This window comes from Eulemur rufifrons, chromosome 10 (assembly GCF_041146395.1).
Source record: "Eulemur rufifrons isolate Redbay chromosome 10, OSU_ERuf_1, whole genome shotgun sequence".
Lineage (NCBI taxonomy): Eukaryota > Metazoa > Chordata > Mammalia > Primates > Lemuridae > Eulemur > Eulemur rufifrons.
Window position 1 is genome coordinate 21569697 of NC_090992.1, and position 72089 is coordinate 21641785.

Consider the following 72089-nt stretch of genomic DNA (forward strand, 5'->3'; position numbering starts at 1 on the left):
ATATGGTATATGCTATACTCCAAAAGAATTACTTAAATTTTCTAATTTATACATACGGAAATCTGGGAACATGTGTGGGGATGTACACTAAAGGTGTGGGATAATGGTGGAAGAAACAAAGTTGGATCAGGCCGAATTTATTGATATGGGCTCACTAAGCAGAGATTCTTTATATAATGTTGCAGTTTGGAGAGTTAGAAAGGGCACTCAGTTTCGTTGGTTGACTGACACATGGAAAAGATGGCCTCCATTGAGGGAACTGGAAACGTTGGACTTACCTTGCTTTAATGGAGAGCATGGGATTAAAATATTAGAATGGGAGAGTGGATTTGTCACTTAAGAATTACCCACACTGGGAAGGTGGAGAACACATACCTTCTGAGAAAAAATTTGTGAGGAGAGCCCCAGAAAGTATCCTTTTCCAAACTTTGTGATTGTTCTTTGAAGGCCAGAACTTACAGTCGGAATTGCAGTCCCTGAAGTAGGAAACCTAAATGCAGTGGAGGCAATGAATCCCAGAGTAGCAGGGGCCATGGATGGGACTCAACTGCCAAAGGCAAGGTGGCATGGTTATCATAATGAATGGCAGTGCCAAAAGAACCATCAGAATAATCTGCCTTGCACAGACCTCTTGCTTTGGCTAGTTCATGGTTTTCCTAAAAGTGGAAGAGATATGAAGCCTACTGAATTCTTACTTGATCTGTATGAGCAGAAAAGTTCTAGGTCAAGTGAACAAAAGTCTAACTTGAATCATGAAAACAGAGAACTATGGTCCCTCAATTCCCAGACTTGAGCCACTTTACAGACCCCCGACCCTCTAAATGAAGGGGAGGCTGGGTTTCCTTGAGGAAGGACCCTGGTACACTACTGAAAATTTGTGCTGGTACCCTTTCCTCCAGCCTTTCTCAAAGGGAGATACAGCCTTTTACCAGGGTAACTGTACATGGGGAAAAGGGAATAATCAGACCTTTTGTGGACCAGTGGAACTAGCTCTGAACTGACATTAGTTCCAGGAGACCCAAAATGTCACTGTGGCCTACCAGTCAGAGTAGAGGCTTATGTAGGTCAGGTGATCAAGAATTTCAGCTAAAGTCCATCTCCCAGTGGGCCCAATGGATTCGTGAACCCATTCTGTGGCTATTCCCCAATTCTGAGAATGCATAATTGAAATAGATATACTCAGCAGGTGGGAGAATCCCCACACTGGTTCCCTCACCTGTGGAGTGAGGGCTATTATGGTGGGAATGGCCAGGTGGAAGCCACTAGAACTGCCTGTACCTACGAAAATTGTAAACCAGAAGTAATACTCAATTCCTAAAGGAACTGAAGATGAGTGCCACAATGGATCTTGGAGAATGATGGTGAATTATCATAAGTTTAACCAGATGGTGACTCCAGTTGCAAATGCTGTACCAGATTGTGGTTTCATTGCTTGAGCAAATTAACACAGCCCTGGTACCTGGTATGCAGCTATTGATCTATCAAATGCCTTTTCCTCCATCCTTGTCTATAAGGCCAACCAGAAGCAGTTTGCTTTTAGCTGGCAAGGCCAGCAGTACCCCTTCTCTGTCCTATCTCAGGGGTATATCAACTTTCTAATTTTGTTCACAGGGATCTTGATTGCCTTTTTCTTCCACAAGGTGCCACACTGGTCCATTACATTGATGGCCTTATGCTCACTGACATTATGAATGAGAAGTAGCAATTACTTTAGACCTATTGGTAAGATATTTGCGTGCCAGAGGGCAGGATATAAATCCAACAAAAATTTAAGGGCCAACTACCTCAGTAAAACTTCTAGGGGTCTGGTGGTGTTGGGGCATGTTGAGATATCCCTTCTAAGGTAGGTTGTTGCATCTGCCCCCTCCTACAACCAAAAAAGGGGGAAAATAACTAATGGGCCTCTTTGGATTTTGGAGAAAACATATTCTTCATTTGGGTGTATTACTCTGGCCCATTTACTGAGTGACCCTAAAAGCTGCTGGTTTTGTTTGGGGCTCAGGATAGAGGGCTCTGCAACAGGTCCAGGCTATTGTGCAAGCTGTGCTGCTGCTTGGGGCCATTACTGCCTTGCAGATCAAGTGGTATTTGAAGTGTCAGTGTCAGATAGAGATGCTGTTTGGAGCCTTTGGCAGACCCCCTATAGGCAAATCTCAGGGCCGGCCATTGGGATTTTCGAGCAAAGCCCTATCTTTCATCTTCTGCAGATAACTACTCTTTTTTTTTTTTTTTTTTCCTCCTTTAGATACAGAATGTTGCTCTGTCACCCAGGCCGGAGTGCAGTGGTGGGATCACAGCTCACTATAACCTCAAACTTCTGGGCTCAAGCAATTCTTCTGCCTCAGCCTCCTGTGTAGCTGGGACTACAGACTTGTGCCACCGTGCCTAATTTTATTTTTTGTAGAGGTGGTCTTGCATTATTGCCCAGGCTGGTCTGGAACTCCTAGACTCAAGTGATCCTTCCCAAAGTGCTAGGATTATAAACAGGTGCCACCACGTGCAGCCATCTACTCTCCATTTGAGAAACAGCTCTTGGGCTGCTACTGGGCCTTAGTGGAGACTGAATGCTTAACAATGGCCCACCAAGTTACCATGTGACCTGAGCTGCCCATCATGAACTGGGTGTTATCTGACCCAACAAGCCACCAAGCGGGGCGTGCACGGCAGCACTCTGTCATTACATGACAGTGGTAGAAGTGGAAGTTTTGAATTATTTTATTTTATTGGATAATTTCTCAAATCTCAATATGTCAACTTACACATCTTAAATAGAAACATTAATGTAACTTCATGAAGTACAAATTGAATACTTGGAATTCTTTCATCTACCTAAGGGAAGGCAGTCAAAGTTAAATATAATATAAAATACTATTACAAAATAATAATGTCAACAATGAGAATGAAATAATTTCATCAGGTTTCTCAGGTATTTCCTTCCTTTCATGATTCTTGACACTTCACAGCTCAGTAGCAGTTTGTATTGCCTGAAAGGATTATGGAAAAGTAATATTAGTGTTATAAATTAAAAGTAATTCAATCATTATATTAATAAACTAAGAACAGGCATCCTATATTCTCTAAGGCAGATGAAGCAATGCTTACATTCTGCAGCATAATTTTTATATTCCTTTAGTCACTATTTCAATCAATTTTGATTTATTGTGATTAAGGACTTAAGAGACAATTAGGTTAAAATGCTAAGGGTATTATACAGGGAATAATTTGGTGTGTGGGTCAAACAAGACTTCAAGGAAGATGTAATTTGAACTGGGCTTAAAGGACTGGCAGGATCTGGATAATTGGAAAAGAGTATAGAAGAAGGGGAAAAAAGGCATTGTATACAATGATCTCAATAAGAACTTCTTTTATATCAGAAGGTGTCAACAAATTTTCACAGTTCGTAAAAATAAATTATTTGCTAAATGCTGTGAAAGCAAATCCAAAGGACAATGACACTTCTTTTTCATTCCTTACCTTCTTTTAATGGGGTTTTGAGGACAAAATTTTCTTTACTTTCATGATGAAAAGCCTTTGAAGGATCAAAGCGTTTGATACCCAGAACTTTATTCAATTCCTCCTGAAGTTTTGTCTCACTTTGTTTCTTTTTAGCAAGCTGGGAGCGGAGTTTTGACACCTCCTATGTGAGAAAAATATAGATAATAATTATTAACGATTATATCAGTGAGACGTGTTACCAATGTTGCCGGCAAATTCCAACTTGTTTATGTATCAAACCTAAATGGCAAAAATCACTAATAGATACAGGCTTTAGGACTGAATTACAAAATGACTTTAAATAGCTGTGACAAAGGAGATAAAATCTTTTAAATCTTCTTGCCCCTCTACAGCTACAAAGCTATTTTTCTGATAAAAGTTCGCCTTAAAATTAATTGCAGGGATCAACTTCTGGCATGACAGCCTGAAAGCTCTGCTGACCTACTTCCTAGTGAAACTAAAAATTACAAAAAGGTAACCAGTTCAAGACTCTGAAAATAGTCCTAAGGGCAAAATAGCAAATGAAGTACCTATTCAAGGAAATCTATAGAAATTGGATAAGAAAGATGAGATCATGGCATTTGGACCAAACTGCTCCTTCCATCCCACTCCCAGCTTAGACAGGCAGAGACCCTACCCCAGACTGCTACAGCCAAGAACACGTGGCTCCCTTTTTCAACTCCCAGTCAGAGGCTTTTCTTCCCAGGGGGAGCAGGACATCGGTGTTTCTCATCTTGCCACCAGCTCCCTGTTGCTGAGGTTATCTCCTGGACAAATGCAATTGAGCAGGGTGGATCCCTTCCTCCGCTCAGCCTCACTCATGGGACAGCAGCTCTCTCTGGGGCACGGTGTGCTAAAAATGCTGAAACTCTGATCACCATTGCTCTGCCTCATAAGGCAATGGTTCTATACCAAAGGAGGCAAGCCAAGAGAACCTGAAGCTATCCCTCAGCCCCCTTCCCCACAAGTCCACTAAGAACTCGGCTACTAGGGCAGAGATATCAGACAGAAGCATGTCACTGTCCCCCATTTCCAGCTCCAGCGTCCTGGCTCAGAGATTTTGTCTGGGGGGGGAAAGCAGGTCATGAGAGAGAGAGTGCTTAATTTCTTCCCAAAGGAACTGACTTCACTTGCAACCAAGCTTGGAGAAGTGAAGCCTAAGGGTGATCTAAAGAACAGCGGTGATAATGTTGAAAGGGAATTGGGAGGAGATTCAAGATGTAGGCTAAATATAGGCCAGCTAGGTTGTAGAAGAAAACTAGGAAATGAGACAGCTGGGAGGAGCCCTCCCAAAGTCAGAACAAACACCAAGCACCGATCTCAGACATAATTCCCACAAAAGAGCCAGAATTTGATTGGATTAATCTGTAGGACAATTTATGTCCTAGGATACTGATGAAAATAACAGGGCAATGAGCCAGCATCCAGTGGTGTTTAGTAGCCATGTGTGGTCAGTGGAGGAGGAAGACAGCCCTACCAAAACAAGTGTCATCCCAGGGTGACTGTGGGCACATCCCAAACTGCACCTCCCTCAGTAGCAACATCAGAGGCACAACACTGTTGGGGGGTCGTGGTAGTGAGGATGGAATAAACGTCACTAAAATAAGCCAGCCATTATGAAACAAATAAATATACAGTTAGATACTAACTCCCCACCCCAATATTTTTAGTAAAACTAAATATTTTACAAACCGATTTGAGTTGGCTATTTTCATCTTTCAACTTCACAACATGCTTGATTTTTTGCTTTAAATTCTGATGACCCAATAATTTAGCATACGAATCTCTTATTTTGTTTAGCTGTTCCTGAGCTGCACCGTGTTCATTCAACAATGCTTGTTTCTCTGCTTCAAATGCATCCAGCTGTAGCTGAAAAAGGTTTTTTTTTTAATAAAGTTAATACTTAAAACTGTTAAATTTTTTTCCAAGAACTTTTTCCTGTGCAAAAACTTAAATCTTACTAGTTTCATATAAACTATAAAACAAACTAAAAATTTTGAAAAGCCCAACAAAAATAGAGTATGCTTACATATTCTCAGGGCTCTGCATAGATTCTCTATGAAAATCTTTTAAACTTTGCATTTTTCATTTTAAAGATCATTAAAACTGAGGTAAAAAAAACAACAAAGCCAGCTAGCCAGCCTTATCTGTATCAGATGGATCACCACAATATAACCAACATTGTACTTCTAGTTAAGCGCAAAAATTAGCATTTATCCTTTTTTCTTTTAAAAGATAAACCTATTAATTTGAGAAACACTGAGGTCATAACAAAATGCATCTCACAAATTAACACAGATTGTCAAAAGCTCATGTCAAGGAGAACCTTCTGTGCTGTTAACTTTAAGTTCCTTTTTAGAGAGCATTTTTTAAACTAGGAAGGCTACATTAAAAAATGTCAATTTGTCAATTACACCTCAACAAAGCTGGAAAAGATTTATGCCTAATACAATTTATAAGCCTTCTTGAATAGGAAGCTCAATTGGCATTGTAAGTACACAGCAAAGTGATCTTGCAGAGAGTCACGATCATGACTGTAACAGGGAACAAAATGAATTCCTAACATAAATACAAGTAAGTTTGCTTCTGACAAACCTGAAAAGGTTCTGTTTTACTATACAGTTCTTCATAAAGGAGACGCCACTTATTAACTTTTTCAGTTAATTCCGCTATTGTATTTTCTTGTCCAGATTTTCTGCATGGAAAAATTAAATAGTTTATTTATTTTTTTGAGACAGAGTCTCACCCTGTTGCCCAGGCTAGAGTGCTGTGGCGTCAGCCTACCTCACAGCAACCTCAGACTCCTGGGCTCAAGTGATCCTTCTACCTCGGCCTCCAAAAAACAGTTTATTTTAAAAATAACATCATAGCTGACTTACATGGCACTCAGGTTTTAATTATAGATTACCTTGCTTCTTCATCTTCCAGTTGTTTCCTAAAGTCCTCTTCTTGTTGCTTAAGTTGGTGCTGCAAATCAGTTATTTGTTTAAGAGAAGAAACTGTGATTTCTTTAATTTCTGCTTCTTTAAGTGCCGACTTGGTCTGCAGATCTAGAAGCATCCTTGAGTTTGAGAGACAAGAGTTCACTAAACTTTACAGCTATTTCAATTACTTTTTTCTTTTTAAACTCAAGGATCTCTTCAAGAATTACAATTTTTTTTTTTTTTGAGACAGAGTCTCTCTCTGTTGCCCAGGCTAGAGTGAGTGCCGTGGCGTCAGCCTAGCTCACAGCAACCTCAAACTCCTGAGCTCAAGGGATCCTCCTGTCTCAGCCTCCTGAGTAGCTGGGACTACAGGCATGCACCACCATGCCCGGCTAATTTTTTCTATATATAGTTTTAGCTGTCCATATAATTTCTTTCTATTTTTAGTAGAGATGGGGTCTCGCTCTTGCTCAGGCTGGTCTCGAACTCCTGAGCACAAACGATCCGCCCACCTCAGCCTCCCAGAGTGCTAGGATTACAGGTGTGAGCCACCGCGCCCGGCAAGAATTACAATTTTTTTAAGTGAGTAAATTCTTTTTTTTTTTTTTTTTTTTGAGACAGAGTCTCACTCTGTTGCCCGGGCTAGAGTGAGTGCCGTGACGTCAGCCTAGCTCACAGCAACCTCAAACTCCTGGGCTTAAGCGATCCTACTGCCTCAGCCTCCCGAGTAGCTGGGACTACAGGCATGCGCCACCATGCCTGGCTAATTTTTTGTATATATATATTTTAGTTGTCCATATAATTTCTTTCTATTTTTAGTAGAGACGGGGTCTCACTCTTGCTCAGGCTGGTCTTGAACTCCTGACCTCGAGCGATCCACCCGCCTCAGCCTCCCAGAGTGCTAGGATTACAGGCGTGAGCCACCGCGCCCGGCCTAAGTGAGTAAATTCTTAATTTGCAAATTAATATCACCAAAATTCAAGCCATGGGACAATTCCCTGTGTCACTAACTGGCTTTCAACAACAATAAATTGTCTTAATGGTTCTAAGGCCATTATTTATTTATTTGTTCTACATACCTTGCATATTCTTGATTTGCGCTCTCAGTTGCCAATATCTGATGTTGAACATCCTCTGCACTTTTCTCAGCCTTGGCTACTTTTTCAAGTAGCGATGAGTTCTCCAGCTTAAGATCTTCTATCTCACCAGCTGTTAATGCTTTATAGCTTATTAAAAAGAAAAAAAAAATCAAAACCTTTTTCTAACTACTGTATAAGTGACAAACATACAGCTGATCAGTTTACACTTTGTATACTTTTAAGTAAAACAAAATCTTTTATTCATACATTTACACAGTAAGACTTCAGTGTTCTGAGGTAAGTACTAACGAGTTTACATGTACTTGCTGTTTATTCAAAGGAAAAAAAATCACATGCTTACCATGTGTAGGAAGTATGCATATAGAGATTAAAAAAATTAGCTACCAAACATGAAAATTACTCCAAATCAAAAACTATATACAATCCCTGCACATACTGTCACAGAGTTTATGGTCTTGTGGGGAAGATGGGGAAATGCTTCTCTTGCTCTTTGTTTAAAAAAAAAAAAAAAAAATTAAATTTGCAGTAAGTGTTATGAAGGAAAAGTACAAAGAACTTTAAGCTAATGGAAGAGGGGAACCTTCATTTAAAGACCTTTCTGAAGAATTTATAGTTAAGCTGAGACATGACGGGTAAAGGAGTTTGCTAGGCAGTTAGGGGAAGGTATTTCAGAGGATAAAGATGCATATGTGCTTAGAGGCAGGTAGAACATAGTCTATTAGGAGGTGAGACTGGAGCCTAATGAATAAGAGGCAGGAACAGAAGCTAGAAGCACAAGGCAGGTCATCACCACAGGGCACAGTGGGCTGACCTGAGGGATAAAGGGGAGCCACTGACAATCTCCCAGTAAGTGTGTATATTGTGCTAGAGATCTGAGCAAGATGAACTAGGGAAGGGGCAGAAAGGGAAAACTGGAAGATAAACTGGACGACAATTATTTCTATATAAATGTAGTAAGATTACCAGGTGACACTAAATGCTCATTTATGGTTGGTTATTATAGAATTTAGCCATACCAATCACATTCTTTGTGTGATTACTTTGTTCACAGATTTTTCTTAAAAATCCCTCCCTGTTCACATTATATTTAGGAGTGCAGGCTGCCGTGAGAAATACCTTTCAAACTGAGCAGTAACATCCCCAAGGTTTTGCACTGTACTATTATACTTTTTCTGCAAAAGCAGGGTGGCCTGAGTGTTAGCAGCATTATTTTCCTCCAGTTCAGCTTTTTTCCTAAGAAAAAGGAACAGTTACAAGATAAAACGTTAACTACAAATAATTACCCTACTATCTCCTACCTTCATCTTTGCACTAGCTGCTGGATAGCATAGATTCAAGTTTATCACCCACTTCTAATAGTATGTTTTAAAAATGCACCAACTTTTCTACTGGCTTCATCTTATCTTTCCTGCTTTTACTTTACTGTAAAAATTTTGGGTTAAGAAGGTAGGGTAAAAAGACTCTAAAACAGAATCCTCTGGCAGCAGCCAAGGCTAAAGAATACAAAGGATTACCAGTTAAAAAGCACTTGGATTGAATAAAGTTTAATTTTCTACATCAAACACTTAAGAAATACTAAGTACAGTTAAAGACACTTCATTTTAAAAGTTCTCTGGAGAAGTTAGAGGGCTTTGTGGTTTTATTTTGATTATATGAATAGCCCACATAATACATTGTATTTAAAGATTCAATAACTTCTTTAATGAATTATTTTATATAGACAGAATAGTTTTTAAGTCATCTTAATAAATATATACTACAAATCTCAGAGATTAAAAAATACATTATTAAATGGTGATAAAATTTTAGATGAGCATATGAGCTTATGAGAGATCTTTTAAAGAACATATAGAACTAAAATCTGTAAATGAGCATTGTGCACATACAGAGTAAGTTAGACACTGAGACAGGATGAATGGCTGATCAAATTCATTCTGTAATGAGTGTGGGGATTTAAAAATTATACACACCACAGCAAAAGCAATCAAATATTACCAAAGGCTTTGTAATAAAAATATGTTCTTCACTGTCCCCTAGAGGAATCACATTCAATTCTCTTAGTTTTTCTTTAAAGCCTGAAATTTCCAGGCTAGAAGAAACCTCAGAGATCATCTTATAAAACTCCTCTGTTTTATATCTAATGGGGTGGAAAATGAAAGAAAGAAACTAAGATTGTCATGCTCAGAATCACACAGTTAACAGATCTCATAATAAAATCCTTATTTCTTGACCACTAGACCAGAGTTCTTTGATTTAGAATAATTGTCTCAACTTTCTTTCTTCTCTGAAAATAATATCATCTACTCAGTTTCTTAAGGTTGCTGTTCCCTGAACCTGGCTGCAGTACAGAACAATCCCCCTAATCGCACTTTTGTACTGTCCCCCGAAAAGCAGCGATATACAAAAGCTTGGTGTTCATTTTCATCACTAATCAACGCTAGAAAACAGAAAAGAGATTAACAAAGTACCCAACAAGAGATAGATACAGAAGCGTGAGATATGTTATAATACTATAATCTCATGTCTAGTGCATGGTTCCTTGTTAGAAAGTATTTTAATGATGAGATCCTAAGGATTTAAGTAACATAATTTATTATTTATTTGCAAATTGAACTGAAGAATCAAACTGGATATTTTAATTTAAATAAATACAGTGAAGAAGGAAGCATAATATGATGGAAACAAGGAACTAGAGTTAGAAACATGAGATTTTGGTCTTTCTACTTTGATCAATTTCTTATTTTTTGAATGTTTCTCAGTTATATTTCTTTTTAATCATTCCATATTTTATTTCAAAATGTTTCTCAGTTCTAATTGTTTTTTTCCTTTCCCCGTTTTGCTATTTATTAATATCTGAGACAGGGTCTTTCTATGTTGCCGAGGTTGGAGTGCAGCGGCTACTCATAGGCACCATCATTGTGCACTACAGCCTTGAACTCCTGGGCTCAAGTGATTCTCTCGCCTCAGTCTCCTGAGTAGCTGGGATCCCAAGCACTTAGTCCAACCCATTTTTCTTTTTTGTTACTACTTTTGAAGTGTATATTTGTGCTTTCTAAAAAATGTAACTAAAGGCATAACTTAAACTGTGTAAACTGATGTACACATAGACAAAAAATGAAAATGATTTTCATTAAAGGGCAGGATTCTTTAAATTCATTATTATTGTAATGCTAATGTCCAATAATTTTTAGAAAATGTAAGTAGTAAAGGAGCACAAAACTTTGGTAATTTGTTTACTAAAACTCTTTAATTAAATCTCTGGCTTTATAGGAAAAAAGGGCAATGCTTTTAACTCTGGCTGTCTTTCTTGTTTGCATGTACATTCTATGCATGTGCTTTACCTCTCTATTACTTACTTGTAAAATAATTTCAACCTCATATGCTCACATGATGTGAGAATCCTAAGAAAATATTCTTGAAAATACTTTTTAACATCTGAAGTCACCCATAAACATGAAGTCCTATTATTACAAACCCTTTCAGCTTTTCTTCTAGGAGTTTGAGTTCTTCAGCTTTAAATTTTGTTTCTTCTTCCAATTGCTTGACCAGCCTTTCAGCTTGTTCCTCCTTTTGCTGTAATTTATCGAGCTCATCCAGTGCTTGCTTTAATTCTTCCTCAAAGAGATTCCTCTCTTTAATCATCTCCTCTTGAAAAGAACATAGCTTCTGCTGAAGACTAGAAGATAATTCCTAAATCCAAACAGAAAACCATCAAAATAATTTAAAATGACATTGTGAGATTTTACTAAGAGACAAATAAGAAGCACAAATAATTAAGTATGAAACCTAAATTCAAGAGTTTCAAGGAAACATACAATAATATAAGCTCATTTTTTTTTCATGCATTATATCCTAAACCTTAACATTGTGGCAAATATCATTTCAGGCTTTTTTCTGTGCAAAATACACACACTTCGTATAAAACTAAAATTATATCTTACATCTGTTTTACAACTGGTTTTTATACATATTTTGATATACTCTTCTCATATATAAAAATGTATTGTGATTTCATTGTTATGTAAAATTTTAAGTTATATAATACACAAATACATCACTGTTATGAAAAAATTCTAACATTTACAAATGAAGTGAATATTATCTTTCACTACTCCCCACGCCAATTTCAGTTTTCCTACTCCAGAAATAGCCACTAGTTTGGAATATATTTGCCTTCTGGTCTTTTTCTGTATATTTATATACATACACATTTTTTGGATATAAATAATATATACTTCTGTGTATGTAAATGTCATTTTAAAAAAATCATAAAGATAGTTGTTGAGATCTTTCCAGGTCAGCATATATAGATCTATTTAATTCCTTTGGCAGTTGCAGGTTGTCCAGTAGTATATTATTTCACATCAGTGCATGCAAGTACCTGTTGACTCGACTCTCCCCAATGTTTTACATTATCAAATGTAATTTGTGCCAATCTTGTAAGTGGGGAAAACCTTATTTACATTTCCTTAGTTACTACTGAGGTGGAGCATCTATTCATGTTGACAGGCCATCTGAATTTCTCCTTGTGAATTATCTATTTCCATCCTATGCCCACATTTTTTAGTGGACTATCTTTTTTTCTCATTGATATGTAAAATGTTCTTTACGTAATCAGGATTTAAAAAATTGTTTTTAAACAATTTTTCTCCTGTAATTAGATACTCTTTTACAAGATAACTGTAAATATCTACATAGCCTACATAACACAAGACTGTGCCAGAAAATTTTTAAAAAACAATTTCCCTATTTTGCTGTACCTACCTGTTATTTGTAATTTTTTCACATTATTAATAACCCTGTGATGAACATGTGGTAATGATATGTAGCTAAATCTTCAGCATGTCCATAATCATTTCCTCAGGATAAGACTCTTGTTGGATCAAAGGATAGACACAATTTAAAGGTTTCCTGACACAAAGAAAAATTTATGACATAAGTTTTTATAGTGTGGTAAACTACCTTCTCTTGTTGCAGAAGTGAATCAGTTTGTGACTCTTTTTGCTGAAGTTTTTCACATTCTTGTTTTTCAAGAATAAGCTTCTCTTTTAAGTTTTGCATCTCAGCATTTAGATTTTGATCCTGTTCTCTATTCCTGTTTACAAGGTCTTCTATAAAAGGCAAAACATTAAAAATACTGTAACTGATACTAACTTTGAGAAACCCAGACTCCCATTATATTCCATTCTGCTGTTTACAGCACATTATTACAGAGCAAATGTTTCCAAAGAAAAAAACCAAAATTGTGAAGTTTGTATCACCACTATATATATTATATGCTACACTTAATAAAACCTCCCACTGCTTTCGATGGCCACCCAGTGGAAAAGTTAAGAACTGCACAATTGTATATATTTCAATCAAGGCAACACTGTAGGCCAGGCGCAGTGGCTCACGCCTGTAATCCTAGTGCTCTGGGAGGCCGAGGCGGGTGGATCGCTCAAGGTCAGGAGTTCGAGACCAGCCTGAGCAAGAGTGAGACCCCCTCTCTACTAAAAATAGAAAGAAATTATCTGGCCAACTAAAAAATATATATAGAAAAAATTAGCCAGGCATGGTGGCACATGCCTGTAGTCCCAGCTACTCGGGAGCCTGAGGCAGGAGGATCGACTGAGCCCAGGAGTTTGAGGTTGCTGTGAGCTGGGGTGACGCCACGGCACTCACTCTAGCCCAGGCAACAGAGTGAGACTCTGTCTCAAAAAAAAAAAAAAAAAAGACAACACTGTACTGAAATAAAGAGAACAAACATAAGAGTAAAAAATTTGAAAATATAGAACAGGGATTTTTGTTGTTGTCATTTAGATAACTATATTAAAAAAGTTACATCAGTACTTTCCTTAAATAATGTAACACTTAGCCAAAGAAAGTATAATAGCTATATAAATACTACATTACCTTTTTCTTTTTCAAGCAGCTCACATTTAGCATTCAGATCTTCTACTTGTTTAGACAACATAATATTTTCCTCAAGAGACTGCTGAAGGCTTAAAATTTCATGATTCTTCTCTTTCAAATTTTCTTCTAACCGGGCAATATTTAGCTTGTATTTTTCCACTTGATCTGATGTACAGCTGCATTAAAACAAATTATTTTGAAGAGCACATCTATTTAGGCACACAGAAAATTAACAGAAACGTGATAAAAATGTATTCATCAATATTCCATGAAATGAGGTCCAATTTAAAGCTACTGTTCATTATTACCTAATTTCTTCGATGTATTCTAGGAGTTTTTCTGTTTCAGATTCTTCATCAATCTTGTCTTTCTCTACTGAAACACTAAAAAATTTGCATATGTTAATATCCACTAGTTTATTTATTTAATAATCATACATAATGCTTATGTATCAGACACTGTTGTATTAGGCAGGCTGACTCTAGAGTCCAAACTCTAAACGATTATTTTATATGATCCCTCAATTTGACAATTTATAGTCAAACAGTAGACTAGAATTTTTATTTAAGTAAAAAAGCTTTCTGAATATATTTTGCCAAAAGAGTTATGATGAGGAGAACAACCACCTACAACATGCCAAGTGTTAGAAATAATTTTATTTTATTTTTTCCTTTCCTGGTTTCTCCACCCACCCAATATACTAAATAGCTTCTGTGTGCCATAATACTTTAGTTCCAGACTGCCTGGTATTCAATTACTTACTTCTTCACCTCCTTCAGGCTACCCAATTTAAGAAAATGGACAAGAGACTTAGACATCTTACAAAAGGAGATATATGAATGGTCACTAAGCACATAAAAAGATGCTTGACATTAACAGTAACAAATTAAAATTACAAATGAAATACAACTTCACACCCACTAGAAAGGCCAAAATCAAATAGACTGACAACATCAAACATCAGTGAGAATGTGAACAACTGAAACTATCATACATCGCTGGTGGGAGTATATAAAATCATATAAACACTTCGAGGTTTTTTAAATGTTATACCTACACACTACCCTATGACTCGAGAATCCCGCCCCCAGAAATTTATTCAAGTGAAATAAAAACATGTCCACAAAAAGTCATAAAACATGTTCATAACAGTCTTAGTCATAATAGTCAGAAACTGGGAATGGTCCAAATCATGATCAAATGAAGAATAGTAAACAAATGAAGGCACGTATTCATATAGCAGAATTCTACTCAGAAATAAAGAGGTGAAATTTACAATACACATAAATGGTATGGATGAATCTTGAAAAATTATATCAAACAAAAGACATACACACTCTCCTTCTCTCTCCCTCCCTCTCTCTTTCTCATAAACTGTGATAAACATCCTCAAAAAAGGCAAAGCTAATTTATGATGATGTAAGTCAGAGAGTAGGAGCAGGGGAGCATTACAAGGACAGTAGCAGCAGGACAAGGGGTATAAAGGAACTCTGTGAGGGAATGGAAATTTTCTTTGTCTTGTTTGGTTAATGGTTACACAGGTGCACACAACCGTCAAAAGTCATCAAACTGAATACTGACGATGTGTGCATTTTATTCTATGTAAATTATAGCTCGGTAATAAAAAGAAGGCTAGGATTGTGCATTAATCCTGTACCAGTGTTTCTCAACTTTGCTCTAACTACCACCTCCATAAGACTATGAGACTTTTCCTCCTCATTATTACAGAAGTAGTACAACAGAAGGGTTTTAATTGCCATAAACTTCCAAGTGCAATATATTCATACAATTTGCTAGGATAAAATATTTGGGAATGATTAGGGCTCAACTGTCACTTAAAGAAATAGGACAATTAGAAAGAGGAATGAGGTAAGTATTGAAGGAAGGTCCAAGTCTCTCAGCCAACAGTAACTTGCTAAGAGAAGCCAGTGGAAAATTGGTCATGCTTATTTTCTCTTTCTTTTTAGTTACTTACAGGTTCCCCTCGAGTTGGGCTATTTTCCACTGAGACTCTTCGAGATTCTTCTGGGTGGCCTGCAGCTTCATCTCCATGCCTTCTTGTTTCGCTATCATACTCTACACAACAGAGATATCTGTTTTAGGAAATGAAAAATTGTTCAGATCCTCAGATCTAGACACAGCAAACTTGCTGAGGCTAACACTCACCCTCATCTTTGTTTCTCTTTTGTTTTTAAGTTTCATTAACTCCAGGCTTAGAATTCTCAAATTCTTCTGGTTACCATTTTCAGAAAACTAAATTAAAAAAACACATAAAAAATTCAGAAATATTTTTTGCTAAGTCATATATAAAATCACATAAATATTGATTATTCTGCCCATCACTGGAGCTTGCAATATACTGGTAGAGAAAACAAGCTTTTGACCAACACTACAATTACTGATTGTACGTTACTACTGTTCTTAACCCTCTTTTTCCTTAATGTGACTTGCTGGTTTATTTCTGAAAGGTAGTTTGGGTGGTCAGTTACCTCTATATGCTGGAAAGTCCAATGCAAGTTTCTAAAACAAGCCTCTAAGAGAAGATTTCTTGATGTGCGTTTGCTTAACAAAATGAATCAGAATCACCTGGTGTACTTTGAAATATGCAGAATATAGGATCCATCCCAGGCCTACGAAATCAGAATCCCCCTGGGTGGGGCCCAAGAATCTGCTCCCTTCCCTGTGTTTGATTCTAATGGACTCCTAACTCCCTTTGTAAGGAAAGAGCCCAGCACATCACGGGCCCTGAATAAATGAATCTTACTAAACTGAACAGTGACTTTTATCCTCCCTCTAATTCTGTAACCAACAGGTTGACCACATTAATCCCTTTAAGTTCTATTAGTATATTAATAGTGATAAACACAATTTATCTATTGAGCATATTTAGTCCATCAATGTATTTATTTCCCACTTCATTCCCAAAAGGATTTGAGATGGAAGCCTGCTGTTATGCTATTATTTATTTCACAGAAAGGTCTTTAAAGTGATTTGTAGATGTAAATTCTGTAATTTTTATTAATAGTCTTATTTACTGGGGGTGATAAAATGTCAGATATTAAAACAAAAGTAATTTGTTTATAACTTATTTATGTGCCAGGCCCCCTAATTAAAAAAGATACAATTTTTATTTGAAACAGCTTACCACTTAAGGTACATTTAATGAAGGAAAAGGCTAAACTAGAGCTTAAAACTCTCAAATATCTGTAATGAGAAAAAAAGTGATTTTTATTTATTGAACTGTAAATGTTATCACAAGGGTCGAATACCTTAGATTTCAGTAGTTCATTAGTCCTTGTCAATTCAATAAGCTGTTTTTCCAGTGAAGCATTATTTGCAGAGAGCGATGTTTTTTCCCTGACTGCAGCATTTAGCTTTGCTTCCACCTTCTCCAACTCAGTTTCCAGGTCCTGGATCCTCCTGTCCTGACCAGCACGTTCTTGCACAAGAACACGAATCTGGATGAAAACAAAGCGATAAATAAATGATTCACTAATACAACACCAACATAAATCGATGCTACTGATAATCAAAGCATTAAAGCTTCTGGAAAAACCTCTGATTTTGACATTATGCTCATAGACATTCTAATTGTACTAGCTATTTGAATAATCATATTTACCTTATGATACATCTTAAAAATAATGTGTTTTAATAACAAAAGGATTTTAATTGCCATAAACTTCCAAGTACATTTATTAATAAATTGTTTATTCACTTTTAAGGTATTTCTACGTTTAAGAATTCTTTTCTCTAGTTACAATTACACAAATTCAAATTACAGTCTGAAATGCTAAATATGTTTTTTATTTCAAGAAGGCAAAGCTGGGCTTCTAAGTATACTATAGTAGGCCTCGGCAAGCCATCATCCTTGTTGCTACTACCAGATTAAAACAAAAACAACCAAAACCCTAATATTTGTCAACAGAAAATATGGAAGCCAGAAGACAGGGAAATGACATCTTTAAAATAATAGGAGGAAAAACCTGCCAACCTCAAATTCTACACCCAAGGAAGTAACTGATGTAAATGATCAGTTCTCCTGCTGGCTTTGCAACTCACTCACTAGCTATCTCATAAAGACTCAGTTATTAAAGTATCAACCCCTACATCATCAGCATGTATCTTCAATAAAATTATAGTCAATATTTTTAACATAAATACAAAAGGATCAGAGCAACCAAAGATTTGCAGGTATCTTGACATATTCTTGGTCTTAAGCCAACATTTGACTATAATCAAACGGAAGGTTTTAATATATCAAAAGAATATGTCCATCAGAAGAAGAGTTGGTCAGAAATGGACACATGGAAAAAAGACTGCCGGAGAAACAAAGCTGGCAGTGAGCAGCTTAGCACGGCTTAAAGATGTGGCTTCTTTAGGTCAGTGCTGCTCAATAGAAATTTCTGCCATGGTGAAATACACTGTCCAGTATGATAGCTGCCCACTACACATGGCTACTGAGCACTTAAAATGTGATTGGTGCAACTGAGGAACTGAGTTCTTAACTTTATTTAATCTGATTTAATTTGAATAGTCATATGTGGTGAGTGCCTACCATATTGGACAGTGTAGCTCTAGGTTATTTCATCCTTGAGGAAGGCATGTACCTATTGTGCAGAACAATGCAAATGCACCATGTTAGCGTAACTTCATCCCAATCTAACTACCCTGCTAGGACTGCATGGTTACCAAGCAGTCCTCTAGCTATGTTTTCTTTACACAGATTAGCATATGGGAAGCATGTATATGATGAGTAGATGTAAATATTTGATTGTAATAAACTGACATATTTTTAGTTATCAGTTTTTCACAAAGTGGGTTATCTTGAATCTGTCTCTTGGTATGCTAACAAACTTGACTTGGCCAGCATACTACACAAGAGGCTGGATAGGCTCTGAAATATGGTAACCAAGCTAAGAAACCATTCCCCTGTAGGCACTGCTCTAGATGGAGTGTTTGCATCACTGAAGGACTCCTCAAACTACAACAGAATTCTTACCTTTTAACTCTGTGTAACTTGCTTTCCATAATATACCACATTTATTTTGCAATAAGTTGAAAGCATTGCTTACCTCTTTTTCCAGTATCTTCAAATCTTTATCATTCTTTTGAGATTCCTTCTGTTTAACAGTCAAAGAACAATTATAAATGACTTTAAGTGCCACAAATATCACAGCTAAATTTGATTTTTAGTTATCAGAAAAGATTAAGGGATCCAAACAGTTAATTTCTAATTTAAATATTACACTGAGTCTATTAAACATTTTGTAGACCACTTATCTGATAAAGAAAAAATTCTTAAAATCTCAAAATATTTCAGGTTTAAAAGCTTCAACCCAATAGATAAGGCTTTTTCTAACAAGCCCAGTGAAAAAGAATAGGTAGGCCTTTATTAACCACTGACAACCTGCCTTCTAATGTTAAACAGCAGCACATTTTGAATATTTAAATTATGCTATCTCAGAAAGAAAAAAATCTTCCAAAAAAAAAAAAAAATCAACTTAAACTTTGATATACCCAAAGAGAAAAATAAGTATACAGATGCAAAGAAATAAGAAAAACTGAAATAGCACAAGCTCTGATTCTAATTTTCTCACTGCCTTTATTCTAAATAAGACATACAATTTTCACACATCTTTTTATACCCAGCAGTCTTTCTGACACAATGGCTAGAAACAGAATATCTATCTTTTCCATCTAAAAATGGAAGAAAAATCATAAACATCTTGAACAAAATCTGTTTTACATATTTCTAAGTTTTTTTCAGAGGGACACATCAGTCTCATGTTTATTAATTTCATACCCAATGTCACTTTCTATCAGGGAAGATCTATTACTTTGAGGCTCTATACAAATTTGTATGTAATTTAGTTTTCCAAGGGGGTTTATGAATTCTATAATTAATTCAAAATTTCAGAACAGTTTCTCCAAGAAATTCAAGTCAAGCCATTTATATCAATTTTCAAGAAGTGTCTATTTAGTCCTGCCCAATAAAAGTAAAATGCAAGCCACATATTTATTTTAAAAAGTAAAAATGTTAATACATGTATATTTTACTCAACCCAATGTATCAAATATATTATTTCAGCATGTCATTTGTATGACATTATTGAGATGTTTTAAATTTACTATATATTCTACACTTATAGTACACCTCAATTCAGATATTACATTTTCATCAGAAATTTTTAGATTTAGATTTCATAAAACATACAGATAAAAAAGTAAATTCACATACTCAAATTGTTCCAAAAACAGTTAAAAGTTTTCCACTAAGAAAATTGAGTATGTTTTTTAATATACATTAATTAAAATGAAATAATATTAAAAATTTAGATCTTTAGTAGCACTAGCCACTTTTCAAGTGCTCAATGGCCACATTGGCTGGTCGCTTCCATATTGAACACAGCTCTATATCATAGAATAAGAGACTTAGGTAATTGCCAAATGAATGGACAGTCTAAACTTAACCTGCAGCTTTGGTTTCCTAGCTCTGAATCTTTTTCACTCTAAAATATATATTAATTTGTACAACTCCTTAAAAAAGTACAACTTGTTTATGAATGTATAAAAACAGTAATAGTAGGCTATTGTACAACTCATAAGGCTATTAAGAATTTAATCTCTCGGCCGGGCGCGGTGGCTCACGCCTGTAATCCTAGCACTCTGGGAGGCCGAGGTGGGCGGATCCTTTGAGCTCAGGAGTTTTAGACCAGCCTGAGCAAGAGCGAGACCCCACCTCTACTAAAAATAGAAAGAAATTATATGGACAGCTAAAAATATATATAGAAAAAATTAGCCAGGCATGGTGGCGCATGCCTGTAGTCCCAGCTACTCGGGAGGCTGAGGCAGGAGGATCGCCTGAGCCCAGGAGTTTGAGGTTGCTGTGAGCTAGGCTGATGCCACGGCACTCTAGCCTGGGCAACAGAGTGAGACTCTGTCTCAAAAAAAAAAAAAAAAAAAAAAAAAAGAATTTAATCTCTCACCACTCCTTAACAGTTTCTGAGTTGCAAACCTCCTTTAGGCACTGGCATTTTTTTTTTCCTTTTTCTTCACCAATACTTACCCTTTCCCACAAACACACAAACAAAAACAAAACAACTCAAATGGTGGTAACTAATAAAGCATCACATAATTCTAAAAGGTTTACTAGGTAATATAAAATTTATTTAGATCTAAAAATGGGCTGGGTGTGGTGGTTCATGCCTCTAATCTCTGCACTTTGGGAGGCCAAGGAAGGAGGGCTGTTTGAGGCCAGGGGTTTGAGACCAGCCTGGGCAACATCATGAGACTCCATCTTTACCAAAAATTAACTGGGAGTGGTAGTGCCTGCTTGTAGTCCCAGCTACTCTGGAGGATGAGGTAGGAGGATCCCCTGAGCCCAGGAGTTTGAGGCTGCAGTGAGCTATGATCGGGCTACTACACTCCAGCCTGGGTGACAAAGTGAGGCCCTGCCTCCACCACCGCCACCGCAACACCCTGCAGCCATAAAAACTGAGAAATGGAGACCATTTTGTAATTGTGAAGTAAGGACAAATTTAAGCACAATATATTTGGTAATGTCCTAGGCAGAAATTTGAGTCTTAATAACTTTTTTGATTAATTTACAGATTTACTTATAACCTTGATTTATATACTTAATTCATTCTCATCAAATACAATATTTTAGGATACATTTTCAATAATACAGCTGATAAACCAACTGGCATATAAAAGTCTCTCACCTTTGATTCCAAAGTCTTGACTTTCCTAGCTGAAGCAGGCAAGGTAGCATCTTTGTCAACACTAGGATTTTGTTGGGATTCTACGGAACAATGAATTGTATAGATCATGGTTGGTGTTTATGAATTTTAACCACGTACAAAACACAATTTCCATATTTCTATTGCAATTATTAATGAAGCAATATAAAGTTATTCTTTCAATTGTACATTTCCAAATTATTAGTTGCATAATATTTTTTACACATCTAATACCTTTCTGATTTTCTTCATACTCCTTGATAAGAAATGTTAAGGTAATACCAAAAAGGAAGCTGCACACCTATACAAATTTCTTGCTGAATCTTCTTGGTTATACAACAATGTAATGATGAAAGCATTATTCCGTACTTGACTCTTTCAAAAATCCATCGAATAAGAACATTTAAACACAGTTCTAGCTTTACATTTTAGAAGTGCTATAGCGTCTTTAAGTTTAAATACTGTTGTTCATAACTTTAAAGCTCATGAGGTCATACCATGGTTTTATTTTGAGATCCATTACCTTTTTGTTTTTTAAATCTTTGTGATTTCTGAAAGGATACTGGTCCTTTCAATACTTCCGATGTTTTAACATCATAAGCACCTGGAGATGGTGCACAGCCTAGAGAAAACATAAAACATTCACATATCATCTAATGTTATTTATGATCTTAAGTTAAAAATGTGTCATAATAAAGTGAATATAAATGTAAAAATGCCATTAAACAAACTGCTTCTTATTTTTTTAAATGTAAAAATAGCACCCATTTGATATTACAAAGGTGGTCTCTGTATGAAGAACAGTTATCATCTTGTCCTTTATATAGACAAAAGAACACAGGCAACTTAACAAAACAGGATAGTTTGGGAATGAACATCCTGTAATAACAAGCCATGTGCCTTCATTATTAAGGACTGAATATAAGAAATAAGATATTTGGGTGTCAGTCAACTCTACTCAAAGAGAATCACTGAGGTAGATACCCTTATTTTCTAGAAATAAAGCAATTAAAACTGTCTATCCCTCAAGATTTAGCCTAGAATAAAAATTCAAAGTGATAATCCATCTACAGCTAATATAAACACATCAGACCTACTGATGGTGCCAACTGCAATTCGAACACACAGAGGAGCAACCATGGTAAAAGCACCTAGAATTTTTTGGGCACTTACTAAATGCCAGGCATTATGCTAAGCATTTTATGGATATTTTATTTAATCTTCACAAGAACCCTGTGATAATTTACAGATAAAGAATTTGAGGCTTAGGGAACATATATGGCTTTATAAAGCCATGTTATGCAAAGTACAAACTGTAATAGATAATATTTCTATGTTCCAGAAGTTTATACTATACAACTTCATTTAACTGGAGTCCCAAATCTGAAGCTATTTCAGTGTTTACACATATCAGACTTGAGATGGGGCTTTTATGACTTACAATAACTAAAATATCATTAGCATAAAGCTTTAGCTGATTGGGAACCAATGGATTAATACTATTCTCTGAAAAGCTATTTTCAGAATGCATCATCTAGAGCTGCAGTCCCAACCCCCAGGTCGCAGACGAGTACCGGTCTGTGGCCTGTTAGGGACTCAGCCATAGAACTCCACTCCCCCCCAATCCCCCCACATCCATGGAAAAATTGTCTTCCATGGAATTTAGGAAGGAGGGTGCACACAGCAGGAGGTGAGTAACAGCCCAGCGAGGAAAGCTTCATCTGCATTTACAGCAGCTCCCCATAGCTCCATCACCACCTGAGGCGCCACACCCCTCCATGGAAAAACCGTCTTCCATGAAATTGGTCCCTGGTGCCAAAAAGGTTGGGGGACCACTGGTCTAGAGTCTTATGCAAATAGATAGGAACAGCAAGGAGCTCTGACCATTCCAAGGCAACTATTGCTGTCCAAGTAAGTGCTTGTCAAATGGTAGATAGGAACTCATCAGATCTTGATTAACACTTTTAACAACAAATGAAATACAATAGAAAATAGTGTGACTTACACGTAGCAAGGTTAAGCATTGCTTTGTGGAACTTTTGTTTTGCTTATGTATGCAGAAATAAAAAATATATATCCTAGGTAGAAATATAAAATTATTTCTCACTCTGGGAAATAGTTTAAAAAGCATTAAAGTCATTGCTTTCACCAATTCTACGAAATCATAAAAATTCTATTAACGATAGAATTGAGTTTCCATCCCCCTTTCTGGAATAACGACCATTTAGATATACTAACACAAAGACTCTAATCCTGGAAATTTTCAGATTTAAATGTGGAAGGAGAGTCTCAAGATGAAGTGTGGAATTCACACATCTTTTTTTTTTTTTTTTTTTTTTGAGACAGAGTCTCTCTCTGTTGCCCAGGCTAGAGTGAGTGCCGTGGCGTCAGCCTAGCTCACAGCAACCTCAAACTCCTGAGCTCAAGGGATCCTCCTGTCTCAGCCTCCCGAGTAGCTGGGACTACAGGCATGAGCCACCATGCCCGGCTAATTTTTTCTATATATATTTTTAGCTGTCCATATAATTTCTTTCTATTTTTAGTAGAGATGGGGTCTCGCTCTTGCTCAGGCTGGTCTGGAACTCCTGAGCTCAAACGATCCGCCCACCTCGGCCTCCCAGAGTGCTAGGATTACAGGCGTGAGCCACCACGCCCGGCCGAATTCACACATCTTAAACATCTATTTTATTCCTTTTGGGTAGGGGTGGAGAGATAACGGAGAACATATTGGATTTTAATGCAAATAGAAGACTTCAGAGGAAACTGGAGACACTACTGGTAGTTATGATGCAGGGCCTACGACTATTCTCATTTACTCTCTGCTCTTAAAGGGCGTCTCAGCGTACCCCGCACCCCAGCTCCTTCCCCCTTACGCACCGGAAGGGTCGTTGAATCGTTTCAGGGGCGCCTTAGGAAAGGACATGCTGACGACCAACTCTAGAGGCCGAAAAGTCACCGCCACTCCTAGACAACTGCCAGCTGACTATTACTGCCTACTGGCTTCAAATTCAAATCTCCCCGCACACTCCCCGCTAACCTTAGCCAATTGGATAACAAAACCATGAGGCAGACCAATCCCGCACAGGAATACTAAAAGCGCACGCTGGGCTTTAGCCGCGTCCAATTAGGTGGCCTGTGGGTTTAGGCTACCAGCCAATAGGAAACTGTTACTGTTCCGCCTACACCCAATCATTTCTGCTGTTAATCTTAACCTTCGCACAAGTAGCATTGCGCAGGCGCCGTTTTACAACTGAGAAGTTTGAAAGTTTGCATTTTGGCGTCATATAGGTGACAGTGTAGTGAGTTCCTGCTTCACTGGTTCCAGCCCTCTCCCATCGTTCCTTGGATGCAAACTTCTCTGGATTTCAGTTCTTTAAAACTCGGTCCTGCCAGTGTCGTAAATGGCCATTGAAATGGAAAAACAAACACCGATCACCATCTTGCCTTCCTGCGCATGTGCGGTGACCCGAGAGGCGGGGCCGGAGCGTAACCTGAGCGTGGGGACGCCGCGCGTGCGCTCGGCTCGTTTGGTGCGTCTGCGGCTGGGAAGCGTTTAGATTATGTCGGCCCCGTTTGAGGAGCGCAGTGGGGTGGTTCCGTGCGGGACCCCGTGGGGCCAGTGGTACCAGACCCTGGAGGAGGTGTTCATTGAAGTTCAAGTGCCCCCAGGCACTCGCGCCCAGGATATCCAGTGTGGCCTGCAGAGCAGGCATGTGGCGCTGGCGGTGGGTGGCCGCGAGATCCTCAAGGTAGCGGCAGGTCGGGCTTGTGCTGAATTTCTTTTTTCCGAATCCCCTAGTCTTAAAATTCGCTGTTTCCTTGGAACAATTTTTGGGTTGCCGGAGGGATCCTCTGGATGGCAGAAAGAGAAAGAGCGATTAAATTGGCCTGATCGGAGCCCCCATTCTCAGGACGAGTCTTTGACTTGCGGAAACTTGAGGAGCCCATTTTTCTGTTTGAGTTCTTTTTTTTTTTTTTTTTTTTTTTTTTATAACAAATAGGACGGTTTCTTTTGTTTCTGAAGGTCTTTGGTTGGGAACAGCCTAACTAGGTTGTTCGAAGAACAAATATTTATCGTATACTCATCTAGGTGCCAAGAATACAGCGAGATAGAAAAGGTTCCTACACTCAAGAGGTTGCGCCCTTGTAGGGAGGCATGAGTGATAAATATGTAGGTAGGTATAGAAAAGTACAACAAAGAAAATAAATACTAGGATAACGGGATAAAGATTGAGAGGTGATGTCAGGTGATTTATTTTCTCATCAAAAATTAGAAAAATCCTGCATGTTTGTAGCGTGGTCAAGCAGGTGAAGTGTGCAAAGAAAATAGTACCTCTTTTATTTATTTTCAGCAATGTCCTTTGGATCTGGGATCCGCTTTTTCCTTGTTCAGCCTGTAATTACATTTAATTAACAAGTTGAAGTTAGATCACTTTCTCAGATTAGATGCCTAAGATGTTTAATAGCAGTGTGTGTAGTGGCAAAGGGTAACTACGTGGTAGGATACCTGACTCCGCCCGTTTTCTAGTTTTGTAACCTTGGGCAAGTGTCTCTTCGTACACAAGATGCAGTAATTATAGTACCTTTTTCATAGGATTGTTTTGAGCCTACCATGGTATTCGTGTTTTTGAAAAGCTTGTACTAGTGCCTGGTCTGTAATAAGCTCATACTACACGTTAGCTAATAATATTATTTATATAGAGGTGCTTTGAGTGCCTCAGAAGATTCGTGTGAAAGACATTGATTTGTATCAACTTGGATCTTACTGGCTTTTAAATTTGGAACAAATTAAAATGAATTTGAGGCCGGGCGCGGTGGCTCACGCCTGTAATCCTAGCTCTCTGGGAGGCCGAGGTGGGCGGATCGTTTGAGCTCAGGAGTTCGAGACCAGCCTGAGCAAGAGCGAGACCCCATCTCTACTAAAAATAGAAAGAAATTATATGGACAGCTAAAAATATATATAGAAAAAATTAGCCGGGCATGGTGGCGCATGCCTGTAGTCACAGCTACTCGGGAGGCTGAGGCAGGAGGATCGCTTGAGCCCAGGAGTTTGAGGTTGCTGTGAGCTAGGCTGACGCCACGGCACTCACTCTAGCCTGGGCAACAGAGTGAGACTCTGTCTCAAAAAAAAAAAAAATAAAATAAAATAAAATGAATTTGAGCATATACATTCTCTTTTAAATGTATATTTTGATTACTTAAAATAAGTTTGTGAAAAATCAGTCACAACTAATCTGAAATTGAGTCTACAGTATGAGCTTTAATTTTTTTTAATGCTATTCACCCAATAATGTGATTGAACCAGTTTTTAAAAGTTTACTTTAAAATATGGCATTTCTTCTTAGTTTTAGCAGGAGATCCCTTCTAGTTCATTTGAATTGGTAGAATTAAAGCCTTTCAGATATTAATTTCACCTTCGGCTAATTAGTGATCAGTAGTATTAATGCATCTTCTAAAAATTAAGGTGCCCTGATTTTTCCTTAGAGAGCTCTGTGTTTTTTATCATTATAAATGTTCCATGCAATGTAAACTAGGTTTCATTTCATTAGCTAGGAGCAAATGTAGCATTGAGCACCTATAGATGTGGTGAAATGATATATAGGATGTGGATCAGGTAGGAAATTAGGTAAACCATAGTCATGAAAGCTTTATAAAAATTAATGAAATGCTATATTTTTAGTATCTTAAATGTTTATTTTTCAGGGAAAACTCTTTGATTCTACAATAGCTGATGAGGGAACATGGACTTTGGGTAAGGATAATTATAATTCACAGAATCTTTAAAAATTAATTTTGTCTTTTCCATTTTTTGTATTAGGTCCTTTTGTCTTTGTATTTTTGAAAGCTATAATAATAGAAATGTGTTGAAAACAATTGTATGTCAAGATTACCGAAAGGTTTTTGAAAAATATAATGATGAACTCTTTATTTGTGATTTTTTTTTTTTTCTTTAGAGGATAGAAAAATGGTTCGTATTGTTCTTACAAAGACAAAGAGAGATGCAGCAAATTGTTGGACTTCTCTTCTAGAATCTGAATATGCAGCTGATCCTTGGGTCCAAGACCAAATGCAGAGAAAGCTTACATTAGAGAGATTCCAGAAAGAAGTAAGTCAGACGAATGTATGAATATGTGTAGTCAAATATCTAAAAATCACAGAATATATATTATTTGAAATTAAAACTCAAGAGTGATTATGAGAAGTTACAAAAATTATAGGAATTTTTAAAGTAAATGATTGGAAAAATGGCCTATGTATGGATTTGACTTTTTAAAAATTTTCTTTAGAGGAATTTATTTGTATTATGATTTGTTAGTTTAAATTTACTTAATGTACATCAGTAATAAATGAATAAACTCTTGTAAAAATTGAATCAGTATAGACTTACATAGTGTAAAAAGTTTCTGAAAGTCCCCTTCACCATGATCCCCCATTCCAGGCATCTGTCTCATTCTCATTTCGTATATTGGGCTTGTTTATTTTGTTTTCAACATAAGTGGAGGATCACACTGTGTATATTGTTCTTTATGTTGCTTTTTCATTTAATAGTATGTCCTGGGTCTCTTTCCCTACTAGTACATACAGATAAAACTCATTCCTTTTAACTATTGAGAGTATTCTCTAGTTTGGATGTATCATAATTACTTAGCTATTTGCCTTTGATACAATTTAGATTTTTCTATTTTTCTCTGTTTTAAATAAAGCTGTTCTTTCTTTGTGAAACTATTCAAGTGTTGTAAGATAAATATCTAGGAGAGAAATTACTGTGGATCAAAGCACTTCTAAAATTTTGATGAATAATTTATATCTATATGATAATGATTTCCAGATGTATATCTCTAGCCTGGACTTTCCTCCTGGATTTTGGACTTGCATACCCATGTCCACTTGGCTATCTAACAGACATAACAAACTCAACATGTCCAAGTTGAACACCCTAGCTTCCTTCCTAGTCTTCTTATCAATTAATGGAAACTAGTTGGACAGGTCAAAAAAAAAAATTGGTAATAATCCTTGATTTCTCCTCTCATACCCTGTCCAATTTGTTAGGAAATCTTACTAGCACTACTTTCCAAATATATTCAGAATTTGACCACTTATCACCCCCACTCTACTACCACTCTGATCTGGACCACTTTAAATGTCTTGCCTAGATTACTCCAATAGCCTTCTAATTGTTCTCTTCACTTCTTCCCTTGCCCGGGCACAGCCTTCTCAAAATAGCAGTTAGAGCAGTCCTTTTAAAATACAAGTCAGATCATGTCACTTCCCTTCTCAGAGCTCTGCAAGTCCTTCCTCTTTCACTCTAGTAAAAGACAAGGTCATTTAAAAGGTCCTATCTAATCGTTACTCCATTATCTCTCTGACCTCCTCCTCTCTTACTTCTGTCTCTCTTAGTCATTCTGCTCTGGCCATACTGGTCTGTTTGCTGTTCCCAAAACAACATGCCAGCCCTTTCCCTTTGCCATCCTTCTGACTGGAATGTTCTTCCACAGCTTGGCTGACTTTTTCACTGTTGCAAGTCAGTGCTTAATGAAGCATAGTTTGATTATCCCATTTAAGTATTATAATCCTTTTTCATTTCCTTTATCTTATTTTATTGTTTTTTTCCTATACCACTTACCAACTTTTAACAAGCTAGATCAGGGGTTGGCAAACTTGCAAATCTGGCTCACTGCCTGTTTTGTTTGTGTGTGAGTGTGTGTTACTAGAATACAGGTATGCTCATTTGTTTGTGTATTATCTTTCAAAGAGTAGTTTCATACAGTTAAGTAGTTGTGACAGAAACTATGTGGCCTGTAAAGACTAAAGTATTTACTGCCTGGCTTTTTACAGAGGAGTTTGCCAACCCCTGCACTGAGTAATTTATGCTTTTTACTTGTCTCTTCCTGCTGTAATGTAATCCACTAGAGCAGGGATTTTTGTGTTAACTCTTGAGTTCTACATCCCTCTAATGGTATCTTCGAAACAGTAGGAGTTCAATAAATGTTGAATAAATGAAATTGTCCACCAAAAAGACTAAATCCTGAGGTAGTACTTAAAATTCATAGGATTGTCGTTGAGGGTTAAATATTTTAATATTGGTATAGCTCTTAGGGCCCTGCATGGCATATAGTAAGCTCTCAAAAAATGCTACCTATTAAATTCTGTTTATACACTGATATTGAACTATATGTTTTCCCATATACTTGCCAACATTGTAATATACATATTGATCTTCTAAATATTTGTAATTCTGAAAGTTGAAAAATACTTCATAATTTTAAATTCCATTTTGGTGATAACAGTGCTGCTTTGTATCTTTTCATGTATTTATTGGTCATTTAGTTCTTATTTTTTAAATTGCCAGTTCATACTTAATATTTTTGCTAAGTTTTATTTTATTATTTTTTTCATATCTTTTAGAATCCTGGTTTTGACTTCAGTGGAGCAGAAATCTCAGGAAACTACACTAAAGGTGGACCAGATTTCTCAAATCTTGAGAAATAACCACTGGGTTTTTTTTGTTTTTGTTTTTGTTTTTTGCTGCATTCTGTGGATCCTAGCAGATATTGCCAACTTAAAGGAACAGATTTATGTGGTGGAAGAAAAATATGGATGCCTACAGTTAACAAATTGCAAAATATATTTTAAAATGGTTCTAAAAATTGCATTCAAGTATGATTTACATAGGAAACACGTCCTGTGGGAATTATTCTATGGATGTATGGTAACTTTTTTTGGACTTGTTTTTGCTCAGCATGAAGTTTTATATGCTGCATTTTACTAATTTCATATTTAATCATATTTTTAATACAAAGAACATTAGGGTAGATCATGTGAAATGAAAGGGTGCCTTCAGGTAGTATTAAGTTTTCTTAAGTGTGATGTTCAATAAAGTTTTCTACATAGGAATTGTGTACCCCTTTGTCTAAGTATACCAGTTCACACAGGGAAATTATAGTACTGAAAAAATTATTAAGAAAGGAAAAAGCTGGGTGTGGTGGTTCACGCCTTTAATCCCAGGACTTTGAGAGTCTAAGGCGGGAGAATCACTTGAGGCCAGTAGTTCAAGACCAGCCTGCACAACATAGCATGACCTCATCTCTACAAAAAATAAGAAAATTTACCTAGGAGTGGTGGTGCTTGCCTGTAGTGCCAGCTGTTTAGGAAGCTGAGGTGGGAGGATTGTTTGAGCCCAGGAGTTGGAGGCTGCAGTGAGCCTTGATCCAGCCACTGCACTACAGCCCAGATGACAGAGCAAGACACTGTCTCTTAAAAAAAAAAAAAGACAAAAGCCTACAAATGTATTTTGAGTAATTTCATTTTAAAGTTAATGAAAATTTCTCAATTAGAGTATTCCATGAGAGATTACTTTATGTTAAGAAATTGAAAAATATTTAAATATGTAACTATATGAAGTGATTAATATAAAAAAAGAAGCAGCTAAGTGAATATGGTTTTGTTAGTGGCAGAAATCAAAGTAAGTCACTGATTGAAAGTCGATGGCATCATTCTGATCTTAAGTAGGACTTGTCTAGTGAAATTTCTTTTCATCCTGTTTATGCCCTTTTAAATTCTTGAAAAAAAATTTAAATAATTTCAAATGCATAAAAATGTCACAAGTAAAGTACAGAGTTTCTTTTTTCCTGAACCATTTTTAAATTGGTCTGATGCCCTGTTCGTTGCCTCTTAGTACTTTAGTGTGTATTTGTTTCAAAGGAGGACATTCTCTTACATAACAACAATGCAACCATCAATATTTACATTGGCATATTACTACCATCTAATCCTCAGACCTTCACTCCATTCATATTGACCTGATTGTCCCAATAATGTTCTTTGTAGCAAGACAATCCAGTCAATCATATCTTCCCTTTAAATGCCAGGTGACTTTAGTCTACTTCATTGGGGAACAAGGTCTCATTTTTTTCTGACTTCAGCTTGGCACTTTTGCATATTACAAGCCAGTTTTGTAGAACATCCTTTATTTTGAGTTTTGTCTGATAACTTCTTTGTGATTAGATTCAAGTCATATGTCTTTGGAAATGTATGAGGAATGTTAAGTGATGATGTGTTCTTACTGCATCCTATCATGGATTAATAATTTCAATTTGTCCCATTTTTGATTATATTACTTGGATCACTGATTAAGGTGGTATCTGCCAGACTTCCCCACTGTGAAGTTACTCTATATGTTTATAATTATTTTGTGTGAGTGTAGTTTCAAAATAACTACCTTGTTTCTCATCAAACTTTCAATTTATTTGTACCTGTATAGACTCATGATTTCCTGTTTTATTCAGTGGGTTAAAAACTGTTATTCTCATTACTTTGCTTAACATTGTACTTTTGGCCAGTGGAAGATCATTCTAGGTGGCTTCTGTGTCCTTTGGACATGTTCCCACCATTATTTGGGTAATTTCTTACTCTCTGGCACAAGATATACCAGGCTCATTATGCTTTCCCTGCCCTAGTCCAAGAATTTGGCCATTTTCCCGAAGAGCCTGGCTTTTTTAGTTGGTAATGATATTTAAGAGCCAAGATGTGTGGGCTAGTGTGAAGTTGTTGGTGGGTATATATAACACATATATTTATATGTATATATTTACATTTATATTTCTATATATTGAAAACCATGAGCGCACATTTAAACTTTTAATTCTAATCCGATAGTGTTCATTTTAGTTCTGTCCCTCTCCATATTTATAACTCCCTTCAGTAGCAGTGAGAAACCCGATTCCTATTATCCTTAATATGTTAGGTTCTCTATTGTAGGTCATCTCTCCATGTCAATGCCTTCCTCACTCTGCTCAGGCTCCAACATTCTGTGCTGAGGAGGGATGCCCTCCTCACCCTGCTTGGACCCTAACACTTCACTATGGGCCATTGCATCCCACCCACCTTATGATGCCTATCGTGCTCATTTTACCCAATAATTTTAGGAATGAGTTGTTGGGGAAGAGATTTTTTCTTTTTATTGGCTTCTCTTTGACATTTAAAAAATTTTATATTTTAAATAAAGCAAAATTAACTTTCTGGTATATAGTGTTGCAACACATGTAGATATGTGTAAACACCTTCACAATCAGGTTATAGAACAGTTCAATCACCATAAAAACCCCCTCATGCTCTCTTGGCAGCCCCGTCCTACTCCCAGCCCCTAAACCCTGGAAACCTCTGTCTCTAGTTTTGTCTTTTTAAGAATGTGATATAAATGGAATCATGTAATTTTTTAAAAAACAGCTTTATTGAGACATGATTCACATGCCATACATTTCACCCATTTAATCCATTCCATAGTTTTTGGTATATACACAGATATATGCAACCATCACCATAGTCAATTATAGAACATTTTCATCATCTCAAATAGAAACTTTGTATTTTTCAGCAGTCATCCCTATCCCTTGCCCCCCTCCTCCCACTCCTGCCAGTCAGGCAGCCACTAATTTCTGTTTTTACCTATTCTGGACATTTCGTGTACGTGGAATCATAATATGTGGTCTTTTGTTACTGGCTTCTTTCACTTAATGTTTTAGAGATTCATCCATATTCTAACATGTATCAATACATTCATTTTTATTTCTGAATAATCCATTGTATGGCTGTGTCACCCTTTTATCCATTTGTAAGTTGATGGACGTTTGGGGGTATTTCCACCTTTTGGCTGTGCTAATGCTGCTATAAACATTTGTGAACAAGTTTTTATGTGCATGTGTGTTTTCATTTCTTACCTTGCAGTAGAATTTCTAGGTTATATGTTAGGTCTATGTTTAATCATTCAAGGAACTGCCAATTGTCTTCCAAAACAGCTCTACACCATTTTACATTCCCACCAACAGTGTGTACAAAGGTTCCCATTTATCCATCTCCTTGCCAACACTTGTTATTATCTGACTTTTTGACTCTAGTCATTCTAGTTGATATGAAGTAGCACCTGTTTGTGGCTTTCATTTGCATTTCCCTAAGGACTAATTATATCCAGCATTTTTAATGCTTATTGTCAATTTGCATATCTCCCTTGGAGAAATGTTTATTCAAATCCTTTGCACATTTTTTAATTGAGTTGTCTTATTATTGAGTGTTAAGAATTCTTTATATATTCTGGGTACAAATCCCTTATCAGATATATGATTTGTAAATAATTTCTCCTATTTTTTTCACTTTCTTGATGGTATCTTTTGAAGCACAAATATTTTTAATTTTAATTAAGTTTAATTCGTCATGCTGTTGGTGGATCATGCTTTTGATATCATGTCTAAGAACTCTCCTTAAATCCTCAGGTCCTGAGGATTGTTTCTTCTAAAAGTTTTATAATTTTATGTTTTGTATTGAGATCTGTGACCCATTTTAAGTTAATTTTTGTATAAGCTGTGAAGGTTAGGGGTAGATTTATTTTGCATGTAGATGTCCAATTGTTTTAAAATCATTTGTTGAAAAGGGTATCTATTCCTTACTGAATTGTCTTTATACCTTTGTCAAAAATGAATTGCTAGTTATGTGTATCTGTTTTTGGACCCTGTATTGATCTACATATGTCTGTCCTTTTGCCAACACCATACTGCCTTGAGTATCGTAGCTTTATAGTAGGTCTTGAACTGGATAGCGTAATTCCTTCAACTATATTCTTTTTCAAAGTTGTTTTGGCTATTTTTAGTTTCTTTGTCTTTCCATATAAAGTTTAAAATCACTACTTGATATCTACAAAAATCATGCTGGGGTTTTGAATGGAATTTTGTGAGTTTCACTATCCATGAACATGGGGTCTCTATTTAGGACCTCTTTCATTTCAGTTATCAGCATTTTGTGTAGTTTTCAGTCTACAGATCTTTTACATCTTTTGTTAGGTTTATTCCTAAGTATTCATTTTTTGGGAACTATTGTAAATATATCTTTTTTTGAAATTTAGGTTTCCAATTGCGCATTGGTAGTGTATACAAATATGTTTTGATTTTTGTTTTGTTGACTTTGTATCCTGTGACCTTGCTAAATGTAATTAGTAGTTCTGGGAGTTTTTTGATGTTGATTCCTTGAGCTTGCTACATAAACCACAAATAGGAAGAGTTTTATTTTGTCCTTTCTAATCTCTAGGCCTTTTATTTCTTTTTCTTGCCTGATTGCATTGGTTAGAACAACAAAGTGGAGCAAGTGGCTATCACTGTCTTGTTTTGAATTTTAGAGTTTTGAAAGCATTGTCTTTCACCATTATTATGTTAGCTGTAAGTCTTTCATGAATGTCATTTATCAAGTTGAGGGAGTTCCCATCTATTAATTTCTACCTAGCTGAATTTCTCTCAAGTGGATATTGAATTTTCTCAAATGCTTTTTCTATATCAATTGACTTGATATTTTTTCTTTAAACTTAATTATATTGGATTATATTGATTTTAGAATTTTTTTTTTTTTTTTTTTTTTTTTTTGGGACAGAGTGTCACTTTGTTGCCCTGGCTAGAATGAGTGCCGTGGCGTCAGCCTAGCTCACAGCAACCTCAAACTCCTGGGCTTAAGCGATCCTACTGCCTCAGCCTCCCGAGTAGCTGCGATTACAGGCATGCGCCACCATGCCCGACTAATTTTTTCTATATAGATTTTTAGTTGGCCATATAATTTCTTTCTATTTTTGGTAGAGACGGGGTCTCGCTCTTGCTCAGGCTGTTCTTGAACTCCTGACCTCAAGCGATCCACCTGCCTCGGCCTCCCAGAGTGCTAGGATTACAGGCGTGAGCCACCGCGCCCGGCCTAGAATTTTGTAACAGCTTGTATTTTACCCCCAATCCCAAGCTTGGTCATGGTATATATTACGGAATTTATATATCTAGATTCATTTATAGAGAATTTTTGTGTCTGTGTTCATTTGGGATATTATTCAAGGTTTCCCCCTGCTTATATTAATACTATCTTTATCTTGTTTGGTTATCATGTTAATTCTGATGAACTGGGAAGTAAGTGATTCTTTAGCTTTCTAGAAGAGATTTGTAGAATTTGTGTTAACTCTTCTTAAATGTTTTATGAATTTTACAGTAAGGTTTTAAACAGTGAATTCAGTTTTAAAAAATAATTGTAGAATGTATTCACATTATCTAGTTCATTTTAGTTTTGATAGTTCATGACTTTTAAGGAATTCTTTCATTCCATTTAACTCTGTGCATAGTTGTTCATGGTATTGTCTTAGTCTTTTTAGTGTCTCAAGATCTGCATTGGTATCTCCTCTTTCATTCCTAAGATTGATAATTTGTCCTTTTTTTTTTTTTTTGTCACTCTTGCTAGAGGTTTATCAATTTTACTGCTACTTTTAAAGAACTAGTTTTTGGTTTTGTTGATTTTTCTCTATTGCTAGTTTTCAGTTGCATTGATTTTCTCCATCCCTTTTTATTACTTTCTTCCTTCAGCTTGTTTTGAGTTTAGTTTGCTTTTTTCCTAGTGGCTTAAAGTGGAAGCTTAGAATATTGATTTGAGACCTTTTTTCTTATTTAATAAAAGTAGTTGATATTATAGCTCTCTAAACACTGGTTTAGCTGCATTCCACACATTGATATTTTCATTTTTGTTCAGTTTAAAATATTTTCCATTTTCTTTTGAGAATTCACATTAAAGGCATGAATTATTTAGAAGTGTGTTGTTTAATTTTTAAATGTTTGGAGATTTTCCTGCTGTTGTTGATTTCTAGTTTATGGTCAGAGAACATACTTTATGATTTCAATGCTTTTAAATTTGTTAGGTTTAAGACCAGGAGGATACAGTCTGTCTTGGTAAATGTTCCATGTGCACTTTAAAAGAATGCTTATTCTTCTGTTTTAGGATGAAGTGTTTTTTAGGTGAAATGTTTTATGTCAGTTAGATCTAGTTGGTTGTTGGCATTAAGTTCGTCTACATCTTTGCTAATTTTTTTTGTTTTTTAATTTTGTTTCTAATTTTTTTTAATATTAATAATTCTATAGCTTACTGAAAGAAGAGTGTTTACTCTCCAGCTATAATTGAAGCTCTGTTTTTCCTTTCAATACTGTCAGTTTTTGCTTCATGTATTTTTAAGCTCTGATATTAGGTGCTTATGCATTTAGGATCATAGTATCATCTTGGTGAATTTGATTCTTTTACCATTATAGAATGTCCCTTTTTTTTTTTTTCTTTCTTTTTTGAGACAGGGTCTCACTCTGTTGCCTGGGCTAGACTGCAACGGTGTCATCATAGCTCACTGTAACTTCAAACTCCTGGGCTCAAGCGATCCCTCCTGCCTCAGCCTCCTGAGTAGCTGGGATTACAGGCATGTGCCACAACACTCGACTAATTTTTCTATCTTTTGTAGAGATGAGGTCTCGTTATGTTGGTCATGCGGGTCTTGAACTCCTGGCCTCAAGCAGTCCTTCCACCTTGGACTCATAGAGTGCTAGGATTATAGATAGGCATGAGCCACCTCACCCAGCTGAATGTCCCTTTTTATCTTTGGTAATTTTTATTCCTCCTAAGTCTACTTTGTTGAATTAATATAAAAAATGCCTTATCTTTTAATTCATCTTACCTGATGTTTACTGTTTTTGGTTTATGAAACATTATAGTTTCACACATAATAAACAACTCACTTTATAAAAATTATTCTTAGTATAAAATAGAGAAAATAAACTCTGAGTGTTGTTAGTCTTCTATGATCATGATTTAAGCACTGAAGTTAATGTGGCCAGAATATATTTTGAAATTATACAAACAATTTCATGAGTCCAGTTGATCTTCTATTTTGTGAGGTAATGGACAGAGTGGTTGAGAGAACAAACAGCCTCTGGAGTCAGAATGCCTAGATTTGAATCCTACCTCCAAGTACCAGGTATGTGACCAGGGGCAAATCACTTAACTTCCCTGTGTCTGTGGTTCATTTGTAAATTGGGATAACTTTATTCAGTTTAGAGGATTACATGAGGTGACTCACGATTCATACAAAACATCTAGCAATAGTACCTAACAGTAAAAACTATCATTGCTAGCCACAAATGTTAGGTCAGAAATATCTATTGTTTTTAGATAGTATGTCTCATAATTGGAAATACATACAAAGTTCAGGTACCTTTTTTTAAAAATAACACTGTGAAAAGAGGGGTTATTAAGTCTAATTGGAGTCAAGTACCAAATGAGGCTTCTTTTATAGCAGTTTTTCGTTCCTAAGTAATTCTTTGCAATGTCTATTTTTTAAGATGTCTTACTAGTTTAATTAAACATGAACGGTTCAAAACCATATGTTAGTTGTTTCAGTTCCAATAATAATTACCAATTGATCCAAGGAGGCCAACATAATACTTGGCAGTTACTGTCATTAGCAATTATCTTGCTGGAATGTTGTTTAATTAGGTAAGAGGGTTTGCACAAAACTTCAGAAGAGCTGAATCTAAGAGTAAATATGTATTAAGGATAGCATCCATAGCTGTGATGAATCTAATTGACAAAAGTGATTAATTATGCATAAAGATCAACATTTTAATGCACATTAAACATATTTGTCATCCTCTTGTTTCTATTTTAAAAAAGCATTAGAAAGTAAACTTTCAAATAGGTAATAGTGTGGCCATACTGTTAAAAGAGATTTTATTATTTCTGCTACCATACATGTAACTTTAAAATGCTAACTTTAAATATACTACGTAGAGATAGTTTTTTTATCATGATCTGTTATCACACTGTTAATAATAAAATTATTAATTAAATCAGAAGAGAAACAAAACCACTCAGCAAAGGATTGCATTTCAATTAATTTTATTGAAAGGTATATCCTTTAGTACCAAAACATAATGGTAGTTGGTTAGGTTACCTTTGCCAACTCAAAATTAACACTGACATATTCAAAAGATTGAACTATATCAGCCTTTTGGGAAAAATGAAACATCCATAAAACATGATTCACAAAAGTTAAGAATAAGATATACTATGATTCTTTGGTTTATTTTTCAGTGTTTATGTATCTATAACATGGTTTCAAAAATTGGTTACAGCCATTCTGGTTGGACTCGGCTACACACTGCACTGAGTAACCATCCACAGTACTTACACACTGTAGTTCTTATATTCATTGACTGACACAGAGAATCCTGAACACTACCTCAGCGACCTCATAATTATGAAGGTGCCTACTCTTTTTAAGACTTTGTTTTGGCACAGTAAGGGCATTAGTGAAAGTATTATATTCTCTTCCTTTTAAATAAAATTCTAAATTAGAAGCAATGGCAATTTTATAAAAACAGTCATTTGTAAAAACTTTTGGAGTGTTAAATCTAGCCTGAACTTACTTTAGTGTGATAAAGCAAGTTTTCAAAGCGATAATTTATTTTGAGTTACTCAGACAATAGAAACTAATTTTCTCAATGGACTAGACTGAGCCAGTAGGTTTTGTATAAAAATTTTCATCATGGATACAAACATCACCTGCTTTCTAGAAAAAATATTAAAGATAATTTAATGAATATGCCAAATTTGCTAGGTCTGTATTTTTGCTTTATGTAAAATGCCCTAAAATTTAAATGTAATTCCCATATAGCAATAAAGTCCACATCTCTAGATTATCTGTTACTTGCATTATGGGTACCAAGAAACCATTTACACTGTCCAGAATATTAACCCTTATTATGCCTTAAAAGTGCATTTGTGAAATGTTAGTTTTGATGTAAACCTCATATTTTAAAATTTAACATTTAAATTAAGTAGGTTACCATTTTCAACACCAACTAAGTACAATATATTGATCCAATATAGAAAGTTAGATCAATGTTAGAAATGGAGATTCACAGTTTACCTTCCCAGGCTTGTCATTAGCATTTCACATTTATTATGCTTTTTAGCTTTGATCTGAATGCTTCACACATGAATTCAAATCTTAACATAATTCCACTATAGCATAATATTAATTAGGCAGCCTTCCCAAGTCTGAGAACATCATGCTAACCTAGTTGTGATGTTTTAAGGCTTCACAGCTTAAATCCATTATAACATTATGGAATCCATAGATCAGGGTTGTGGAGAAAGGCTTTAGAGAAGAGTTTTTTGTTGCTGTAATAATCCTATTTAAATAAGCAAACCCCAATTTATCAGAAGTCTGCCTAAAAATTACTAACAAAATTGAACTGTCCATATCTTAACATTCATAATCATATGTAGATGTGTTAAATGTTAAAATTTAGTTTTGAGTAGGAAAAGATAAATCATCATTGTGAGTTAACTTGAGATGGCAAGAATGTATATCACATATGCAGCAAGCAAGTTCACATCTTTATGCATATAACTACTTTCTAGTAGTCCAACTTCTACAGCAATGACACGTAACTATACTGTTAACACCCCCTGGCAGTTTCCAGACACCCAATGTAGGTATCATCTACCATGTTACTTTTTCTTTAAGTATGTATTGATTTTGTTCATAACAGTTTCAAATTAGTTCATATACAGTTCAAACTTTTGGTCCTGTTGTCCTACTTGGCTTGTGTAGCTTTAAATGAGCCAGAGCTTGGGTTTACATACAATAAGATGATATACAATAAACAACAACAACAAAAAAAAAACCCCACTAGCGCTACTTTTAAAATTCAGGCTATTAAGGAGAATGTGTTTTCTAAGCTGAAAATTTAATGAAATGGCTAACACATCAGAGGTTGCATAATTCCTTACTCTTAAAGTGTTGTACCTTGTATGTAATAAACTTCAAATATTAGCTGACTGGATCAGTGAAGTCATTTTCCCCTTTGCTATTCTAACTCCATTTTGTTTATTTTGAAATATTAAAATTAATATTTTAATTCTTCAATTGTAGCAGAAAATTATAGCATTAGAAAATTTTCTCTATCTGGAGAATAATAGTGAACCATATCTGCCAATTAGGGAACCATTTCAGGAATTGTTGGGAGGTGACTTATTCTGTAGTAACTATGCTTCAGTTGTCGTGCAGTACGCCCAGAAACAATCCATTTCAATTTCTGAACATTTGGTTTGGAACACTTGTTTGATGAATATTCAGTTAAACACTTGGATACGAGCTCTTGCCAGAAGGTCAAATCTCTGCCATTTATCTGCACAGAAATGTTTAACAATTATTGCTCAATTAAAACAAAGTCTCAAAAAAGACAAAAATAAAGAACAAAAGAAAAAAAAAAGAAAAAGAAGTCCTACCATATTTAGCTATAGTAATAAAAGCAAATCTATTAACATGTCTTTCCTCTTCAAAAAAATTTGAGGATAGCTACTTAAGTTTCAAATAAACGTATGACATCTCATTTTACTTCACGAGACAGTGCCAAGTGGTTTAGTTTCATTTACAGCTGCTAATAGGATTTAGGCTATGACCTTGACATACCTTGGAATGTTTCTGAAGACATTCTACTCCTTCTGTTAACTCTACACACTTCTGTGCTTGGATCTCCAACGCAATGATAGACAATGCCAACACAGAAGGCTGAAAGAGATAATTTTAAAGTAAATGCCAAATATAAAAACAGGTCTACATAAATAGGCTTAATCTTTATAAAATATTTACCTTTGCTTTAGAAAATATGATCCTGCAATGACACGCCTTAAGTTGAGCTTCTAGTCTTTCAAAATTAAGGGTATTTCTCCTTTAAAATGAAAATGGGATTACTTTTATGTAGATAATATTACATATAGTCAAAAGACATTTTTAGAAAACACTATAGTCAATTTTTAAAGTGAAGCTTATGCACATTTATTGTAGAAAGCAAATTATTTAAAGTAAAGGAATTCCCTTTCCACCAGAGATATTAACTTCTTAAGTACACCATATGTTAGTTTTAAATTATTTGGGCCAAAAAAATAAAACGAACAATGTCATACCACAAACATCAAGATTTATTTTCTTTTCGTTTTAATAAATTTATTTCTGCATCTCCTGAAGGTCCTTTTTTCCATAAATTTGTGTTAGATGCTTATCTACTAGGAAGTTGAAATGCACTTTAATCCCAAGAATTAGCCTTCCATGAAGCTATTGACAACTGAAAATTTTCTCACTTCTGTTAGACAGTAAAGTTCAAGAAGCCACAGATGTCATTTTACTTATTTTGATTAGAATTCCATGAAGATACTGATTTTATGCAGTATCTATACAATACCATTCTGATTTCCAAATCTCTTTTGTTCAAAACAAAGGTCACATACCTTTCGAATGGCAAGTTCTCTTGAATGAGTGAATAATAGAGTTGCAGAAATTGAAAGGCAGTCGTAGCTTTGACTTTCCAACACACCTTCTCCAACACAATCTTTTCCATTCTCATCAAGTCTGACACTGTGAACCTATACTGACTTATTCGGATCAAGTCAGTTGCCAATGGGACATTCCTTTCTTCTTCTATTGATTTTACAGCCAAATAGAAGCAGCTCAGCCCAACACACCCAAGGTGCTTGGGCTGCACCTAACAAAATAAAATATCCCCAATAAGCCCATGTCTCCACCTTATTTCAATTAACATTAATGAAACATAAAGGATAATCTAGAGCTCAGACCCAACATTATGAAAATGTATCTTTGAGGTGTATTTCTCAGCTGTGATGGACTTATTAAGATCCACCCATACCTCAATTATAGCTTGTCAACCCTAGGCACCCCACCTGGAACCAATTTTTGACAAATTGGACTAACTTTCAGTATAATGCTTAGCTCAGCATAGAAAAATTCTTAACTGTTATACCACAGCACATACTGTTTGCCTGAAAAGTTCTATCCACTACCAATCCTTTTCATTTATTTATCATTTTATGAACGCCTACAGTGTGAGGCACAAAATTCTATCCAATCTTTAAGTTCTAGGTCAAATAAAACTTCAGGAAGCATTTGGCTGGGTGAGGTGGTTACGCCTATAATCCTAGCATTCTGGGAGGCTGAGGCAGGAGGATTGCTTGAGATCAGGAGTTCCAGACCAGCCTGAGCAAAAGCGAGACTCAGTCTCTACTAAAAATAGAAAAAATTAGCAGAGTGTGATGGTGTGTGCCTGTAGTCCCAGCTACTCCTGAGGCTGAGGCAGGAGGATTGCTTGAGCCCAGGAGTTTGTGGTTGCAGTGGGCTATGATGATGCTACTGCACACTAGGTAGGGTGACACAGCAAGACTCTCTATTTAAAGAAAAAAAAAAAAAAAAAGGTTTTTATCAATATCTATGCTCTTTCTTCTCAACCCTTTAGCAGTATTATTTATGCTTCTTTAAATGCATGATGTTTTCTTTAAAGGCATAATTTTTCTTATTATGACTTGTACTATATGATTGCTGTAAGTGCAACTATCTTATTCCCACATAAGACTGGATTATACTTGAGGGACAGCTGTATATTAATTTGTGCAACATTTACAGATTCAAAGGTAGTACCTACACATGTTAAGTGTCTAAAGAGTTGTTTAATCAGGCTGTTGCACAAGTTTCTAGAGCCATTCAAGAAATATTGAACCAACCCTTCTGTATGTGATGCATGTGTTGAGTACTGAGGACTAAAATGAGTTTCATTCTAATTGTCACATTATCTCATTTTCCTCCAGAAACTATGGGTGTACAGAGAAGGCAGATGAACTTTTAACAGTTAAGCTATGAAAGGTATGTCTTGTTTATCTAGTACAGGGAAATAATTGCTCCTCCTTCAGAAGATACTCTAGTGCATGCACACTGAAGCTGGAGTTGCCAAGCATAAGCAAGACTTGCCTAAGTCTAAGGCTAACACAGTTAGAATTTTGTATATGGGCAGAGATTAAGAAATATATCCTAATTCTTAACTACAATTCTGCCTCTAATAAATTTCTTTAAATCTAAAAACACTAGTAAATAAATGGATATGTCCAACCTATCAAGAAAAGTTTTTATAAACAACAGCTAACTTTCCTGCTGGGAGACTCTGCATTAATTATTTGATATTAGACTATTTTTCAGTTCAGAACTTGTCTGATAAATGATGTATTAAATAAAGGATTCCTTGATTATGATAAAGAAGTGTATTAATGCTATAGTATACAAAATTACCATAATGGTTTGGCTACTTGCTGAAAATAAAAAAGGTCAAGTTTATGAATACTAGCCAAAAGCTGACAATTCCATCTCCAAAACACAGTAAGCAAAATTAAGAAATACTCAGGTTAATGTAGCCATAAACATACCTTCATTTTAGACAGGAATCTGTCCAGTAAATTCACAGCTAGAGAAAATGTCTCCGTGTCGAAGCCAAAGAACTGAGTTAGACTAAGAAGATCTTTTACTTCAAAGTCCCGTAGTCTGGCAGTCATTCTGAGGCCATTATCGTGGGCAGACTCAATTAGTCTCAAGCCGCAGACCTTTGGCTGACATCTAGACTCCTGTTCCAACAGGGCATTCAGCTGGTGTAGCAGATTCTGAGAGTCAGTTGTTGTCAGTACCTCTATCATCTATATATAGAACAAAGCCCAGAAAGGAGTGTAAGCGTAGTCCTTCCTACTTTCTTTGGCCATCTTTTATTGGGTCAAGAAGTGCTTTATAATACAAGTCTCCCTTCCTCCAGGGTGGCTAGTGAATCTAAGTCATTGCAAAGTGCTGTTATTTCTTTCCCTTCTACAAGTTGGTCACATCCTAAATTATTAGTTCCTAGAGAATAGGAGCCATGCCTTTAAAAAAATGCAAATCTTCAAGAAATACTTAAGTTATTCACTGTTAATAAGTAACCACAAATAGACACTGTAAAACAGGATACCAAAACTTTGCAATCAGATGGTAGCATGTATCCTGCCATATATTAACAATGTGAACTGTTGAGGTCACTTAATTTTACGCAGTTCTTCATCTTTAAAGAGGGGATAAGGTTATTACCTACCTCGTAGATTTGTGTGGGTTAAATGAAATCACACAAAGAACTTAGCACATATAGTAGGTACTTAGTAAACATTAACAATAATAATGAGCTTATTTCTACATTTGTAAAATCTTCTCTTCAAATGGCTGTGAAGATTAAACAAGATTTAAAGAGTGTAGCACAGCGCTTGCCACACAGTGCTCAATAACAGTTAACTTTTATTGGTGTTAGGAAAGGAAACTTAAAGGGTGCCCTGGAGCACGCAGCGGGGCGGCGCGAGAGGTGCTAACCTAGTCTGCAAGATAAACCTGGGAATTTCATTAAGTGTGCACTATGTGCCGGACGCAAGCTAAGCCCTGGGTACACGGACTGTCCCTCTCCACATCAATTTAAAGACAAGAAGGCAGGGATCTTCAGAGCTGGCCATGTGAGGAACCACTAACTTCAGGGGTCCAATTCTTTCGCCCCTGCCTAGTCCCAGGGACTGGGCGGGCCTTAAGACACCTCAGGAGGACGGATTCGGCTCCGCCCCTCCAGGCTCAGACTAGCCTGGGCTTGTGCTCACAGCAGCGGGAGAGTTAATCGAGAAAGAGTGCGCGGGCCAGACCTACCTCTCACCGCGCGCCCGCAACCCTGCTCCCCATCCGCACCCGGACGTCAACCCCGCAGTCTCAGCTCACCTTGATAGCGACTGCGGCTCCTCAGCGGTAACCACCCTCCCCGGGCCTGCTCTCACCTCACCTCACGATATCAGAACCGAGAGGCCTACGAGGCGAGGGGACTCGCAGGCAAGAGGAGAGAGGCCCGGGGAGGAGGAGCCGTCCTGGGTGGAGATCTCCGCAGCACCGCGGAGACCACCCTGCCTTCCTCAGGGTTAGCTCGGAGCCGAAGGGACCGCGCCTGGCCTTCGGTGAAATATATTAGGGGGCGGGGCTTTCCCGCGAAAGGGGGCATTTTCGCCCCTGATTGGTTTAGTTCTTTTGATGGACGGCGTCTTCGGTCCTTAAAGGGCTGGTCCGTAGGTGAAAAAGCCTGGCCAATCAGCTCACACTTCCTATTATCCAGAGTCAAATTCTCCGCCCCCTTGAGATCACGCCTCTATCTCTAAGCGTCTCTCATTGGAGGATTCCCCAACGAGTCTTCATTCAGCAGGGGGCAGAACTAAATACTCTACGCACCAACCCCCAGCCAGGGTCAGGTCAATTTGCTGCCAGCCAGATTGGCCGAGCTATCGTTCCAGAACATACTGGGAGTTTTTGTTCCGTGCGGTTTAGTAGTTGTACAGTGGTTCTGCCTCCTCTTTCTAAAAATACAGTGACTGGTTAAAAAAAAAAACAATCAAGCTTTGATTTTTCATTACAGATAACGAGGTGGTGGATTTTCTATGGCGTGGTTTATTAAATTCCAGAGTGCTCTCTTGTGAGCTTTGGAAATCAATCTTTGCCTTATTTTGTTTTTGTATAGTCTATCAAATAATGGAGTTGGACTATGTAACATCCTGGTCCTGTACTGATTTTGTGAATTTGCCTTTTTAAGCAAATTTGAAGAGAAAAGTTGGTACGGTTTTCGATGGCTTAAAATGAAAGGTGTGTAGCAGACTGCTAAGAAAAATACAGAGAGAAAAATAATTGTAGTAAGTATGGACCTCAGACTACAGACCCAGTGTGAAGCAATATTACTATTTTTATTAACTGTGATGAACTTAATCTCTATGAGTCTCTCCTGTGACAGATTAGTGGGAAAATAATTAGCCTGAGCTCTTACACTCCCTCTTTCTCTCCCAGATTGTCACAAGGGAGAAGGATTTATTAGTAAAAAGGCCTGAGAGAGAGTGCACAAGGAGTCAGTTCTTAGCTCTTATGAATTACATGGTAGTTGGATGTCTCTGTTCTCATGACCTCTTCCTTTTCAGTGTCTCTGGGCTTTGAAAAAGTAAATCTGAAAAGTTTGCTGACCTCTGCTGTTTGCCCTGCCATGTACTTACCTGAGGCAATGTCACAGAACAAAGCTTTGGAATGAGGCCAAAGAGGAGGAGAAAAAGGGGAAGGAAAAGCAAGGTAGAAATCGTTAATACTTCAAAATAATACCTCCGCCACATAATCAGGTCAGTTTGAGAAACTGGGGCTCAGATGTGGAAGGGACCTTAGTCCCTTTTGAAAATAAACTTACCTAATGAATATAACTTGGCAATTTATAACATTTAAAAAGTAATTCTATTTCATCAAATAAATAATCATTTTTTAATACAAGGGGGTAGGGAGTGTCACGCGAGTTACATAAAATTGTGAATTAGTCCCTCCTCCAAATAATGCCTCCTTGGGCCAGAGAGCAGCAGAGCTGTGCTCGCTGGGTAATTGTGTGTTGGGTGTCTCTTCATTGTTTCCTGGGCCGTTAGTCAAAGGGCAACTTAGAAAGAATTTCTCGATGACAAAAAAAAAAAGTAATTTTATTTAAAAATACTTTTTGCTATAATGTGTGAGTTTACAAATGTATATGTTTCTCTTTTTGTTCCTAAAATTAGGGAGATATATATATGCACAATTTACAAAAACAACTTACGAACCATAAAATCTTTATGGCAATGAAAAACATGCACAAGTTTACTAATGTTTATGTAAACTAAGAATAAAATCTTAAGCCCCCAACCACTGAATGGATCCACTCTAGGCCAAGGGTACCCCAGAGAAATCTTAAAAAACTGAGTTCCTAGTCATGACAGGATAAGAGGTTAGACATGCCTCATTTTACCACCTCTTTTTTATGGTTTAGAGCAGTGATCCCCAACATTTTTGGCACCAGGGACCGGTTTCATGGAAGACAATTTTTCCATGGGATGGGGGGGGGAGCTCAGGAAGTGATGTGAGTGATGGGGAGTGGTCGTAAACACAGATGAAGCTTAGCTCACCTCCTGCTATACAGCACCCCCCTCCTCCACCCCCTTTCCTAAGTTTCATGGAAGACAATTTTTCTTTTTCAAGGGGGTGAGGGGAGGTGGGAAGGGTGGGTGCAGAGCTCTGCAGGACCTAACAGGCCATGGACTGGTACGGTCCATGGCCTGAGGGTTGGGGACCACAGGTTTAGACACAACAACTGACCAGCATTCATGTTAAAATAGAGATTATGAGACTAACAGAACAGACTCTGTGTGGCAATAAGATAACAAGTTCTAAGCAGGATCTGAGGCCATACCAGGCGAGGGTTAAGTCATACAAGCCTACACTTAAAGAATAAACTATATTCTAGCTGTCACAAGGTTTTTCTTTTTCTCTGGCAGCTAAACAAATACTGGCCTCAAGATAAGCAATATTAAAACAATTTGCAGTTCACCCACCCCCAGAAGGTGGTCCCTACCTCCTGTTCCACAAGCCACAACTATAGCTTTGATAGGACAGGAAATTGATTTTAGGAACTTTCTCCTGATAAGGAGACAACTGACCAGGGACTGGTTCTGGTAGGTTTTACAGAGGCTGCTCACTTGAGGGCCTTTTGTCCTAAAAATACCTTTTGATGCATAGTGCCTAATTGTAATACATTTAATTAAGTTGCCACTCCAAGATGAACATGGGTGTTATATAACATGCATGCTTGTTCAATATGCATGTGTCAGGACCACATTCATGAATATTCATAGATCCTCCTGTAACTTGTTGAATATGGATACTTGGCCAGCCTGTTCAGCTTAAATTCCTGTTTTAGGCCTCCTTCCTCAGAGTGCCTGTCTCCTTCTCCGATCTTTGCCAGAGACTGCTACCCTTCCCAGCCTGTCAGAATGGCCACCTTGCAGGCTGTAACCCTTAACAAGAAATAAAGTCTCCTTCCAAAAATTTATAGATCTTGTGATTTCTAAATTGATATCTATTGAACATATAATACGTGCCAATGGAGAACAAAGTAGACTGGTCCCCATCCTTGTAGAATGTGTAGTCTTGTGAACAATATAAACAATAGATTTTGGAATAAAATAAACTTATTTTCATACTCAGGAATGACTATTAACTAGTTATATGACTTTCAGAAAGTTATTTAATCACATTGAGTTTCCATTTTCTTTTCTCAAAAATAGGAAGTAAAAATATCTTACTTATAGAGTTATTGAGAGGATGAAATAATAAAAAATGCATAAAGAAATAGGCATTATTCCCAGAACAAAGTAAATTACTTGATAAATGGTAGCCTTTATTATTAAATTATTGACATTGTTTTTTAAATGTGTTGCTTAAACATACATTGTATTTTCTCTGTTGTCAGACTTAGTCTTCTAGTTTCAGTCTAAAAGGAGAATAAGAGTATTAGAATTGTTTATTTAACACTAATAAAAGCATCTAAATTATATGTATTAATTGCTATACCTTATTTATACTTGAAATTTTTACTTGAGGGATTTAGGTTATATATCATTGTTTATGTAATAAAAATTGTTTTCTCTCATATTAGGGTTGTGTTTTTAATTTTTACAAAAATCTCAAATTTTTTACATAAAAAATTATTTCACTAGCACTGAAGAAACATTGCTTATATATAAATCAAGTCAAATGGACATTTTTGCCTTTTCTTCTCCTCACCCCACTACCATTTTTATTCCATAATATTAGAATATAGATCATCATTTAAATAAATTAAAGACCTAATTATAATAGCAAAATGTGGAAATGTAACACAATTATCTACTCTTATAAAAGAAAGAGAATGAACCCTTCATTCATACTTGATTTTATTTTTAAAGAAGTGTGGATTTAGTCACAGTTCCTATTAAATATTTTTCAAATGACTGACTTCTAGGATATTTTTAGGTTCAATGATAGATAGTCAACTCCTATCTTTATACTTTCTTCTCCATCAGCAGTTATGTGCAACAAGAACCAATGCTCAGCATAATGTCCCTGAGGCTGGACAAGAATCCAGGTGGTAACAGGAAGATTTAATCATATTCTCTACATCGTAGACCTTAGAAGTGCCTTTGAGCAACAAAGACTGTAACAAGCAGGTACCACAGTGGCAGTGTGTCAAATTTTGCCCTTACTCAGGGAAATTCCTAATCGGTTCTGTTTGCTTGGAGATGGAGAAGGCTATGCCTTCCCTCACACGCAGTGTCCAAGCATTTTACCCTCTTTTCAGGTTCCCTGACAAAGATCCAGAACTTTTGGAAATAGGCTTGTCCAGCCATGATGAGGGCCAAAGTGGCGAGGGTCAGACAGAGCTCAGCTGAGTCCTCCCCTCTACTTTCTGATCCTCCCTGTAACTACTTATCACAGCCCATCCGCCTCTCCAGCTATTACTTAGTGCATCTGCTCTGTCTTACTCTTTAGAAGATAACTTGCTTGGCAGCAGCTTCTTTGATTCTTTATTAGCTCCTGGGATACCAGTGCAATTAAGTACAGTTGGGGAGAGACAGAGGAAGAAACAAACATAGAAAAGGTAGATTAATAATTTGAGGTATATCTTTCCACTCAGAGATTCTAGTTACCATTTAGATACTCAGATAAAGTAATTATTTAATTGAGGTTTTACTATAACTCATGAAAAACTAAACTTTGAACTTGTCATGTAACCGCTGGTGTATAAAGGGAGACAGCAGAGAGAGATCCTCTGCTTTCCATGGCTGTCGACTCTGTTGAGTGCAGAGCTCAAAGCCAAGGTCAGCTGATAATACAGTATAAAGGGTTTGCACTTGTATATTTCCCATGTGCCAGGCCATTGTGCTGAGCTTAAACACACACAATCTTATTTAGTCCTTTAACAACTCTGATATTTTATCTTTAGAAATGGGGGATATCTTGTATACTTCATGTTCAGTAACTACCGTTTACTAAATTTACTTTACACAAAACTTGAATTTGGATTTTACTGAATTTTTTAAAAAAGTTTTTATTTTGGAACATTTCAAGCTCATTACTCAGCTTCAATATTTATCAAAATTTTGCTCATGTTGCCTATTTACTTTCTGTTTGTCCATCAACAAATATTCATTGAGGACTTTCTAGGTGCCAGACCATGGTATTTTGTAGTCACAGATTAAAAATGTTACAGTTTTTGAGCCACAGGGTGTGCTGGCTATTGTTCTCTGTGAGTTTAAGACGTTGGAAAGGTCAGCTGGGTCATTGTCCTCTGGGCAAAAGCCAGCACTGAATGTGTCTCTGTTGGTTCTTCTCTATTGTCGCCAGCTTTGGGAGGAGAAGGTGAGAATGGGAAGGAGAGAATTATTCCCTTTCTTGTTCAGGTTTCTGTCCAGGTTACTAATCTTCCTCCCCCAAAAGCAGACACACACACACACACACACACACACACACACATTTTGGCAGAATTAATTGGGATTTGGAAAACAAAGTATTCCACTTTCTAATCCAGTTTTCTTGTCCCATTGTATTGTACTAAAATAAGGGAACTCATGGGTCAGAATTTTTATTCCCTAGGTTGGCAGTAAACTGGCAAAGCCCTTCCTTGTTTGAGGTCACTGCTTTCCTTATCTGTATAGCATTTTAACTGTACTTTCTCCTACCTGATTTTGCCAACCCCTTGATCTTATCTCTCCCTCAATCTCAATCTCCCAATAATCTCCCAAGGTGGTTGTTTTTCACTGCCTCAATTGTTGGCTAGGTCAAAGCCTCTCCCCAGCTGCCCAGTTCTGCCTGGTTCTGGTAGAGGGCAGTGGGGAGCCCTCCCTTGGCCTTTCAAGGGTTGGTGGGTGAGCATAGAGGAAAAGCACTCAGGTTAAGGTAACATATTCCACATTACAGTTTGTCTTCAAAACAAAAACTTTCCAGGGAAACAAATGACTAATCATAAAGTAAGTGCTATGACAGACCTATGCATAGTGTGCAAGAAGAACACAGGAGAAGACTTAAACAAAATTGGTGGGGGAGGGGGGCATGAAGGGAGCGGGTTTTGAAGAAGATGCTGTGGCTCCTGATCTGAGTTTTGAAAGATTTAGCTAAGTGAACAGGCCAGTGCAAAGGGCATTCCAGACAAAAGCAAAGTATATGCAAAAGCACAGTAGAAAAAGAAACTAAACAGATTTCTGCTAATAAAATATAGATTATTCTGGCTAAAGTATGGAGGACATTGAGGGGACTGATCTAGCAATGAAACTGGGGAGAGAAGCAGTTGCTCATTTTGAAGGGCCATGTGTATCATATATACCGTTCTTGAAAATTTGGACTTTTCTTCTGCAGACTTTGGGAAACCAACCATGGATTTTAAAGAGAATGGCACAATTGGGTGTGTGATTTAGAATGATCATTGGGCATTGGGGGGAAGATTAGATAGAGGGGCCAAGACTGGAGGCAGAAGAAACAGTTAAGAGGCCTTAACCCAGGAAAAAAATGAGGTTGAACTGAGGAGCTGACAGTAGAAATGGTGAGAAAGTACGGATTCAAGGAACCTTTGGAGGTAGAGCTGACGGACTCTGGTCATTGAATAGACTTAGAGGAGTAAGGAGTAATGTCTCAGGTTCTGGTTTAAGCAAAAAGTTGAATGGGGGTTGTATTTATGTATTATCAGGGAATGCAGAAGAAATACCAGGTTTGCTGGGGGAAAACTGAGCTTGAGATGCCTGAGGGACTTCCAGGTGGAGATGTTTAAAAGGCAGCTAGAGAACATTTGCTGTTGCAGATAGCTTTGGGTGTCATCAGAATATAGGGGATGTGTTCAATCATGGAAATAGATCAGTTAGGGAAAGTTGTGGGTGATAAATCTGAAGAGGGTACCTAGGAAACAGGAGTCTCTGAAAGGAATCTAGGGGAGGAGAGAGGGAAAAGGGAAATCAGAAGAGAGGATGTTACAGGTACCCCAGGAGAAAGTGATTCAAAGAGAGAGTGAGCACCGGTTATCTGAAGAGAGGATATAATGAAGCTTGAACAAGAAAGAGAGAAAATGAAACCAATGAAACCAACTATATAAACCACTCTTGCAAGGAACTTGACTATGAATAATAGAGGCAATGGCCAGAGTGTGGGCATGGTGTGGACATGGTAATAAGAGAGATATTTTGCTTTGCAAGGATGAGCTTAGATTTGTGCCTATTTAAATAGTTGGGAGTCAGTTGGTCTAAGTGTCCCGACCTGAGGTATCCTCCTGATCCCTCCCCTTCCTGGCACCTCAAATGAAAGACCATTCGTCAGGGATTTTGTATTCCAAGGCCGAAAAGTTTGTTACCCAAGATGATGAATGCCGACATGCATGCAGTTGATGCTGAAAATCAGGTGGAACTGGAGGAGAAAACGACCTATTAATCAAGTATTGGAACTCCAACACACACTTGAAGATCTCTCTGCAAGAGTAGATGCAGTTAAAGAAGAAAATCTGAAGCTAAAATTAGAAAACCAAGTTCTAGACAACATACAGAAAACTGCATGTCAGCTTCTGGTGATTTTCAAACAACTGACACAACAAGCAAAAGAAAGTAAGGGATTGATATCCACCTGTTTTATGGAATTACTGCTGATCTTTTTTTTTTCTTTAAAACTCAGATAGATTCCAAAATGTACAGTCCATTTGTGGCTTCATTGAATGTTTATGAAGATAATGTCAGATGTGGGCTAAATTAACAGCATAACAGGGGACTGCCATGAGTTTGTGTGTTATGTTACTCTATGAAAACATGCAAATGTATTGTAGAGACTTTATAATTAGAATTGCATGTGTTTATGAAACTTAAAGATGAATGTTTTATTGAATTTGTTTTGATTTGTAGGTTTAGCACTGCCTTTTTTTATAGGCTTAGTGAGATAATACAAGAAAATAACCACCATGTTGTGAAAAAGTGACCAAAATCATGTACTGAATGCACGGCTTGAGGTACCCTGTCCACCGTCTTGTCCCTCTTCTCCCTTTGTCTCCTCCTTACCATTTCCCTTCCCCTAATGAAAAAAACTGGTTTCATTTTTGTAAAAATAATTTTAATAGTTAATCATCTCTGAGAGTAACCCGAATTTTAATTGTTGAACTTAACCCAAATGAGATACTTTCTCAGTTAGGGATTGTCGTTTGTGATATTTAGTATTAAGATAGGATTGCTTGTTTCTCTCAAATCAATTGAAAACAGATGGAGGCTATAAAAATGAAGATTTTTCTTTGAAACTGAATCGTCAAATTGGGAAGATTTGTTGTTAAAAACTTGTTTTTTCATGAAATAGCCCACTTGGTATCTGAATAGATAGGAGTTCTGGTCGTGTATGTGTTTAAAATAGAAAATCTTGAAGAAAAATAGAAATAGGGTAGAAAAGTACTTAGTAAACAGTATTAATTCACTCAGTATTTTCACTCCAGGTTTGTATTATTTCTGGCACAAAGCAGATCTTTTGGGAAGTATATATGAAAGTGGATTAAATTTCATTACCCATTTGGTCTTAAGGTTTATTTTTACCCAGCAGATCAACTTTTGTAAAATTCCTTAGGAGCATATTACTATCAGAATCACGAATAAAATGGGAGAGTTTTACATGTATACTAATTGATATCTTGCTCAGTATTTTATCTCACTTGTTCTCCCAGAATTTTCTGTAAACTCCACTACTTGGTTTGCAGAGTTTTAGTCATCCTTTAACAATTTTTAAAAGTTTAGTTGGTAGATTCCACTTGCTAAGGGAATCATTATCAGAAGTAATGCTAAAATATTATAATAGGCAAAGAGATCCATTAATATAGCTTACATTTGGGCTATATTATTAGATTTGGGCTTACATTTGGGCATTATTAGATTTGGGCTACTTTTAATCATGGAATAATCTTATGTATTGGTGTAAGAGTTGATGAATGACTTTCGCTGTATGAATGTGTAACAGTCACACTGCAAACATTTTGCATCCCCTTTGTGACCTAGTTTACATACATTTAAATTGTGTTGCGGTTCTGCTTTGCTTTTAATAAAAAGCTGTTTCAGAAAAAAAAATTGGTGGGAAAGAGCCAAGACAAATAAAAATATATCTGATTATTGCAGCAATCTGAGGCCTCATATGACAGTAGTCGATTTAATTGACGCCAGTCAATTTACACTCAGTCAGCTGTATTGTTATAGAAACTTCTAGTCAAATACTTACAGACTACAATGGAAGCAAATAACACAAAAAGAGCAGAAATTCTATGTATTTAGCATATTTAAAATTCTCTGGATAGATGTTAAGAATTATGAAATGCTTTATAAATGTTTATGTTTTTCACAGCTATTTTATATGCATAATTTCCTGTTTCAGATTATTCAAAGGACTTTCCTTGACTTAAAATATTCTCACTTGTCAAGTTTAGGGAGATTTACATTAGTGTTGAAATAAGAGTAATAATAAAAACACAGATTTTATGTACTCATGTAACGAACATATGATGGAAGAGCTCATCAAGTTGTTCAAGCCTTCTTAAAATATGTAGTTTTTCTTTAGTCTTTCTTCTGTTAAGCATTTTCCTTAGGTGGATTATCTCTTATATATGAAAGTGAATGATAATCCCACCAAGAGATAGAGGTATCTTCTATTTTTGGTAAACTTCATACTTTATGAAGGAGTTTTACAAATATTTTCTCATCCAGACTTCCCAGAATCCTTGCCAGATTTTCAGGACAGAGATTGTGTATTGGTTTGCTAGGGCTGCCATAACGAAATACCATACACTGGGTGGCTTAAACAACAGAAATTTATTTTCTCACGGTTCTGGAGGCTGGAAACCTAAGACTAAAGTGTGTCAGTAAGTTTGATTTCTCCTGAGCCCTCTCCTTGTCTTGCAGATGGCCACCTGCTTTCTGTGTCCTCACATTGTCTATGCATGTCTCTTCCTCTTTTTTTAAGGACACCAGTCATATTGGATTAAGGCACACCCCTATGACCTAATTTAACCTTAATTATGTTTTAAAAGGCCCTAGTTTCAAATAGAGTCACATTGGAGGTTAAGGTTTCAACATGTGAGTTTTAGGGGGAGACAATTCAGTCTACAATGGATTGTAATCCATATTTTTGGGGGAGAGGACAGTAAGGTCAGAGAGATTCAATAGTTTACTCAAGGTCACTTGGCTTGTGCATAATGAGTTGAAACCAAAGCTTAGAACTCTTAATTTTCCTGTTTTTCCCCATTACACATCTCATATTCCCTTCAGGAATTACTTCTCCAGAAATGTTTTCTTGATGGCATGTGTTTATGAAATGATTTCAATTTCTTGAACAAAAGATTGCTATTTTATCACATGTGAAATCTAAGCTCAGAATTTCATTACTCAATTATACTTTACTCTGTTCAACTGAACTCAGTGTCTCAGACTTCACTGTTGTTAATTTTTTAGATGGTCATTTCACAATAGCTTTTAATCTTGAGAAATTAAGGACCAGTTTATTTGAGTACTCCCTAGAACAGAAATCTCTTAACAATAAGCAGGGAAACAAACTGTTATGAAATTGCTGATGAGGAATATGATGTTAAAAACCCCTCTTGGGCCAAGAATTAATTATTGCTGCTGTTCCAAAATTTCTTTTTTTTTTAAACAAAGGAATTCATAAGAACATCTTGTGAATAGCAAAACACATAAAATGTCTACTGTGGAACAAAGTCTCAGTTCTCCTGCCCTCCACCATCCTGCAATTCATAAGGAGTAGCCTTCTTCGATTCATCTCTCTTCTACAAGGCTCAAAAATGTTACATTATTCATCTTATAACTGGAAGTTTGTATCAACATCTCTCCAATTTTTCTACTCCCAGCCCTGGCAATCACCTTTCCACTGTTCTGGGTATCTAATGTACAACATGGTAATGACATTTAAAGTGAGCAGAGAATATGAAGTCTCTACTGGTAAAACTCCATATGACCATACAAAAAAATTTCTCTACCCAAAAACAACAATAAAAATTTTATGTTATGTTGAGTGATAGAATTTGGTGATTCGAGGACTCAAAACATTTTCTAAGCAGATATTTTTATTATGCTTACACACCTTTGATTCATTGTTTATTTTAAACAAGAGATGGTTAATGCACGTTTATCTCTGATTCATTATACATTTTCAACAGAAGATATGTTTATAGCCAGTATGACTTTAATCTCCTTTCTTCCAAGGACAGATAATCATACCAATATTTTATAGAAAAATGCCCCCACACAGGGTACCCCTGCTTCCCTTCTCTTAGCAACAATTTGAGATCAAAACTAAAAGAACTTTTATGAATCTATGGCTATGTATGTTTGTTTTTGGATATACACCTCTTCCTCACATGCAGGCACCTTCCATAAATAATTATATATATAATTCCTCTCAATTATCATATTGATTTTAAAAAAATTAAAACATCTTTATCATGATTTTATTTAACATACCATAAATTCACCCATTTAAGTGTAAAATTCAATGCATTTTAATATATTCACAGAGTTCAACTTTTAGCAGAGTCTAAATTTAGAAAATTTTATCCCAAAAGAAACCCTATATTTTATTAGCAGTCATTCTCTATTCCTTCTTCCCCAAGCCCCAGCTCTAGGCTACCAAGAATCTACTTTCTGTCTCTATTTGCCTATTCTGGACATTTAATATAAATGGAATTATACAACATGTGACCCTTTGTGATTGGCTTCTTTCAGTTGGCGTAATGTTTTCAAGGTTCATATATGTTGTAGCATGTATCAGTGTTTTGTTCTTTTCAACAATATCCCATTGTATGAACATATCAGATTTTGTATATCCATTTATCAGTTGATGTACATTTGGGTTGTTTCTACATTTTGGCTATGATGAATAATACTATATTCACATACGAGTTTTTGTGTGGAAGTGTATTTTCATTTCATTTAGGTATATATCTAGTGGTAGAATTGACAAGGCATATGGTAGTTCTATACTTAACGTTTTGAATAACAGCCAAACTGTTTTCCAAGCAGCTGCACCATTGTACATTCTCACCAGCAATGTATGAGGGTTCCAATTTCTCCACATCCTTTTTTTTTTTTTTTTTTTTTTTTTTTTGAGACAGAGTCTCACTCTGTTGCCCAGGCTAGAGTGAGTGCCGTGGCGTCAGCCTAGCTCACAGCAACCTCAAACTCCTGGGCTCAAGCGATCCTCCTGTCTCAGCCTCCCGAGTAGCTGGGACTACAGGCATGCACCACCATGCCCGGCTAATTTTTTCTATATATATTTTTAGCTGTCCATATAATTTCTTTCTATTTTTAGTAGAGGTGGGGTCTCGCTCTTGCTCAGGCTGGTCTCGAACTCCTGAGCTCAAACGATCCGCCCACCTCGGCCTCCCAGAGTGCTAGGATTACAGGCGTGAGCCACCGCGCCCGGCCTCTCCACATCCTTGCTAACAACTGTTATCTGTCATTTTGGTGATAGCCATTCTAGTAGGTGTGAAGTGATATCTCATTTTGGGTTGATATGCACTTGCCAAATGACTAATGATGGATATCTAATCTCAAGAAGAAAGAATTTACCCTTTCTCTGTTTTTTTGTTCTATTCAGTCCCTTAACAGATTAGATGATGCACACCTACATTGGTAAGGGCAGATCTTCTTTACTTAGTCTACTGATTCAAATGCTAATTTCTTCCAGAAACACCTTCATAGGCACACCCACAAATAATATTTTACCAGCTATTTGGGCATTCCTTAACCCAGTCAAATTGACACATGAAATTAATTGTTGTAAATTACTCTTATTTCTTTTTCTTACCTAATTGCTCTTGCTAGGACTATGATGAATAGAAGTGTTGAAAGTAGTCATTGTTGTCTTGTTGCTGATCTTAGAGGATTAATGTTTAGTCTTTCACCATTGAATATGGTGTCAACTGTGGGCTTCTCAGTTACGATCTTTGTTATGTTGAAGGAATTTTTTTCTATTCCTAGTTTAAGTGATTTTATCATGAAAGATTGTTGAATTTTTGTCAAATGCCTTTTCTGCATCAGTTGAGATGATCATACATTTTTTCCCTTTATTCTGTTAATGTGTATATTACATTGATTTTCACATGCTGAACTATCCTTGCACTTCTGGAATACATTCTACTTGGTCATGGCACATAATCCTTTTAATAAATTGCTGGATTTGGTATGTTAATATTTTGTTGAAGATTTTGCTTTTAATGTTTATTTTTCATATTCATATTCTGTTTTTTCTTTTCTTGTGATGTTCTGTCTGATTTTATTGTCAGCAAAAGGACACAATAAAGGACATAGAATGCGTTGGAAATTGTTCTTTCCTCTTTTATTTTTTGGATGAGTTTGTGAGAATTGGTAATGATTGTTTTTTAAATGCTTGATAGAATTTACCAGTAATGCCATCTAAGCCTGGACTTTTCTTGTGGAAAGATTTTAAATTATCAAATATATTATCTTTTCCTATTATAGGTCTATTCAGATTTTATATTTCTTTTTGAATTATTCTTTTTGAGTTAGTTTTGGGTGTATGTCTGTTTCTGGAAATTTTTCCATTTTATCCAAGTTACCTAATTTGTTAGCATATAATTATTCATATTATCCCTTTGTAATCCTTTTTATTTCATTGAGATGGTAGTGATGTCTCCTCTTTCATTCTTGATTTTTATAATTTGAATCTTATTTTTTTCTTCGTCCATTTTAGCTAACATTTTGCCAATTTTGTTTATCTTTTCAAACAACCAATTTTTGGTTTTGGTTTTGGTTTTCTTAATTTTCTCTATTGTTTTTCTATTCTATATTTCATTCTTTCCATTCTAATCTTAATATTTCCTTCCTTGGTCTTGCTTTGGTTTTAGTTTGGTCTTCTTTTCTTAGTTGTTAAAGGTGGGAAGTGACAAAGTTGAGTGGAAATTTTTTTTTTTTAAATAAGCACTTAAAGCTATAAATTTCCCTCTGACCACTGCTTTAGTTGCATCTATAAGCTTTGGTTTGTTATTTTTATTTTCATTCATCTAATGGTATTTTCTAGTTTACTCTTTGGTTTCTTTTCTGACCCTTTGGTTATTTAAAAATGTCTTGTCTAATTTCCACTTATTTGTGGATGTCTCAGACTTCCTACTGTTATTAATTTCTAATTTCATTTCTTTGTAGTTGGAGAATATATCTTGTGTGATTTCAATTCCTTTAATGTATTGAGACTTTATTTACAGCCTTGTGTATGGTCTATTTTATTCCATGTCTGCCTTAGAGGAATGTGTATTTTGCTGTTGTGGGTGGACTATTCTCTAGATGTGCATTAGTCTAGTTGTTTAATAGTGTTGTTAAAGTCTTCTGATTCCTTATAAATCTTTTGCACAAGTGTTCTATCTATCATTGAAAGTGAGGCATGAAGTCTCCAGCTTTTATTTTTGAATTGTCTATTTCTCCCTTTAATTCTATGAGTTTTGCTCCATGTGTTTTTTTAGACCCTGTCTTTCAGTTCTCTATAGTGACTTTTCATGCAGTTTTTTCTTGCAATAATATCTTTCAGGATGAATTTCTAAGTACCACATTTTATAATTGATTTACTTCCAGGGAAATTATGCCATAATTATAGTATTAAACTAAATAACAATTAGTAAGGTAAATCATTTTCTGGGTCCATTTGTTTATTATTTTGAAACATTTTATTGTACTCTATCATTGCTGAACTAAAAAATATGTTCATATACGTGTATGTGTATATATGTATATAGTTACGTAGAGGGATAGTATGTGTATGTGTGTGTATCGTATAGAAAGAAGTCACAGCATTTTCCTGAGGGCAGTGAGTCATATGTGTAGAAGGCTATGGATAACTTGAATTTTTCTGGTATATGGGATAGGGGTTGTAGAAGATTGTTTCCCTCTGAAATGATCTTTATATATATGGAATTGGTAAGAAAATTCTTCTGTATATAGTTTGAAGTCCTTGGCTACCTTAAAAAAAAGGGGAGTGGATAATTAATAATGGTTAAGTATAATTACGCAAAATTTGTTTATTTATTTTTGCTGGAGATTTAATTTTTTTATTTTAATAGGTTTAGGGGATGCAAGTTGAATTCCATTACATGTACATATATTGTATAGTGGTGGAGTCTGGGCTTTTGGTGTACCCATCACCTGAGTATTGTCCGTTGTACCCCACAGGTAGTTTTTCACCCCTCACCTCCTCCCTCCCTTCCCCCTTATGAGTCTCCAGTGTCCATTATACCACTCTGTGTGACCTTCCGTAGCCATAGTTTAGCTCTAACTCCCAACTGAGAACATGCGGCATTTATTTTTCTGATTCTGGGTTACTTCACTTAGGATAATGGCCTCCAGTTCCATCCCAGTTGCTGCAAAAGCCATTATTTCATTCTTTCTTACTGCTGAGTAGTACTCCATGGAATTTGTTTATTTAAAAAAGTCTCATAGCTGTAAAATATGGAATGCTAGCCCATACTCCCCACCCAAATAATTTGCCTTTGGAAATTCCTACTTACCTCCTCTTCCTCCTCTCTGCCTCTCTCCTCTTCTCTCCTTCTCATCTCCACTGGGTCTACTCATCATAAGTAGAAAAAATTTTCACCTTAAGAAACAATATATTCCTGCTTCTCTTTTCTCTTCATTAAATTTTATCTGAACAATGTTAATGTCCCTATGGTTTTTACGTCTATTACAAAATAGCTAGCTTATCTTAAAAATTAACTCATTCCAATATTAATGTGTTAGTCCTGTTCTAGTTATCTATGACTACATAAGACAAAACAAAACACCAAAAAATAAATAAATAAATAAATAAATAAAAGAGAGAAAAAAAAGAACCTAAAGCTAAGTGTCTTAAAGCAATAATGTCTTTTGCTTTACTAACAAATTTGCAATTTGGGAAGATGTGAGGACAACTCAATCTCCCCTACACTCAGCTAGAATCAGCTAGAGTGGCTTGCAGGCTGGGAACTGGAATTCTCTGAAGACTTCACTTGCTCATTGCGTGGCCTTCATGCTGGCTGTCAGCTGGAACTTCAACTTTGCTTGTGGCCAGATTGTTTGTGATCTGTCAGTGTGGCTACTTGGCTTCCTCACAGCACAGTGGCTGGGTTCCAAGGATAAGCACTGAGAGAGAAAGAAATAAAGAGAGAGACAGACCACGCATGCATCAGGCAGAAGCTGTGTTGTTTTTTCCAAACCAATCTCAGAAGTCATGCAGTATCTCTTCTGTTGTTCTCTGTTGGTCAAGGCAGTCAAAATAGCCTGCCCCAATTTAAGGAAACAGAAAATAGGCTCCATCTCTTGATGAAGAGTGGCAAGGTTCTGAAAGTGTGTGTGAGACCAGAAGACTAGAAATATTGCTGTGGCTATTTTTTGAACATACAATCTGCCACACCTCTTAATGGCAATATGCAAATTTTAATAAGGCAATGTTGAAATCTAAAGATATGAATGCCAAAGTGGGAATTTTAGGCAATAAAGCATACTTCTGGGGGAGATATTTTGGCAGCTCATTCAATAACCTTAAAATACTAGGTAGGGAACCTCATATTCTACCATACGTGGGCCACTTCTGTAAAGGAACAGTGAACTTTTCTAAGGATTAAGTGAACCAAGCTTTTCATGCAAATCCTTGCAAAGTAGAATTTATTTTTGCAAATTCACTAATCTCAGAATATGAAGAGAATGTTCTAATAAGTTCCTTTATCACTGATGCTTAAACTTGTATGGAAATATTGCTATCCAAAATATTCAGGATGTTATCAGTGTAGGCTCTTTTTTTAAAACTCTGAAACCACCTAATTATAAAATGAGTAAAGATTAGACAGTTGGAAAGGTAGATGTTGAAAAAAGTAATATGTCAAGGAAAGTCAGAAAAAGAAATAGATTTGAAGGCCACCTAGAATTCCATGGAGAAAGAATGATTCTGATGCCAAGAACATCCGCAGTGCCTTATTCATGCTGCTTTAAAGGTTTAAGTGATTGGCATTTGTGTACCCAGGCCTGATCATTTCCATGGCCAATATGTGCCTGTTGAGAAAGTTCCACAGTTGGTGGGGAAAAGAACTATTTCAAAATTTTATTGTCACTTTTCCAATGAGAAAGTTCTAGACATGGACACATTTTATATTTTTATGCAAACACCAATTTAATTGCTGGCACCAAATGCTGAAATTTACTGGAATAGAGCCTTAAGTGAATATTGGGCTGTGAGAGTTAGTTAGTATTCTGATTTGAGAAGAGATTATTGCTTTATACTCTTCATCACAGGCTGTTACTCCCTGTTTACTCCCAAGAATTGTAGGTAAAAGGTTAAGGAAACACTAATATAATCAGTTAACCAAAATATTTGACTAATTCTCCTTTATCATTCTTCTGGAAAACAGAGCCTTGATTTTATATGTAAGCTTAAGACAACTGTGGTAGGAACAGAGAGTTCTTGTAAAATAAGTGTTCATGATCCAGGCTACCCCACAGTTACAACAGTGAATCGTAATATTAACACACTAAAGAACCAAATACTTATGGAATTATACACATATCAAAGATTCTTTCACTCATTTAGCACTCGTGTCTAGCCCACCCATCAGGTCAGAGTCAAGACAAATAAATAATGTGAATAGAACACAAATAGATTACAAAATGAAACTGCAAACTGTGTAAAAGGATGACGACAGCACAGGTAATCCAAAATGATTATCAAAGGGTTAGGCGAAGCCTTTGGGAGAATTGATGAAACTCTAGAATATTTTGCAACAATCTGAAAATTGAACATGAAAGACTGACATGTGGGCTCTCATACAACTTTATCGAAAGAAGCATGCCAAAAATAAAACAAAAATTAATCCTTAATTCAATTTTTTTGTTGTAGGAATTAGAACATAATGGTAATTATAAACTAATTTTAAGTACAAGAGCAATTTTTAAAAATAATTTTTAGTTTCTTTTCTCAATATGATTATCACTAGAAAATTTTCTCATTATTTAGTATAAAATGATATTTTCTTTTTAAATAGATTTAATGTTTCTTTTATCAGTTATCCTCAAATAATGAGGATATCCTAAACTGATACCTTTTGTCTTGGTAGTTTCCCAGAGGCCTGGATTAAAACATATTCTCTCTCCAAGACTAAAATCCTACAGATACTCCCTAATCCCAAGCACTGGTTTGACCTCTCCCTTAAAATATTTTAGAGTTACCGTGGATTTTTAGAATGTTAGAGTTTGACATGACAATAGATATTGGCGAGGATATAGTGAAAAGGGAATGCTTATACACTGTTGATGGGAATGTAAATTAGCACAACCTCTATAGAAAGCAGTATGTAGATTTCTCAAAGAACTTAAAATAGATCTACCATTCCAACCACCAATTCCACTACTGGGTATTTACCCAAAGAAAAAGAAATCATTTCATAAAAAAGATACCTGCACCCAAATGTTTATTACTATACAATTTAGAATTGCAAAGATATGGAATCAACCTAAGTGCCCATCAACTGATGAGTAGATAAAGAAAATGTGGTGTATATATACCATGGAATACTATTCAGCCATGAAAAGGAATGAAATAATGTCTTTACAGCAACTTGGATAGAACTGTAGATCATTACACTAAGTGAAATATTTCAGGAATGGAAAAACAAATACCACATGTTCTCACTTATAAGTGGGAAGTAAACAAGTGGTATATATGGTCATAAAGTAGTATAATAGATATTGAAAACTAAGAAGGGATAAGGGTGAGGAGGGGCTGAGGGATAAAAAATCTACCTGTAACATACAATGTACACTATTCTGGTGATGGGTACACTGAAAGCCCTGACTTCAACATTATACAATTCATCCATGTAACAAAATCTATTGAAATTAAAAAAAAAACAAACAAAAAAAGAAAATGTGTGTGTGTGTGTGTGTGTATATATACACACATATATATATGTATATACACACACACACACCCACCCCCACACTCCCATGGAATACTACTCAGCCATAACATAGAATGAAATCCTGAAATCGTACAAATTGCAGTAATATGGATGGAACTGGAGGCCATTATCTTAAGTGAAATAACTCAGAAACAGAAAGTCAAATACTGTGTTCTCATTTATATGAAAATAAGCTAAGTAATGAAAACACCTGAACATAGTAGACTAATGGATGTTGAAGACTCAGGAGACACAGGAGGGTGAGGAATGAGAAATTACCTAATTAATGGGTACTACATACACTAATGGGTGAGGGTTATACAAAAAGCCCAGACTTTACCACTACCAACATATCCATGTAACAAATCTGCACATGCATCCCATAAATCTATTTTAAAAAGATAATTGTGTTTTTAACTAAATACAGTACAAAATGGAACACAAAGTAAAATAGCGTCTATATTAAATCAAATAAAAATGCAGATCCCCTATGGAATGACTTTACAGTAGGATTTTAAACAATAAAATATTAATGTAAATTAATTAGATTCTTTTCCACATAATAGCTGGCTGACAGCTGGTTTTGACAGGGTGGAAGACTGTAAGACCACAGAACAGCAAGACGCTGGCTGAAAAGATAGGACACACAGTTGAAGAGAACTCGAAGAATGTATTTGTGTCAGTAGCGTTGTTGCTGTGATTAAAACATTTGTCACTTTGCTGCCAATTAAATCTTGTGTAGAGGAGGTGTTTTTAAAAATTAGACGTGCCTTTTGGAAGGATTCATACCTCCGTTCCTAAATACAAGGGGTTCGCTTTTCGCTCATTTGCCCACTAGATGGCAGTGTCGTGCCATTTTTCAAGCAGCCAGAACCGTCTAAATTTGAGAAGGTGGGAGGGGGAAATGAGCTCAGGAGTTTGAAAGGGATGCCAGCTCGTTCGTTTCTATCCTGCGCATGGTTTTGACATTCTATTTTTTTTGGATTTCTTCCATTAATTATGACACTGAAAGTTTTTTTGTTCACTGAGAGGCAGAGAGCCAAAGCTTTAATTAAACCCGTGGGGCACTGCCTCGCAGCCGAGAAGGGTAACAACTGCCGTGCGCCAGCACTTACATAAATTGTTTCATTTAATTCTCACATCATCCCCATGGAGTAAATGTTATTACCTATAATTTTACATTGGAGAAAACTAATGGTCAGAGAGGTTTAGCAAAGAGCTCAAGACTGCCCAGCTAAAAGGCAGAAATAAGTTTGGAACCTAGGTTAGCTTAATTTGCCCTTAACCGCATTCATTAAATCCTTGAGGAACAGTCGTTGGAATTAGTAGATTGATTAAAATCTTAGCAGATTACAGCTATATCCAACTCCAAGTTGTACGATAAAATAGAAATCATACATAAGTTTTAAAAATAACTGTTCTCTGCATTGCAGCATTAGAAATTGCACTGGTTTTATTTGCAGGGGTGGCATTTTAGCCTTTTTAAGATTTATTATAGAAAAGAAATCAGCTTAATTAGGATTTAGAAATTAAATCTCTGATTCCAACTTTATGTTAGAATTGTAACCCTTTTGCTCCATAAGTGCATAGAAATTTAGGTGTGATTTTCTTATAGTATGTATCACTTTTTACTTTTTTTTTTCCTTGGTAAAATGAAGATTTTTATTCAGAAGATATGAGGTGAAACCTGAATTTCTAATAATCTCATCAGAGTTGCTAATGCTTCTGGTCCATGAGAATATTTTGTCAAACTTCCAGAAAGTCATAGAGACTGAGTTTATCCCAGTTTATCGAATCAATAAGTAAAGATGAGAGCCTTCATTTTCCAAAGCAAGCTATACAAAAGAGAATCTGAGAATGGGGAACCTCCACATTAAATGTGATGGTTTATGCACATCAGTTGGTAAATCTTCCCAAGGTACTTATTAATAGTAGAGAAAAACAATTATCTCTATAGTAGAAAATCTGTCAAAGAACACATTAACTGAGTGAGTAAAATTAACATTAATTGTAACAGGACAAATGAGTATCAGGTGCTAATTCACAAGGTAGACACATCACTACTGTGATAGTAGTGGCCCCCCCAAAAAATCATAATATGAATCTAGTCATGAAGAAACAAGCTTCATATATCTCCCACGTTCTGTAATCTCTACTAAGGTATTTAAATCGTCTTTTTAAGCATCCTAGAAAGCAAGTCTCTTCTAATCATTCTCTTTTTCGGAACTGTAATTCATGCCATCCTCTTTAGGAGTGCATTTACTTCATCTTGTTCTGCACAGAGCTCAGGGAGCATCCAGAGGGAACCTCAACAGTACGTATTTCCCGTCTTCACTGAAATCCAAGCACCCAAACTCATTCCCAACAGGAATCTTGTGCATCCACCTTGCCCATGTTCAACAGCCACAAAGGGAACATTTTAAATATTGCAGCTCATAAATTTATGGTGAGAATTTTCTACAGCATATAAGAAGCCTGGATGATGAGTATACAGAGAAGACCATGCTATGTAGGGGAGAAGGATTTTGCTCCAAAGTACATAGAAATTTAGGTGTGATTTTCTTAGAGCATGCATCACATTTTACTTTGTATTAAAGTTGTATTCACGTTGAAAATTCTCTACTTCTCTGTAAATCCAGGAAGACAGGTTCCTTGCCTGAGTCATTTCCGTATATTCTTGCCTTATATTGCTTTTATTGACTTTTTCCTAAAACATTCAAGTTAGTTCTCATAGAAATAACAACTTTTCCCCCATTTGCACTCATTTTTCTTTGCCATATACATTTAATTTTACTGTCTAATTACAAATACAATCTTAGTAAGCATACAATTCATCTGAAGCCAGCAGAACTGTGTGGACATTCTAGAAGGTAACATACAAGCCTCAGATATTCAGCTTGCCCTGGCTGCCAGTCAGTATGTTTTGCAGAGGAGTTAAAAAATTTTGATTAATCTACTGAGTCTAGTAAGAGAATTTCTACTGTATCTGGATTGAATCTATCAGGTAGGTCGATGAAACCACAAGGTATAAACCTTGAATCGTATTAGTCTGTCTCACCAATAATGCAATATTTGGTTGCCTTTTTCCCTATCTGATGTTTTTTTCTAAATCAATCACTCTCTTGGCATATTTAGATGAAGCTTTTTGTTGGAAGAAATAGTTGTTTGAATGATATATACTGTAAGGATTGGTTAGTCTTCTTAGAGAGAAAAAATTAAATGAAATGATTGATCATATAAAGAAAAGATTTAGTAAACATTTCTCTCAGTAGGGAAGGGAAGTAACATTTATGGAGTACCAATTATATGCCAGGCACTGAGTCAGGGAATACAAATATGTTATTTCATTCACTTCTTAAACAGTCCAATCAATTAAATATTATTATTCCCATTTTACCAGGGAGGAAACTTAGTCTCAGAAACTTTCGGTAGCTTATTTGTGATAAAATAGCCAGTATATGGCAGAAAAGTGAAAGGAAGAGTGTATGTAATCAGGAATGGTACAAAATTAATGCAAAATAAACCATGATGAGAAAATAATAAAAATTTTTAAAAGAACAGTATTTGTAACAATGCTGTGCTGAACTATATTGAAGCCTGAAGCCAAAGGAGTTTTTTGATGACTCTTAAATTTTGCACCATTCAAGAGCCTTACTTGCTTCACCCTATTCCCAGCCCTGGAAATACTCCAAAATGCATGCTCAGATAGGTTTTTTCCCACATTTATCCAATAACAATTTATTAAGTGGTTACTATGTGTCAATTGCTATGAGAGGTTTTTGAAACAAAATGGTGAATAACAATGGACCTAATTTTTGCTATCATGGAGCTTATGGAACACACTGCTCAGGGCTGGAAAGTGTTATTATATTGCAGATGACTATTAGTCATTTATTCTTTTATCGTAAATAGGAAAAACAGGTGGCAAAACAGAAGCATGTGTTTGGACTTAAATGGAGCCCTGTTTCTTTGCTGAATTTTATAACTTCAGAATATAATTTGTAGATTGAGATCAGAAAGTATTATTAAAATATTACCTTTGGTCTGTTGAATAAATAATAGTCTTTAAGTCCTCTTCTTTCCTTAGTATCCCCTGACCAGGGAGACTGAAATATTATCCCAATCATGGGAACCATACTTTATCTTTCAGTTTCACGGTGGTTAAGAGCATGGGTTTTGGCATGGTCAGACCTGAGTCTGAGAGTTATTAAGAACAATTAGTATCATGGTGCTGGGGTTTGTGTCTTAGCTTTACCACCTTCTAGTGTGAGTAACTTTGGAGACCTTAACTAAAGTCTCTGTGCTACTGTTCCCTCATCCATAAAAGGAGGGTAGTGAAGGTCAATAAGCTAATCTATATAAGGTGCTTAGGACAATTTCTGGTACATAGTATGTGCTTAATATATATGAGCTTCTACTAGTAATAGTAGCAGTAGTTCTGTCACTAACTCTGTGATCCTGTTTAACTTACTTGGCTTATCTAAGCTTCAGTTACCTCAATTGACAAATAGAAAAACGAATTAATAATAGGACCTACACCCTGAGACTCTTGTGATGGCTAAGCCAGAGAATAAATGGAGACCATTCAGCTTGGCATATAAATGCTCAAAAAAAAGTTAGCTCTTTTTGAAAGCACGACTGTCTCCTTAACTAAAGATCCTTCAAAATCCAATAGCAATTATAGATTATTCATCGTCTATACTTTGTATTGTTCACAGTGCCTGAGACATAACAGTACTCAATAAATCTCTGATGAATGCATGCAGAAATAAGTAATATTAGAGTCCTAAAAGCCTATGAGTAGCTGAGGTTTGCATGCAATTGTGAAGTAAATAAAGGTCATTTTGGTTGTGTGTGTGCACATGTGTGTGTGTGAGAGAGAGAGAGAGAGATTCCACTATATAAGAAAATATATGAGGAGCTCCATTGAATTCTGGTGAATCTTTTGTGCTTCCCTTGCTTGTGCTTAATAAAGATCACAAAAGAAAGCTTCAAGAAGACAATGCAGATTTTTCACAAGTGAAAAAGTATATTCTCAGTTCTTTAGCTATCAATTTCTCTGACAAATCACCCAAGTCAAGTGGAGTTATTCAAATAGATATCAAAATAGATTAGTTCATTGGAAAAATTTAAAGCCAAGAAGCACAGAACAGTGGAGTGATATTTTTTGATCTTCTTCTTGATCATGTCTTCAGCCAAGCTTACCCTTTTATTCTCTTTCTACATCTTTTTCAACAGTTAGAGAAAAAAAAATAAAAACCCTGGGTCAATCAATATTTATTTTGAATATAAAAAGCTGTATCTTTCTTAGAGTACATCTTTTAAGCTGATGCAACTTATGTGAGAATACATGAACCCCCAACCCTCACCCAGAAAGACTTTATCTGTATTTACTACCAGTTAAATAGTCTTGAATAATTGACAATAAGAAATAATCAGCTCAGTTCTTGGGAGTTCAGGCTGTAGTGTTTTTGTCGTCATAATGTCAAAATTGTTGTTGTTGGTTTTGTAAAAAAAAAAAAAAAAAATTCCATCATCTTTTAGAATTTTGCCTGTGCCTACTAAGTTAATAATCAGTTGAATTCAAGTATCCATTTAAGAAAAAGCTAGTTAGAAGTATGAACTTTTGGGTCAGACTGCCTAGCTTTGAACTCTGATTACACTCTTTCTCATATTTGAGATTTTGTATAGTTTACTTACATTTTGTGAGCCTTAGTTTCCTCTTCTATAGGATGGAGATAATAATATCTGTCTCATAGCTTTGCTGTAGAAATTAAGTGAGGTAAATTAAATGTATGTAAAGTGCTTGGCACAGTTTTGGCATATTGCAGTGCTCCATAAATACTAATTATCATCATCATTATTCAGTTGATTGGGCATAAGATAGCTGTAGCCACTAATGAAGTCACTTCTGTAAGGGGAAAAGTCAGAGCAGACATTTTTTCCAAGGTTGCTATTTTGCAAACTTTAATATTAATGCACTCATTTCAAGAGATGAGCTTCAGAAAAATTGCATAGTGAAAGAGAAAAATTACCTAATCACCAATATGATTTTAAAAAGTTTGCTTCAGGTTACACAAAATTCTAATACTGAACTGTGTGGGAGCAAGAATGTGGATATATTAACAGCGTGCTCTGCGTTATTTCATCCTCTCATTTGCACCCCGTGTACACTTTCTTAGAAAATATTGATGACTGGAAGTTCTTTCAATGTATAAGTGAGAGAATATTTTGTATGCAAACGATTTGTTTGAAACTGAATATAACAACTTCTGCAAAGAACTTCTTGCATAACAGAAGTTTCCAAATAGTTGGACACAAAGGAAATACAAGTTCAGGGTAAAATATCTTAATATAATCACTTCTACCACCAAATGAAGACGTGTGAGTATTTGGTTTAGGTGGAAAAACTGATGTTCTTTCTTGGCCATTCTATATAATCTAAACTCACGGGAGTAAAAATATTTGAGTACCTACTATTTGGTAGACCCTGTATTTAGGGCTGTCAGAAATATCTCGTTTGTCTTAAGTCTTTTGTTGAAAGGGATCAAGAGCCTATTCATTTCTGTACCCCACGAATATTATGTATTTATTTTATTTTAGGACACATTTTCAGGATGATCTACTAGCAGTTTTACTGTAAAGAACAGTTATCAATTGAAAGTGATCAGTTCTAAATCTGACCTTTACATGGATTAGGCACCTGTAGGGTTGATTTATTTGCAAGGCACTACTGGCAGAGAGATTAAAGCTTAGGAGCTGGATTGTGTTTGGGATGTGAAAAAAATATTTTTTAATTGGTTCAAAAATGCAAGAAAAAAGCTAAAAATCATAATGGAATAAATGTTAAATCAAATAGTCACAAAACATATTTTGTTAATTTTAATCATTCTTAAATGTATTAGTCATAAAAATTGTATTCAATTTAAAATCTTTTTCTTAAGATTAATTTTCTCACCTCATAAGAATTCCTATTATTTGGGATGATTGCTTGTATAAATTAAATATATCACAAAGAGCCAAATAATTTAACAAATAAAATTTATAAAATGTTTGAGGATGTTTTTACAGCAAAAATTATTTTTAATAAGGGATTCGGGGTGCATCTTCTTGTGATTGATATGATGGAAGGGAAAAAACTCTAGAGGTAAGAGTGATTCTGGCATTGTGATAATTTCAAAATGCCCTTGGGCAGGCTTTTATTTTTAGCTGGATAGCTCTCTCTACATGACCAATATGGTAGTGGTTAAGCACCATGACAAGATTAAAGACTAAAAGCTAAGACAGCAAGCTCTGTTTGCGCCTGTCCCATCATTAAGGCAACAGAAAATAAGCAAGGTAGTTGCTTTTCAGTCAATATTGTCAGCTGGGTTCTGTTCTGCTGTAATGGTCTGTCAGCTCTGATCCACTTATATAGAAAGATTAGTAGACGGAGGAAAATGCATTTTAATCATTGTCCTGAGAATGTACCTGCTCTTTCTCTGTAACCAAACCAGAAAAAAACAGAAGCATAAGTGCTGATTTCTTGAGTAGAAGGTGGTGTTCAATTTTCAAAAGAAACACAAAAATCCCCGATGTAATAACCAATCTTAATTTTAGTGGCTTTAATTCTTGCTGGGGATCAAGCCATGCCTCAGGTTGGGGAGTGAAGCCTTCGGAACCCACCAATGTGCTGAACTTGCACCCTGGGATGAATTTCATTAGTTGATTCATTTTTTAAATAATGAAGAAAGAAAATCAAGTGCACTGAGTCCGTATTTTCTAATCCTAATATAGGACAAGTAGGAGTCAGCTCCTCTACTCTTAATACTAGATAGAACATTTATTCTGGGTCTCTGCTTTGTCTTCTTTTGCTCACCTTTCCAATGAATATTTGATAAGCCTGTTTAAGTTGCTGGCACAACACTTAGCATGTAGCCATGAATGAGTTAGTTAGGTTCCCTTTTCTCAAATAGCTTGTGTGAAACATACCACTTGGTCATTCATATTGTGATGAGCACAATTAAAGAGGCCACGAGGGGTGTAAGATAGTGAGGAGCTGGGGTTCAAGCAGGATGATCCAGGAGGCCCTGGGTGAGAAAGTGGCCATTAAGCCAAGACCTGAAGGATGGGAATAAGCTGCCGGATTGAAGAGATGAGGAAGAGCCTTCCAGGGAGGGGGACGGCAGGTGCAGAGGCTCAGAGGTGGGAAAGAGCAGCTCTGTCTTTGGTGAATGGCATGATGAGGAAGAAGTCAGGGAAATGCGAGGGAACCAAAAAAAATTAGACAACTCTCCAGCATTTCTTTTACAAATGTATATTAGGAGGCATTTTACTAAGCACTTTTAGAGATACAAAGAAGTTTAAAACGTAGTCCTTGCTTGCAACAACAGAAAGGTAATGATATCCTTAGTACTGATTAATTCAATAAATCAA

The 72089-nt window shown here is 36.1% G+C and overlaps 3 protein-coding genes and 1 pseudogene across 8 annotated transcripts; 2 read left to right on the top strand and 2 right to left on the bottom strand.

Moving 5' to 3' along the window:
• Positions 1 to 2964: 2964 nt before the first annotated feature.
• On the bottom strand, positions 2965 to 24082 carry HMMR (hyaluronan mediated motility receptor). 3 transcript variants are annotated; one of them, XM_069484234.1, is made up of 18 exons: positions 24037 to 24082; positions 21683 to 21781; positions 21142 to 21221; positions 18490 to 18534; positions 16684 to 16872; positions 15581 to 15667; positions 15390 to 15490; positions 13723 to 13797; positions 13415 to 13590; positions 12482 to 12630; positions 10995 to 11209; positions 8636 to 8752; positions 7499 to 7645; positions 6404 to 6556; positions 6091 to 6190; positions 5188 to 5364; positions 3475 to 3637; positions 2965 to 2984 (listed from the first exon to the last, which is right to left on the bottom strand). In XM_069484234.1, exons 1-18 carry the CDS (start codon positions 24080 to 24082, stop codon positions 2965 to 2967), a joined length of 2139 nt encoding a protein of 712 aa, XP_069340335.1. The 3 variants fall into 3 exon arrangements, with proteins under 3 accessions (XP_069340335.1, XP_069340334.1, XP_069340336.1); XM_069484233.1 differs by having other exon boundaries at positions 18490 to 18537; XM_069484235.1 differs by lacking the exon at positions 18490 to 18534.
• A 473-nt stretch (positions 24083 to 24555) lies between these two features.
• On the top strand, positions 24556 to 30430 carry NUDCD2 (NudC domain containing 2). Of its 2 annotated transcripts, none has more exons than XM_069484237.1 (4): positions 24556 to 24689; positions 26863 to 26911; positions 27114 to 27265; positions 29566 to 30430. In XM_069484237.1, exons 1-4 carry the CDS (start codon positions 24561 to 24563, stop codon positions 29647 to 29649), a joined length of 414 nt encoding a protein of 137 aa, XP_069340338.1. In that variant the 5' UTR covers positions 24556 to 24560; the 3' UTR covers positions 29650 to 30430. The 2 variants fall into 2 exon arrangements, with proteins under 2 accessions (XP_069340338.1, XP_069340337.1); XM_069484236.1 differs by lacking the exon at positions 24556 to 24689 and adding an exon at positions 24701 to 24908.
• A 7431-nt stretch (positions 30431 to 37861) lies between these two features.
• Positions 37862 to 44826, bottom strand: CCNG1 (cyclin G1). Of its 3 annotated transcripts, none has more exons than XR_011235111.1 (8): positions 44656 to 44826; positions 43255 to 43518; positions 41278 to 41531; positions 40643 to 40721; positions 40463 to 40561; positions 39984 to 40178; positions 38912 to 39176; positions 37862 to 38551 (listed from the first exon to the last, which is right to left on the bottom strand). XR_011235111.1 is itself a non-coding variant. In XM_069484238.1 (6 exons), the coding sequence occupies exons 2-6, from the start codon at positions 43516 to 43518 to the stop codon at positions 39987 to 39989; spliced, it is 888 nt and encodes a 295-aa protein (XP_069340339.1). In that variant the 5' UTR covers positions 44600 to 44796; the 3' UTR covers positions 39113 to 39986. The 3 variants fall into 3 exon arrangements, 1 of the variants encoding a protein (XP_069340339.1); XR_011235110.1 differs by having other exon boundaries at positions 44600 to 44826; XM_069484238.1 differs by lacking the exon at positions 37862 to 38551 and having other exon boundaries at positions 39113 to 40178; positions 44600 to 44796.
• A 7249-nt stretch (positions 44827 to 52075) lies between these two features.
• On the top strand, positions 52076 to 52321 carry LOC138393149 (short coiled-coil protein pseudogene; annotated as a pseudogene).
• Positions 52322 to 72089: the final 19768 nt, after the last annotated feature.

Coding starts and splice junctions, on each gene's coding strand:
- NUDCD2 (XM_069484236.1), top strand. CDS start 24,720: ATGTCGGCCCCGTTTGAGGAGCGCAGTGGGGTGGTTCCGTGCGGGACC. Junction 24,909..26,862: donor GTGGCCGCGAGATCCTCAAG/GTAGCGGCAGGT, acceptor TTTATTTTTCAG/GGAAAACTCTTTGATTCTAC. Junction 26,912..27,113: donor TGAGGGAACATGGACTTTGG/GTAAGGATAATT, acceptor TTTTTTCTTTAG/AGGATAGAAAAATGGTTCGT.
- CCNG1 (XM_069484238.1), bottom strand. CDS start 43,518: ATGATAGAGGTACTGACAACAACTGACTCTCAGAATCTGCTACACCAG. Junction 41,532..43,254: donor GATTCCTGTCTAAAATGAAG/GTATGTTTATGG, acceptor TTATTTTGTTAG/GTGCAGCCCAAGCACCTTGG. Junction 40,722..41,277: donor GAGAACTTGCCATTCGAAAG/GTATGTGACCTT, acceptor TTCATTTTAAAG/GAGAAATACCCTTAATTTTG.
- HMMR (XM_069484233.1), bottom strand. CDS start 24,082: ATGTCCTTTCCTAAGGCGCCCCTGAAACGATTCAACGACCCTTCCG. Junction 21,222..21,682: donor AAGATTTAAAAAACAAAAAG/GTAATGGATCTC, acceptor ATTGTTCCGTAG/AATCCCAACAAAATCCTAGT. Junction 5,365..6,090: donor GTAAAACAGAACCTTTTCAG/GTTTGTCAGAAG, acceptor AACCTTTTTCAG/CTACAGCTGGATGCATTTGA.